Consider the following 72089-nt stretch of genomic DNA (forward strand, 5'->3'; position numbering starts at 1 on the left):
TTTTTTTTTTACAATCGTTTGCCTATTAGCCCTAGAAATTGACAGAACTAAAAAACAAGATTCACCCCCCTAAAATTCAATGATGTTTGCTGACAGTGCACAATCTTCATAATGTAAGAAAGATTTGATAAACTTTTTACAAACAAAATCCAGGAAGATTGTCTTATCTCTAGCCCTGTCTGTCTCCTATGGCATGTCTGCAGGCTCCAACCAGCCTTGTAGCAAGTTCGTAGTCTCTGATCCAATTATTTAGTAAAACTGCATTCTCTGACCTTCTTCTGTAGCATTACATCTACTGGATATTATATGCAGCTACTTGGTGATGTCAGGGGCTACAGCTGAGGTCCTCTATGCCTCCTAAATGGCCAACCACTGCTATAACTCATATAAGTGCAGGAATGATTGAATTTCACTTTGTGTTTCATGGAGCAATACACACTGCCACCAATCCCACCATAGATCTGTAGTTGAAATGTGTTATACATTTTGCCATAAAGTATTTCTGCTTCAGTCCTTGTACTGTAGACCAATGCTAAACTATCCATTGTCTGCAGGGTTTATGACCGAGAATACAGACACCTCCTGTCTTTTATATTTGCTATTGATGAGATAAACAGCAATCCAGATATTCTTCCCAACATAACTCTGGGATACCATGTGTATGATTCTTGTGGACATGTGAATAAAGCTATAAAAGATGTTCTACAGATATTGTCTGGACATACAATGGAAGCTCCAAATTATTCCTGTATGGAGCGGGGTATCCTGGCTGGTTTCATTGGAGATCTCAATTCTGACACCACTCTCCAAATGGCACAGCTGCTGAATCTGTATGGTTACACCCAGGTAAGAAAAGCTGAATTTTCTATATTACGTAACGTTAGGACAGCTAGTCATCCTTTGGTGAGGTGGTCAAAAGGGTACAAAAAACCTTTGTGGCAAAGTGTTGTGAAGTATAACAATGTTCTAAAAAAAAAGAACACAGCGCTGTGTAGGGATGGGCCAATGGTTCAGTCCAATCTTTGGCTGTTATGGCATTTGAACAAATGTCTAAATTTTGGCCATTCAGTCCCCTGATGATCATAACCTATATTACCAAAAGTATTAGGATGCTTGCCTTTACACACACTTGAAATTTAATAGCATCCCAGTCTTAGTCTGTAGTAGTGTTTGAGCGAACCTGGACTGTATTGTTCGGATTTGTAACAGACTTTTGGGTATTTGGTACCCGGACCTGGACCCGAACATTTCAGGTACTGTACGTTGTTTGGTAATATTATTTGATGTTTTGGTGCGGTTTTAATGGCGCGGTTTCAACAGGTGCAAGGCAGCCAATCAGCAAGCGTTTAACTTGTGTGCCCTAGAAGCCATCACAGCCATGCCTACTAATGGCATGGCTGTGATTGGCCAGTGCAGCATGTGACCCAGAGTCTATATAAGCTGGAGTCACACACGCCGCGCGTCACTCTGCTCAAACTATACTAGGGAGAGGTTCCTGATATTTCTGCTGAGGGAGAGATAGGAGATTACTGTAGGGTCAGGCTGGAGATTGCTTTGAGGGAAAGCATAGGAGAATCTTTAATAATCATACAGCAATCTACATTGATTTTATTGTGTGGGGGTGCAGTGCACGATCTTTTAGCCCGGAGGGAGAGATAGGAGATTATACGTATTATGTTATGAGTCTCGCGCTGTCCAAGAAAATATCTAAATTGTGTAAACCCTTCCTAGATGCCGCATGTACCGTTACTGAAAACCATGCAGTAAGACCCGGTTCACACTCATGCGAGTGCCGGGTTCGCATGTAATGTCGGAGCGCACTGCTCCGACATTACATGCGATCAGCTGTGCGGTGCGAGTTTAGCCATACAGTTTGTATGGCTAAATTCGCATCGCACCCGGTGCAAACACGCACAGGAGGCATTTTTGCAGCCGCATCAGGATCGGATCGCACAGCGGTTCACACTTGTGCGATCCCATCCTGTGCGAACTGCACGATCGCACTGCGATATGCGATCAAACTGGGGGTGTCGTTAAGATTACATTGACACCCCCAGCGTATCGCATATGGCAGTGTGAACTGCCGGGGGTGCGTGTGCGATGCGGGAAAAGGCTGCGAATTCGCAGCCTTCCCGCATCGCAATAGTGTGACCCGAGCCTAAAGGAACTTGTAGTGAAGATTGGGGGGTACAGCGCTTCTTGGAAGTATTAAAGAAATATTTAGGTAAAACTCTAATAGGGGTGTAATCGATGTAAAAAATTAAACTGTGTATCGCATTTGTGTATCCCTATACTTAATATAAAGTGCATAAGTGATTTCAATAAATTATAGTAGACCATATACAAACATACAATAAAGCGTGCAAAAAAATCGGTGAATGAATAAAAAATATACACAATCTTATCTCAATAAATAAACTAAAAGCAATATATTCAATAGATAAAGTGCTCAGTGCAGACCATAAAACATTAATAACAATGGTCAAATGTACAAACATTCAAGTGACAGGTGAAGTATTAAGTGCATCAACCAAAAATGTGCATATTTTTATACAGTCCTTTATGAATACTGTAGGTGACTCCAACAGTTCCAAAGTGGGAAAGGGGGGATGTGCTCCAATAGTGTATCCAAAAAAGGAATAGCATAAAGGGTTTTATGCCCTCCACCTCAAACGGTGTAAAGAAAAGTGGGGTGCTTCTTCACCTTGTGCCCCTATAGGTGTACTAATCTCTCACCTCCGAGTATCTTATTATACGCCTTTTAAGCTCAGACCCGGGATCCTCTCCACTCCTTGCCTGTCTGCAAATGGATAATGCTTAAATATCACTGTGCATAAAAAATGTATAAAACATATATATATGTATAACCGGCAACATACACCAATCGTGTTCACATCCCACAATAACTCATATAAGTAACAAAAAACGTGCTGCGCCAGACGTGCACCAATGACTCTAATAGTGATAATATAATCAATGTTTAAAGTCCACAAAAAAAACAACTGTGATCGTGCTCAAATCAAATAAATTGTGCATCAGTATCCAGGTGTCCGAATAGAGGATTCAATCTTGTGAGAAATAAACACCAATATGTGAAATCCCTCCACCTAATAGATTGGCCTCTCACCTCAAAATGGGACCCAGACGGGCCAGCAAAAGCATGTAATGAGGATATCTGACTCCTAGGATGACTCTCCAGCCTCTCACCTCCAGAGGTCTCAGGACACGGGACATACGGTACAAGATATAAAGGCAAAATATAGTGCTCTCCATTTGAAAAATAAGGCTTTATTGAGGTAAATTAAAATTTACTCACATATACAGGGCACTCAGCCGTGCCTGCTATTATGGCAATGATAGCGTGTGTCACCAGAGAGATGTTCGGCGTCGGTCACGCAAGCTCCGCCCCCATATACGAGTTACGACGAGCGTATGGCTCCAACATCTTCCTCGGTAGGGGTGGCTTATGCGTGCCAAGCCTCACTCTAAATAAGTGTGCTTAGAGGTGGATTGGTTGGCGGACCTCTGCTCCTCCCGTTGTTCCTAGCGCTATGCTGGACACCGGAACCGAAGATACAGGCACATCAGAATACCACCTGGATAATATCGTGTAGTATGTATTGAAAAAAACACTAAAGACTAAGAAATCATCAGTTTTAATATATACCTAAAACCAATGAATGATATATTAATATTTTAATATTTATATTGGTTAAAATTATTTTGTTTTTTAATTATAATCTTTTAATATTTTTTTTAAAACGCAAGGGAAGGACAATCAATAGAAACCGCACAATGACCTACACTTAGTGATCACATAAACTCTCTACCGTTAATTAGAAGCACAGTCTAAAAGATTAAAATATCCTAAAATATGGTTAAAAATTACTGATAAAACAATTCAATTTAAACTCTATATTCAAACCGTTCGGGGTAAGTGTATCCAAAAGGATTCACGCTGACTTAAGAGTGAATATAATTCGATTTAAATTGTTTTATCAGTAATTTTTAACCATATTTTAGGATATTTTAATCTTTTAGACTGTGCTTCTAATTAACGGTAGAGAGTTTATATGAAATTAGTTTAATTTTCGTAAATTGGTTGTGATCACTAAGTGTAGGTCATTGTGCGTTTTTTATTGATTGTCCTTCTCTTGCGTTTTAAAAAAATATTAAAAGATTATAATTAAAAAACAAAATAATTTTAACCAATATAAATATTAAAATATTAATATATCATTAATTGGTTTTAGGTATATATTAAAACTGATGATTTCTTAGTCTTTAGTGTTTTTTTCAATACATACTACATGATATTATCCAGGTGGTATTCTGATACATTGATCTATTTGTGTATGAAAATTATTTTCAATGGTTTTAAATATTCTATTCAACATATATGATAATTCGACATAAGGATACATATAGTTAAATGATTCAGTATTTATTATTGAGCATGTATTCATTGTCCTCTGAATTGTATAAGTGTTTTGAACTGGTGCTTATTGATGAGACTAGAGTAGGACCGTAGACCTCACTTCCGGTCCATTCGTCCAGAGGTACGAACTTGATTAGATGATAGAGTCCCGTTCTAAGTAATCTATAGTGTAATAGAGAATAATCATATATCTATAGGTGTTAAACCAATTCGGAAGTTAACTGAATAGACTTAGTTTGAGTCTCGGGTTTAAGACACTCCAAGATGGCGCTTTCGGGATTTCCGGCTCCGGGTCCCCTTAGGATAATGAGATTCTAAAAAATGGCGAATATAGTACATCCGGCTCCGGACCTACAAAAGCACGTCACTCTCGTCCAATAGCAATCCCCTGAAGAAGCCACGTGAGCGGAAGTGGTGTAACGCGTAGGGCCGCTACCGGAAGTGACGTACGGACGCGGAAGTGAGGACCGCGATTCTTAGTGTTTGTACACACAAGGCGCTCTTTCTTAAAGACAAATGTAAGTCTTTTTAATCTTTGGCAATAAAATTGATTTTTTTTTGGCAATATTGCACTATTGTAAGCACTTTACTCCCCGAGGGTCGCTGGCCACTGGGCATATTATATGAATCGATCTATCCAAGGGACCATTATCCATCTGCAGACAGGCAAGGAGTGGAGAGGATCCCGGGTCTGAGCTTAAAAGGCGTATAATAAGATACTCGGAGGTGAGAGATTAGTACACCTATAGGGGCACAAGGTGAAGAAGCACCCCACTTTTCTTTACACCGTTTCAGGTGGAGGGCATAAAACCCTTTATGTTATTCCTTTTTTGGATACACTATTGGAGCACATCCCCCCTTTCCCACTTTGGAACTGTTAGAGTCACCTACAGTATTCATAAAGGACTGTATAAAAATATGCACATTTTTGGTTGATGCACTTAATATTTTACCTGTCACTTGAATGTTTGTACATTTGACCATTGTTATTAATGGTTGATGGTCTGCACTGAGCACTTTATCTATTGAATATATTGCTTTTAGTTTATTTATTGAGATAAGATTGTGTATATTTTTTATTTATTCACCGATTTTTTGCACTTTTTATTGTATGTTTCTATATGGTCCACTATAATTTATTGAAATCACTTATGCACTTTATATTAAGTATACGGATACACAAATGAGATACACAGTTAAATTTTTTACATCGACTACACCCCTATTAGAGTTTTACCTAAATCTTTCTTTAATACTTCCAAGAAGTGCTGTACCCCCCAATCTTCACTACGAGAGATAGGAGATTACTGTAGGGTCAGGCTGGAGATTGCTTTGAGGGAAAGGATAGATAGGAACAATCTTCTTTAATCAGACAGCGATCTACATTGATTGTATTGTGTGGGGGTGCAGTGCATGATCTTTATGCCCTGACCTGAGCCCAGTGAGGAGGAGGAGGGAGAAAAAAAACTTTTATCAGTCTGTTAGGTGTGCGGCGTGTGGTGCTGCACATTTAATGCAAGCTCAGTGCATATGTGTCTGCTTAATCTGCATTTAAAAAAGAAAAAACTAATTTTCCTTCATATTTAACTTTGACATACAGTGTTTAGGCAGACACTGCTTTTCTAACCTGCTCTTCAAAAAGCACCAATGTAAGGGGAAAATAATTATTTTTAGTATTTAGGGAAAAAAAAAATATATTTTTCAGTTTGTAGCGGCCATTTACTGCAAGCTGAGTGCATTTGTGTCTGCTTAATCTGCATTTACAAAAAAAAAAATTTCCTTCATATTTAACTTTGACCTACACTGCATTTCAAATCTGCTATTCAACAAGCAACAATTAAGGGGACAATTATTTATCAGATTTTCATTCATACGTTACAGTGTGATACACCCATTGCATACTGTTGTATTCTGGTTTGCAATAAAAACCCATTTAAGGGCAAAAAAAGTTGATTGCGGCCCTGTCTGCATATGTTACAGTGACATACACCCATTGCATACTGTTGTATTGCACATTGCAATAAAAAAAACCATTTAGGGGCAAAAAAAGTTGATTGCGGCCCTGTCTGCATATGTAACAGGGAGATACACCCATTGCATACTGTTGTATTGCGCTTTGCAATAAAAAAACCCATTTAGGGGCATAAAAAGTTGATTGTGGCCCTGTCTGCATATGTTACAGTGAGATACACCCATTGCATACTGTTGTATTCCACTCCTCCGTGCATGATGTTGGGGCGACATAAGGAGTAGCTGTGGAGATGGAGCCTGTGGAACGGGCCGCTTTGGCAGCTGTGGTGGAAGGCAAATTATTGTGAGCGTGGGTGTCAGAAGATGAGGAGGATGAGGAAAACCTATTTATCAAACTCTTCTACATGTTGTGGCTGAATATGAAGGGCAGCACTGGAAACAAAGGACGGGCATGCCCCGTCTGCAGAGGATGCACCATGTCGACTGTGACCACCACTTTTCACAGTGGACACAGAGGCTGCTTGGCCTCTTTTTGTGGCCTGTGAGCGTCTGCCTCTCCTTGTCTGCCTTTCGGACATGTAGTTGATAGAGATCAATATAGGGTATACTCAACTGACCAATAGATACTCAATGACCTGATATGATGTATTTGATAGCCCTATATAAAGATATAGATCAGATTGATATAGGGTATGCACAAGTGACCGATAAAGAACCTAATCACCTGATATGATGTAATCAATAGCCCTATATATAGATAGTGATGTGATGGATATACAGTATACACAAGTGACCGATAAAATACGCAATGACCTGATATGATATAATCGATAGCCCTATATATAGATAGATATGTGATGGGTATAGGGTATACGCAAGTGACAGATCAAAATACGCAATGACCTTATATGATGTAATCGATAGCCCTATATATAGATAGAGATCTATATATGGTCTATGATATGCACTACTGAATATACTTCACTATCTGATCTCTGAACTTGTAAAAAGCACAAATCTCTTTCCCTCCTTACACTGCTAGCAGATGTCTCTCTGCACTGTCTGACAAACTGCAAAAAAGCTGCTCTCTCCCTGCCTCAAGCGCATTCCTCTCTCTGTCTCCTCACCCGCACAATCACAGTACACGCTGCGGCTGCGTGAGCAGCCTTTGTGTAGTGTGGGGCGTGTACTTAGCCCCTGAGCTATGATTGGCTAAAGGCAGCCTGCCTTTTGTCCAATCATGGCAGAGATCATATGATTGGCCAAAGCATGAGGTCAGGGTGCATGCTTTGGCCAATCACATAACGCGCTGCAGGCACCGCATGCGCAGTGCATTATGGGATCTCAAATTTCCCACAAAGAAGCACATTTGTTCGTCATTCGACGAACAATCGAACGACCGATGTTCGAGTCGAACTCAGCTTCGACTTGAACTGAAACGTCATCCCTAGTGGTATTGATGTATTGTAGATGTGGAAGCACTGCATAATTCTAGCATGTATACAGTATATAGAGTATCAAGCCTAGTAGTTCTGAATCTTATATGTACTTAGTTTCTGGTAAAGTATTTTTTGTGGATGGATACAATGTTTGTACACAGTGCAAGGAAGGTATTGAAAAGACGGATCAAAGCAGATGGAAGTGTGTTTTTTTTTTTTTTTAAAGTTTGTCTAAAACTTTGATAAAATATTTTCAAAAACCAATATATATATATATATATATATATATATATATATATATATATATATATAGTTACATAGTTAGTCGGGTTGAAAAAAGACACAAGTCCATCTGGTTCAACCAATAAAAATAGAAAATATAACAGTATTGAAAACCCAACCATACAATCCCATATACTTAATCCTATACCCGCAGGTAATCCAGAGGAAGGCGAAAAACCCCAGCAAAGCATGATCCAATTTGCTACAGCAGGGGAAAAAAATTCCTTCTTGATCCCCCGAGAGGCAATCGGATATTCCCTGGATCAACTTTACCTAAAAAAAAAAAATGTAGTACTCAGTTATATTATGTACACCCAGGAAAGTACCCAGACCTTTTTTAAAGCAATCTAGTGAGCTAACCAGAACAACCTCTGGAGGGAGTCTATTCCACATTTTCACAGCTCTTACGGTTAAGAAACCTTTCCGTATTTGGAGACTAAATCTGTTTTCCTCTAGACGTAAAGAGTGCCCCCTTGTCCTCTGTGTTGACCTTAAAGTGAACAAACTCAACACCAAGTTCACTATATGGACCCCTTATGTATTTATACATGTTGATTATATCCCCCCTTAACCTCCTCTTCTCAAGAGACAATAAATTCAGTTTCTCTAATCTTTTCTCATAGCTGAGGTCCTCCATGCCTCTTATCAGTTTGGTTGCCCTTCTCTGCACTTTCTCCAGTTCCCCCATATCCTTTTTAAGAACTGGTGCCCAAAACTGAGCTGCATATTCCAGATGAGGTATTACTAATGATTTGTACAGCGGCAAAATTATATCTCGCTCTCTGGAGGCCATGCCTCTGTTAATACAAGAAAGGACTTTGCTTGCTTTGGAAACTGCAGCTTGGCATTGCATGCTATTATTAAGCTTATGATCTACCAGAACACCCAGATCCTTCTCCGCTATGGATTCCCCCAGTTCTACTCCGCCTAGTATGTATGATGCATGCATATGCTTAGCTCCAAAGTGCCTAACTTTACATTTATCAACATTAAACCTCATTTGCCACATAGTTGCCCAATGAAACAGTGCATTGAGGTCAGCTTGTAAGTTGGAGACATCCTGTAAAGAAGTTAATCCACTGCAAAGCTTGGTGTCACCTGCAAAGACTGAAATGCTACTTTTAGTCCCAGATCTGATATAATTTATAAAGATATTAAAAAGTAAGGGTCCCAACACTGAACCTTGGAGTACACCACTGATAACCTTAGACCATTCAGAGTAATAATCATTAACCACTACTCTCTGAATTCTGTCTTTTAGCCAATTTTCTATCCAATTGCAAACCAAACTTTCCAAGCCTGTAGACTTTACCTTACACATTAGCCGTGTGTGGGGAACTGTGTTAAACGCTTTTTCAAAATCTAAGTATACCACGTCCACAGCCACCCCTCTGTCCAAGGTTTTCCTTACCTCCTCATAAAAATAAATCAGGTTTGTTTGACAACTTCTGTCTTTCATGAATCCATGCTGTCTGTTGCTTAAAATGTTTTTTTTTTCCAGCAAGAACTCATCTATGTGGTCTTTTATTAAACTCTCCAGTATTTTCCCGACTATCGAAGTTAAACTAATAGGTCTATAGTTACTTGGCAATACTTTTTAAATATAGGCACCATATTGGCCATACACCAATCCAGTGGTACTATTTCAGTCCTTAACAAGTGCCTAAAAATTAGAAACAAAGGCTTTGAAATGACAGCGCTCAATTCTTTTAGGGTACGTGGGTGGATGCCATCTTGTCCAGGTGCTTTATCCACCCTTATTCTGTCTAAATATTCTGTCTGGACCATATCACTTTTGAGCCATTGTGGATCATTTGGGGCTGTGTCAATACCATCCTCTTTATGGTCATGCGCTCCCCCATGCTCCTTTGTATATACAGAGCTGAAGAAAGTATTTAATAAATTTGCCTTCTCTTTGTCCCCAGTCACCCACTCCTGATTATTTTGTAAAGGGTCTGCATACTCAGACCTAACCTTTTTACTGTTAATATATTTGGATAATTTTTTGGGGTTTGTCCTACTATCTTTTGCAATCTATCTTGGTAATAAATAGCACATACTCAGACTGGTCTGGGGTGGTAAGCGGGGTCCCCCAAGGCTCAGTCCTGGGACCAACCCTGTTCAATTTATTCATAAACAGCATTGAGAACGGGATCAGTAGTACGATATCAGTTTTTGCAAATGACACAAAATTGGGCAGGGCAATAACTGCACAGCATGAAGCAGATATCCTACAGAATGACCTGGACAAAATAACAGAGTGGGCAACGACATGGCAAATTAGGTTTAATGTGGAAAAGTGTAAGGTTTTGCACTTGGGGACTAAAAACATAAAAGCACAATAAACGTTAGGGGGGAATCAAAAATGGAGAAAGATCTGGGAGTCTTGGTAGAGGATAGACTAAGCAATAGCATGCAATGTCAAGCGGCAGCTGCCAAAGCCGGCAGAATATTAGCAAGCATAAAGAAAGGGATGTATTCCAGAAATAAAACTATAATCCTACCACTTTATAAAACTCTGGTCCGACCACATCTGGAGTATTCTGTGCAGTTCTGGTCGCCAGTCCTCAGGAGGGATGTGTTGGAGCTGGAGAGAGTCCAGAGAAGGGCAACTAAACTAATTAGGGGATTGGAGGACCTTAATTATGAAGAGCGTCTACAATCACTTAATTTATTCTCCCTGGATAAGAGACGCCTGAGAAGAGACATGATAACAATTTATAAATACCTCAATGGTGATCTCAGCATAGAAAAAAAGTGATTCAGTCGCAACGATTGCATGAGGACTCGAGGACATACAATGCGATTAGAGGAGAAGCGTTTTGACCTCTGACAACGCAGGGGGTTCTTTACTGTTAGGGCTACAAGAGTGTGGAATTCTCTACCACAAGAGGTGGTTTCTGCTGGAAGTATGGCTACTTTCAAAAGACTCTTGAACGTACATCTCAAGGATCAGAACATTAAGGGGTATGAGAGATGATTGCGGCCACGCACGCCTACACAGGTTGAACTGGATGGACTATTGTCTTTATTCAACCTCAACTACTATGTAACTATGTAATCTGTCGTTCATTTTGAATTTTTGCTTCCTTGATTTCCTTTTTACATATTCTGTTATATTCTTTGTAACAATTAAACAATGATAGTGTTCCTTTATTTTTATATTTTTTAAAAGCTCTTTTCTTTTTATCTATAGCTATTTTAACTTTGGCCGTGAGCCACATAGGTTTTATTTTTTGCCTTTTAATCTTATTACCCATGGGAATATACTTTGCAGTGAGTTTGCATAAAGTCTTTTTGAAAATTTCCCATTTCTGTTCTGTGCTCATCGATGCCAATATTCCCTCCCAGTCTAAATCCTGGAGAGCAGCCCTCATCCTTGGAAAATTTGCTCTCTTAAAGTTAAGTGTTTTTGTATTTCCTGTATGCGTTTTGTGCTTACAGCTAACATTAAAAGAAATCATATTATGGTCACTGCTACCCAGATGTTCTTTTATATGAACATTATTAATAAGCTCTGCATGGTTTGAGATTACCAGGTCCAACAGAGCATCATTTCTAGTGTGGGCCTCAATAAACTGCACCACAAAATTGTCTTGTAATAGGTTTATACATTTTTGCACTTTTTTTTTAAGTAGATTTTATTGGAGAAGTGAACAGTACAAAAAAATCATAAGTGATTTTTTCTTGCTCCCAAAAAATAACAGTTGCATTAAGAACATTTTACATTGAGGATACAATGCAAACAGGAAGCTTACTATGACACAAGATGCCAAACTAAGAGTAACAGGGTGGGAGAGGGGAAAAGAAGGGTGGAGAGAAAGCGGGGGGGGGGGAGGGGGGATAGAAGGAGGGCTACAAAGAGAAAGGACCCGGATAAATAAAGTAATCTTACAGGTCAATCTTTTTGGCAATACACAGGAGCAGAGCAGAGGCTGAATGGGTCTGAGGAGGAACAAGGTAACTAGGTGGGGGCCAACACAGTTTAGTAGGAGGTGAAGTGGCACTGCGGTGGAGGCCATGCGGTATAATAGCCAAGGTGATGTAGCCTCAGTCCATCGTATCTGTGGGTAGAGCTATGTAAATTCTTTGTTTTGGAAATCCATATCCTGAGAGGGCAATGTTTTAGCTGCAAAGAGCAGCCACTTGCGTTCAAAATGGGCTATAGAAGTTGCATGAGTAAAGTCCGTGTTTATATAATCTTTCTTAAAGAGAGCACATAGTTCTTGTTTGAGCTGGTCTATGGTGGAGACAGAGGGTGTTATCCATTGAGACAGGATGGCTTTCCTTGAAAGCAGGAGGCAAGTAAGAATCCATGGTAAGTGATAAGCAGAAGGGCCGTTAGACTAGGTCAACAATTGTTAGTCCCAGTATCCAAATATGAGGAGATAGGGGTCCTTTGGGGTCATTAAAAGTGTGATCTTGTTTATGAATGCAATAACTTGGTCCCAGAAGGTAGAGATGAAGCTGCAGAACCAGAAGTGGTGTCCGAGAGAGGGTCTAGGAGATCTGCACAGGGGGCACAGTCCCGATTGTGGGTTATTTTTGTCTAGTAAAAAAGGGACATGGGCGCGATGGAGAATCTTCAGTTGAGTTTCCCTCCAAACTTCATTAGGGGTTAGCCTGAGTGTCTTTCGATATCCCTCAAAGATCTTGTGGAGGGAGTCAGGATCCGGAAAATTTTTGTTCCAATTGGAGGCGGAGGAGGAGGAAGTTGCCGTTGAGGAGTATTCCAACAGAGGTTTGTAAATATTGGAGATCCCGTAAGTACGGTGATGGAGGAGCTTGTCGGTGAAGGGATATTTGAATCCCGTTGGGCCCACCATGGATGAATGTCTAAGGTAGCTGTGGCATTGAAGTAAGTAGAAGGAGTGGGTGTCAGGAAGTTTAATGTAAGACTGTAAGACTTGTTGCAGAGGAAGGAGGACGCCAGTGGCCTGGTCATAGAGCTACGCAAACTTTGTCATCCCTTGTTGTTGCCAGATGGTGTAGGCTTTGTGAGATAGTCCAGGAGGGAAGGAAATGTTACCCCGGATGGGGAGGAAGCTAGACATGTATGGGGGGCGTTTCAGGAGTTTCCTTACCTCCCTCCAAGCAATGGCTATGTCCCGAAGAAGAAGGTTGTGTTGAAGGGAAGGGGTGACACTCTTCCATTTGCAATGAAGTAAGGCCGACAATTGGTAGGGATAGACCATCTGAGATTCCATGTCAAAGTTTGAGTAGTGTGATGCCTGAGTGTCAGGGACTCAATACCCTGCGTAGGTGCACTGGCACCACTAACTGGCGAACGCCTATGCGCACATGCATGCGCTGAGGCTACCATGGGTAGTTTGCGGCTATCTTGCGTTCGCGTGAACGCACATGCGCACGCAATCGGCTTTTGCCGCCTATTTAAAGCCAGTGAGTCATTGCTGTGTGATCATCATCTCTCCTGTACCCTGTGCCTGTTTATTATCTGCTGTTCCTGTTTATCTGACCCGGCTTGTCTTTGGATTCTGATTAGCTGCTGCCCGCCCTGACCTTGGCTTGTCCTGACTATTCTCCTGCCTTATCCTGATCTGTTTATCTGCTACCAGCTATTGGTTCTGGACCTGCTCCTGGCTCAACCAGGGAATCCGGGGGACCGCCACCTTGTGTTGGCAAGCAGCCAAGTCCATCCCCACCATCTGGGGCCCTGGTGAAAACCGGCTAACACTTAGACTCTGCGCCTCTGGTGAACCTGTGCCACGCCAGTTACCCGGTAAGCCACTCCTCTTACGTCAGGCTCTGCCAGGTTCCACGTGACACTGAGAGATCCAGTCCAAGGCTGTTCTGTACAGGCAGGAGAGGTTGTATAGCCATATATTGGGGAGACCCGCCCCACCCTCGCGTCTGGGGAGACATAATTTGGCCAGAGAGATGCGTGGCCTTTGCCCTTCTAGAAGAATTCAGATAGGGACCTATTGAGCAATAGGATGTCTCAATGTTTAAGCAGCAGAGGAATAGTCTGCATTGGATAGAGGATGCGGGCAAAGCTAATCATTTTGATTAGGTGGCATCTCCCCAGGAGCGAGAGTGGGAGACCCATACAACCCCGCAATTCCTGAGTAATTCTCCTAAATAGAGGGGGATTGTTAAGCGTGTAAATTGAAGAGGGCAGACTTCCAATCTTAATGCCCAGGTAGGTTATGTGTGACTTCGCTAACATGAAAGGTGATGAAGACGCCCAAGGAGGGGACGAAGAAGCACCTAAGGGGAGGATCTCACTCTTAGAGAAATTTTTGCAAAGGCCAGAGCATGATTTAAAGGTGTCAAATATGTCTGTAATCACTGGCAGGGTTGGATGTGAAGATTAAGATATCATCTGCCAACAGGGATACCCGTAGTTCCCCTGAACCTGTAGGGATGCCATGAAGAGGGGCGACGAGTTGGAGGTATCTGGAAAGGGGCTGAATGGCCAGGTTGAACAGTAGGGGGGAGAGGGGGCAGCCTTTCCAAGTTCCCTTATGGAGGCAAAATTCGGGGGTGAGGAGAGCAGCCAACATCAATCTGGCCAGGGGAAAGGCATACATGGACCGTATTAAGTATGTAAAGGGGTCGTGGAAACCCATTTAGTCCATTACGAGGTTAAGCCAGGTAAAGCTGACATTATCAAATGCTTTTTCCGCGTCCAGAGAGACGATGGGCAGGTCTTTTGAGGGGTTGGATTTGGCGTATTCAAGGGCCAGTAATACTTTCCGTATGTTGAGGGTGGCGGACCTGCCCCTCACAATCCCCGATTGAGCCGGGGTAAGAAGGGAAGGGATGATTTTCGGTAATCTGGTGACCATTATTTTGGAGAGGTTTTTCGCATCCAGGTTCAGGAGCGATATGGGCCTATACGAACCGGGTTGAAGGGGGTCTTTGTTTTTCTTGGCCAGAAGTTTAATGGTAGCTTGGTAACTAGGGATGATCGAACTTTTCAAAAGTTCGGTTCGGTCAGAACATCCGAACTTCCCGAAAGTTCGGCCCGGATTTCAGAACCCCATTGAAATCAATGGGACCCGAACTTCGGTAATCAAAAAACACGAGGTTTGGGAGTGGATTGATCAAGGGCCAATGACCAAGTTGAAGTCACCTCATGTTAGGTGAGGGACATTGGAGTGGAGGAGTTATTTTGCGGAGATGTCTGCAAGGAAGTTTTTGTATTAGGAGCATAGACATTGGAGATAACATATTATTTTTCATGTATGCGAACATGGATAGAGATAAAGCGACCATGGGAGTCAGTGGTAGTAGAAAGAATGTCATAGGCCAACCTCTTATAAAGCAGGACTAGTAACCCTGCTTTGTGCGATACCGCCTCCGAGCCCAGCACCTCTCTTACCCAAGACTTCCTTAAACGATGGAAGTCCGAGGAGGTGAGGTGGGATTCCTGTAGGAGAGCTATGTCTGCATTCAGACATTTCAAGTGATGCAGAATTTTAGACCGCTTGCAGGGGGACCTAAGGCCCTTAACATTCCATGAGATTAGTCTCATATAATGTTAGCTAATGCAGGATAATACAGGGAGGTATGAGAAAGTGTGCATTGTGTGGGGAGGAAGAAATAGAGTATTGCCTGAGATGATGAAACCTGGGGGTCGAGAGAGGATCTGCGGGCGTATGAGGTTATACGTAGTTGAGGATCAGAGATGGGGGAAAACTTAAAGAGAGAGATGAGCTGAGTGGGGCTAGGGTGTAACCAAGGGGATAGAAGTAGAGTAATAACAATACAATCAAAAACTTTGCTTTTTTCCACACACATTCAATGAGGGAGCCGGTTCCCAAATCAGTCACCCATGTTGACTAGAAAGTGGGGGGAAGCCCACACAAGTGTGGAAAAATAGTTGTGAAGGCTCCATAAGGCAACCACCTCTAGGCGGCAGCTATAGGAAGCGGCAATATCAGTGAGTATCCGGGAGCAGGTACCAACATTGGAATATAACCCATCCTGGGGGAGGAGAAATATAAAACAAGTCATAGAACACTCATACTCACACCCAGCCGGGGTGGTCAATACGGCAAGGCCAAACATCAGCCCCAAGAGGAGCAGGAGGGAGGAAGACTATCACTGGCCATGCAATGGGGGCTTTCAACCGAGTCCCTGGAGAGCGGGGCGAAGGGAATGACCATTGTTGGAGAACTTGGGGCATTTAGGAGATTCCTTCCTTGGGCTCCGTTGGACCAGAGGACGTTGAAGTGGTGGGGTCCTGGGCAATGAGGAAGAAGGGTCTTCTAGATGGAGAGATTGCAGGTACGCGTCCACTTCTGAGGGATCTTGAAAGGACAGCTGGTTCCCATCAGGAGATTTCAGCCGAAGAACCTCTGGGTATGCTAGCGTAAATTTAATTTGATGAAGGTGGAGTTTAGGGCAGATGGGTTGGAAGGCTTTTCTCTTTTTGGCGACTTTGACAGAGTAGTCTGCAAAAATCAGAATCTTGGCGCTGTCAATAATAAAGGATCTGGCTTGCCTAGATTTTTGAAGAATGGCCGCCTTGTCGGCATAGTTAAGGTATTTGGCGATAATTGGCCGTGGAGTTTTGTGGTCTGAGGCGGTGGGCTCTCTCAACCATAAAGGGTCCTTGTAGGCCCAGGGTCTCAGGAAAACGTGTGGAGCAGAAATTAAAGATGGCGGTAGTGGGGAGATATTCCAGCACCCCGACAAAGCGCAGGTTACTCCTCCGCGATCTGTTCTCCAGGTCTTCTATTTTCTGGAGCAGGTATTGGATGGACTTTTCTTGGGCCTCTTCACTCCTCTGGGCCAGGTAGACTTCATCTTCTATGCTGGATATGCGTTGTTTAGCTTCATTTAATCTGTGTGAGTGCTCAGTCAGCTCCCTTTTGATTTCCAGTATCGCAGCATTAACAGTCTTCTCCACGGAAGCAGCTATTGTGGGGGCCAAGAGTGCTGCCACTGCTTGGACTATGCGTTCTGTGTGTGGATCTCCAGGGCCAGCAGCTGTGGACTGTGCAGCGAAAGAAGTGTCCATGTCTGTATATGTTCCCGGCCGGTGGAGGGTAGGCCGGGGCAATGGCCTCAATTAATGGTGTGCCCGGGGCCACGGGTCCGCCTTTTTTGAGGCAGCAGTCCATCCGTGAAATTAAGGTATGTCCGGGTGTTCGGGGGCTCCGAGTGACCGTGGGGGGTGGTCGCCACAGTGTGAGAGGATTTTAGAGGCTGGTTTGAGTGGGGTGCAGTTGGACCCGAACAGAAGGCAGCTAGTGCATGCGGTGCCGAAACGGGAAGTCAATTTTTGCACTTTAACTGTTCCAGCAGTGCCATCACTCCAGTCAATGTCTGGGTATTTAAAATCCCCCATTATTAACACTGTCCCAGCCTTTTCAGCCGTTTCTATCTGTGCCAGGAGCTGAGTCTCCACCTCCTCATTAATACTGGGAGGTCTATAACAATCTCCGATGATAATCCTTGTATAATGCACACCCATATACATTTCTACCCATACTGCTTCAGACTCAGCACACTCTCCATATATATGTACAGTATCTCACAAAGTTGAGTACACCCCTCACATTTTTGTAAATATTTTATTATACCTTTTCATGTGACAACACTGAAGACATGACACTTTGCTACAATGTAAAGTAGTGAGCGTACAGCTTGTATAACAGTGTAAATTTGCTGTTCCCTCAAAATAACTCAACACACAGCCATTAATGTCTAATCTGCTGGCAACAAAAGTGAGTACACCCTAAGTGAAAATGTACAAATTGGGCCCAATTAGCCATCCCCCCCCCAGTGTCATGTGACTCGTTAGTGTAACAAGGTCTCAGGTGTGAATGGGGAGCAGGTGTGTTAAATTTGGTGTTATCGCTCTCACTCTCTCATACTGGTCACTGGAAGTTCAACATGGAACCTCATAGCAAAGAACTCTCTGAGGATCTGAAAAAAAATAATTGTTGCTCTACATAAAGATGGCCTAGGCTATAAGAAGCTTGCCAAGACCCTGAAACTGAGCTGCAGCACGGTGGCCAAGACCATACAGTGGTTTAATGGGACAGGTTCCACTCAGAACACGTCTCGCCATGGTTGACCAAATAAGTTGAGTGCACGTGCTTAGTGTCATATCCAGAGATTGTCTTTGGGAAATAGACATATGGTTGCTGCCAGCATTGTTGCAGAGGTTGAAGGTGTGGGGGTCAGCCTATCAGTGCTCAGACCACACGCCACACACTGCATCAAATTGGTCTGCATGACTGTGGTACAAGAAGGAAGACTCTTCTAAAGATGATGCACAAGACAGCCCACAAAACAGTTTTCTGAAGACAAGCAGACTAAGGACATGGATTACTGGAACCATGTCCTGTGGTCTGATTAGACCAAGATAAACCTATTTGGTTCAGATGGTGTCAAGCATGTGTGGCAGCAACTAGGTGAGGAGTGCGAAGACAAGCTTGTCTTGCCTACAGTCAAACATGGTGGTGGCAGTGTCATGGTCTGGGACTGCAAACGTGCTGCCAGCACTGGGGAGCTACAGTACATTGAGGGATCCATGAATGCCAACATGTACTGTGACATACTGAAGAAGAGCATGATCCCCTCTCTTTAGAGGCTGGCCCGCAGGGCAGTATTCCAACATCATAACGACCCCAAACACACCTCCAAGAAGACCACTGCCTTGCTTAAGAAGCTGAGGGTAAAAGTGATGGACTGACCAAGCATGTCTCCAGACCTAAACCCTATTGAGCATCTGTGGGGCATCCTCAAATGGAAGGTGGGGAGCGCAAGGTCTCTAACATCTTCCAGCTTCGTGATGTCATCATGGAGGATTGGAAGAGGACTCCAGTGGCAACCTGTGAAGCTCCGGTGAACTTCATCCCCAAGAGGGTTAAGGCAGTGCTGGAAAATAATGGTGGCCACACAAAATATTTACACTTTTGCTTAGGGGTGTACTCACTTTTGTTGCTAGTGGTTTTGACATTAATGGCTGTGTGTTGAGTTACTTTGAGGGGACAACAAATTTACACTGTTATACAAACTGTACACTCACTGCTTTACATTGTAGCAAAGTGTAATTTCTTCAGTGTTGTCACATGAAAAGATAGAATAAAATATTTACGAAAATGTGAAGGGTGTACTCACTTTTGTGAGATACTGTGTGTGTATATATATATATATATATATATATATATATATATATATATATATATATATATATATATAATATCACTTTGTTATCTAAAGAAATGAGAGTTATGGTTGAATAGACAGACCCATGGTGGAAATGTAAAAATTGTTCTGCTCCATACAGGGTATACAGGTTCAGGAGCTGAGTTGGTAATTAGGTTTATACTTGGTTGTCCACCTCCAGCTAAAGCCAAAATCAGTCTTGCAGTGGGAGTGTCTGTCCAGTAAATTGATGAGCAGGAGATCCCTAGGTGGGATTACAGGAGGAAGAACTCTTAGAGGAGAAATCATCAAAACTGGAGGAGCCAGAATCTGGGACAGTTGTTTATAGCAACCAATCAGCTTCCATATTTCATCTTCAAATCTTAACTAAACAAGCTGAGGATAAAGGCTGATTAGTTGATCCAGATTCTGGCTGATCCAATTTTGATAAATCCCACTTAATGTCATATTATCAGCTTTCCCTGATGGCTGTAATCATATATGTAATATTACATAGTTACATAGTTACATAGTTAGTGAGGTTGAAAAAAGACATCAGTCCATCCAGTTCAACCTATGTGTGTGTGTTTGCTTTTAACCGTACATTGTATACCCCTGTATGTTGTGGTCTCTAAGGTGTCCATCTAATAGTTTTTTGAAACTATCAATGCTCCCTGCTGATACGACTGCTTGTGGAAGAGAATTCCACATCCTTACCGCTCTTATAGTGAAGAACCCCTTACGCACTTTAAGGTTAAACCGCCTTTCCTCTAGTTTTAGTGAGTGGCCACGTGTCTTATTGTATTCCCTTTCTCTGAATAGTTTGTTCCTTATGCTCGGGTCGCCAGTACAGTATTTGTACATTGATATCATATCCCCCCTCAATCGTCTCTTCTCCAGAGAGAATAGGTTCAGTGCTTGTAGTCTTTCCTCATAGCTGATGTCCTCCATTCCCCTAATTATTTTTGTTGCCCTTCTCTGGACTTGCTCCAGTTCCAGCTCATCCTTCCTGAGGACCGGTACCCAGAACTGGACAGCATACTCCAGATGTGGCCGGACCAGAGTCTTGTAGAGTGGGAGAATAATCTCTTTATTTCTGGAGTGAATCCCCTTTTTTATACATCCCAGTATTCTGTTGGCTTTGCTTGCAGCGGCTTGGCATTGCATGCCACTACCAAGCTTGTTGTCTACCAGTACCCCCAAGTCCTTTTCCATCCTAGACTCACCCAGAGGTTCCCCCCCTAGTGAGTAGCTTGCTTTCTGGTTTCTGGCCCCCAAGTGCATTACTTTACATTTTTCAACATTAAATCTCATCTGCCATGTAGTTGCCCACCCCGTTATTTTGTTCAGGTCCACTTGTAAGGTTTCCACATCCTGCATAGAAGATATTGGCATGCTTAGTTTAGTATTGTCCGCAAATACTGTGATTGTACTAGATATCCACTCTTGCATCTTTATCTGATTTGTACAGTGAAATAAAAGCACCCCTAAAATCTGCTTATAGATCTATTGTAGACAGCTTAGACAACATGTCTGTTGCTCTTAAAAAAATATATAGAGGAGGCGCATGCGCAGAGTGCTCAGATATGGCCACATAGCTCCGAGGCTCCGTCTCACCCCGGACCATCCAGCTCCATCCAGACGGCAGTGAGCGTCACAGCCGGCCCTAACTACCCTCAATCGAGTCCGGACACTACAGTGGTACCCCCCATGGCCCCGGGTTTGGTCCGCAGGAACCTCTCCAACACCCCGGGATTCGGAGCGGAGGCTTCGGGCCTAACAAAGATGGCGCCGCACGCGCCGGAGGACCACAATTTCGGATCGGAGGGGATGGAGGACAGCTCTGCAGGGGGATATCAATCGCCCCATCCGCATTCCGCTGGCTCTGCGAGTACCATCCCTCATGTTGCCCTGTCATCTGCCTCCACAGAGTCGCTCCTAGAAAGGTCTATGGGAGACATGCTGCACACCCCAGCCCGAGGCCTACAAATTACCTCTCAAATTACCCACACCATCCAAACAGATTTGCAACACTTGGGAGCCAGAATTGAGATCCTGGAGTCCAAAATGGATCAAACAATCTCCAGGACCAACCAAAACACAGACCGTATTCAAGACCTCCATGACCGACTGGATGCAGCAATTTCTAAAATCGATGACCTTGAAAATCGCTCCAGGCGTTACAACTTTCGTATCAGGGGACTTCCCGAATCTATTCAAGATGTTCCAGCTGCAGTTCAGGAACTTTTATCCTCCCTTATTCCTAACATTCCGGAACATAGGCTGGAACTGGATAGGGCCCACAGGAAAGATAATCTCCCCAGGGAAATCGTGGTGAAACCCCACTTTTACAAGGTGAAGGAGGAAGTCATGCGACTTGCCAGGAACTCGGATCGTATAGAGATCCAAGTACACCCGTTCCAAATTTTTGCGGACTTATCACCTCTGACGATCCAGAAAAGGCGTTCTTTTAAACCGCTTCTTCATGTTTTATCCCAAAAAGCAATCAAGTACTGGGGGTCGTTCAATTTTCACCTTTCTTTTGCCTACAAGGGTAAGACACACGGATTCTCCAGCTTTCAGGAAGGCGAGAAACTCCTTCTACTTTTGGGCTTCATCTCCCTGGACCTATCACAGGCGCTGCATCAACCTCCTGCGGGACCCTCTAAGCGCCCGTCTCCGGCTAGCCCCATAGCCCCTGCCTGGCAGAAGCAAAATTCCAAGAGGTCCAAGGATTTCCATGTCACCTGAACTGCCGTGGGCTAAGCTAATTGTCCTTTTTCTCTACGTTTTGGGTCTCCCAATTTGAGGGTGTTGCGGACACTCTCATGGGACTTCGGTCCCTTCGGTCCTTAGACTGTGAGGACTGGTTTGGTGTGTGTTTTTTTATTTTTGGCATGCATGGACAAGCCATCTACACAGTTTTTGATTTTACCCTCCTCCCCCATTCCCGTTTTAGCTATCGCACGATAGCGGGGAGTTGATGGGTGGTCCCGGGGCCGGGTGAGCTCAGCGACTGCGCCCTCTGGGGTGGTTCAGTCTTAACCCGGGGCCCCCCCCTCGACTCTGTTGGTTTGCAGTCACGTCCCTCTGTACCCGGATGTCACCTTACTTTTTTCATTGGCAGAGGGTGGGGGTCGCTTGCTTTGCTCGATTATTTTGCTCGATTTTACTTATTTTTTATGTTTACAATGTTTTATTGGGCTTGGAGTTTGGTATGGTCTGGGGCGCGTGCTTTGCGCCTCCCTCTGACCCCGTCCAGAGCAGTTTGCCCTGTGCGGTGTCAGACGTCTGTCTGCATTTCATGCGGACAGGTATTCCCATGTACTGTCTGGGACTAGGCAGGCCTGTCCCAGACTCTGGGGCTGAGGGGGCCCCCCTGGCTTTACGGCTTTAGGGGCCTTTGGGTTGGCCCTCCTCATTCCCTACTCTTCTTCTTCTTTTATGTTCTGCTTTCTCATATCTTCTCCTTCTTTCCTTAGATGCTGGAGTGGAATCCCTTTTTCAGCCTGAAGGTTGGTGTTCAGTCAGGATGGTGTTCCCGATACCCTGGCTCCCATTTGGGCTCATGTCCACAGGTGAGCCGGTATTCACAATGCGTTCTTCCTCCTCTCTGGACATATGGCTGTAAGTAAATCTGCTCTTGCTCCCCTTAAGATAGCAACTCACAATGTTCAGGGCCTGAACTCTCCCATCAAGAGACAGAAATACTTTCAACATGCCCATTCCCAAAAACTTGACATACTCCTTCTTCAGGAAACTCACTTTCCTGTGACTTACACACCCAAATTCATCCACTCCAAATATCCTCAGTTTTTCCTGGCCAACGTAGGGACTAAGAGCAAAGGAGTTGAAATATGGGATTTTCTCCCACGTCAGAAGTCAGAGATAAGGGAGATACATCTTGGTGTCAGGGACTTTAGAAGGAACTCAGTACACTTTTGTCTCCTACTACACCCCCAACCAGGGACAAACCCAGTTCTTTGTCTCCATGTGAGCTAAACTTGCACCGTACCTCGTAGGTAAACTAGTTGTGGGGGGGGATTCAAACACGTCATTTGACAGAATGCTGGACAAATCTAGCCCCAGACGAGCGTGTAATTTATGTCCGCCCAAACGCGGCCTCACTATTGCCAAACATTTTCACTCTCTAGGACTCATAGAAATTTGCCGAGAGCTGAACCCCACTTCCAGGGAATATACACATTTTTCTGCCCCACATGGGACATTTGCCAGGATTGATCACATTTTCTTGTCATCAGTAGATGTCCCCCTGGCCGTAAAAGCATCTATTAAGGATTCCCCGCTTTCGGACCATTCCATGGTTCTTTTGACTTTTTTGACCTCACAGGAATGGGACGGGGTGTATAGGTGGCGTCTGAACGAATCCCTACTCAGTAATCCTTCTCTCTGCAATATGCTGGAAAAAGATATTACTGAATATTTCCAATTGAATGATTCGGGAGATGTGTCCCCTGAGACCCTGTGGGCTGCAGACAAGGCAGTCATGCGGGGGAAGCTTATCCAGTTGGCGGCTAAACTTAAACGGGAAAGCCAAATTGATGTAACTAAACTTGAACGGGAATTTCAGGAATTATCCAGGTCACACAGAAGGCAGCCTACACTGGCCTCCCAACGGCGTCTGGAGGCGGGTCGTCTGGCCCTTAACATGGCTCTTACCACCCGGGCTGAGAAAAGCATGCGTTGGTCTAATGCTCAATTTTATTACCATAATGACAAAATAGGTCCCAGACTGGCATCCAAATTATCTCCCAGACCTAGATCTTTTGCGTTCCCTAAGATTAGAACCCCCGGATGGCACCCTGACTCAGAACCCACAAAAGATCATGAATGCTTTTCATAGGTTCTACTCCCAACTTTATACTTCTACACAGGGTCACTCCCATCAGGCCAGGGCAGACTTCTTGGATGGCTTGTCACTCCCCACCATATCTAAGGCACATAGGGCTAATATGGAATCCCCTATTTCTGATCTTGAAATTTTAGATGTGATTAAACATTTGAAAAAGGGATCTGCCCCCGGCCCTGATGGATTTTCCTCTGGCTATTATAAGAAATTTGGACCGGTGTTTGCCCCGCATATGGCCCGCTTTTTAATTCCCTTCGACAGGGTAAGCATATAGAGGCTTCCGCCAATACGGCTTACATTTAGGCTATCCCAAAACCTGGCCAGGACACCTCCGATGTTAAGAACTATAGACCAATCTCTTTGATCAATAATGATTTAAAAATTATGACAAAAATTATGGCCAATAGGCTTGTGGACTTTATAGGTCACTATGTCCACAAGGACCAGGTGGGATTCCTGCCGGGCAGGCAGGGCCCAGATCAGATCCGCAGGGCTGTGGACATCATCTCACTTTTGGGGGCGCCTTGGGATGGTGGGAGGCCCCAACAGGGCTTCCTTCTTTCCTTGGACCTCCAGAAGGCCTTTGATACTGTGGAGTGGCCGTAAGTGTTTGATATCTTGGGAAGGTGGGGTTTGGACCCTCCTTTTTGAATATCCTCGAGGCCCTTTACTCAACTCCCAAGGCACAAGTAAAGCTGCAGGGCCACTACTCGGAAGCTTTCTCGATTTTTCGGGGCACTAGACAGGGGTGCCCACTGTCCCCTCTTCTTTTCGCGGTCGCCATCGAAATGCTGGCTATCGCGGTTAGAAGTAATCCCAACATTCATGGTATTACATGCGGAGGTAGGGAACATAATTATTCGCAGACGACCTTCTCCTCTTCCTCTCGGACCCGCTCATAACTACTCCTAACCTTCTCAGGCTCTTAGACGAGTTTGGGAAGGCCTTGGATCTTCAGGTCAATCTTTCCAAGTCCGTAGCATTGAATTCCAAGTCCGTAGCATTGAATAGTCTTCCTCCTGCTCTAATAACAAACCTCCAGGACCATTTCCCGTTCAACTGGGCCTCCTCCTCCATCCCCTATCTTGGGGTCAATTTAACTGCTTCCATTGCATCCTTGTATCAGGCTAATTACCCTCCTCTCTTCAAAAAACTTTCTACTGAAATGGAACTGTGGAGCAGATGGAACATCTCCGGGCTGGGAAGAGTTCATTCGATTAAGATGAACCTTCTCCCCAGGATACTGTACCTATTTCGCTCCCTCCCTATTCCAATAGCTAGGGTGAAACTTAAAAAGCTTCAATCCAACATCACAAAGTTTATTTGGGGTGGTAGGGGACCCAGACTTCCGGGGAGGGTTCTAGTCAGAAGCAGACTACAGGGGGGCTGGCGCAATTTTCGGTAATCTACGCGATGGGCAGTAGACCGGACTGGGTTGATATTGAAAGACAAGAAATTTCCAATCACACCATAGACTACCTAGTTTGGTCTCCTCCTCACCGGAGACCTCCTATATTGGCACCCACCCTGTCTCACTCTATTGCACTCTGTGACAACTTATACAAGCTCCCTACACTCATATCGGCACATAAACCCCTGACACATGTTTTCAACAATCCGGAATTCATACCGGGCATGGACATAAAAGCCTTCCAATGGTAGACTAATAAGGGGCTGTTCAGGATAGGTCACTTCCTGTCGTCCCAAGGCCCTTTGTCAGTCACGCACTGTGTTAGTAAACTAGGTATGCCACTTGCAGAGAAATTTAGGTTGAACCAAATTAGACATTTCCTGTCCTCCAGAGTCGCAGGTTCTGATGCTGAACCCCCCGAGCCACATCCTATGAAGGCTGGTGCTCGCAGGCTCATGTCCAGAGAGGTGGTAGATCGCTGATCTATGGGGCATTGATCGACTCGCCCAAGAAGCCCCAATACGCACTTTCATGGGAACGGGATCTCGAGCAGTCATGGGAGCCGGATGTCTGGAACTCCATCTTTCCGAGGGCATTTAAAGGTATTTTGAACATGTCTTTAATAGAATCTAATGTTAAGATTGTCACTCGTTGGTATCTTGTTTCCACCCGTTTAGCCAAAATGTTCCCGGGAACCGATTCCCTATGTTTCCGGGAGTGTGGACATCAGGGCTCCATACTTCATATTTGGTGGGAGTGTCCTCATATTCGCAGCTTCTGGAATAACATTTTTAGCATGATACGCAAAGTTACTGGGCTGTTGATTCCCAAGGTTCCGGAAGTGGCACTGCCTAATGGCGCCCTGGGTGAAGGGCCCAAAAGCCAGTTTGAAACTGCTACACTTTATGTTGTTGGGAGCGAAACTTACCCTGGCAGGAGCGTGGAAGTCACCATCGGTCTCGGCAGCCAAAAGAAAGATCTCCTGGATCATGTCCCAGGAGAAGATAGTTAGTATTTTCCGGAATGAGCAGGCTGATTTTGATGCAATTTAGGAGCCCTGGTGTCTATCACCCCTCCTTCACCCTAGCAGCATTCCTTGGGGGGGAGGGGGAGGGGAACCCCTTCCAGTCTCACGGGTTTTACTACTCGTCTCGGTGGGGGCCCCCTTCCCCTTTCCCCTTACCTACACTCTACCTCCACTCCGGCATCTCCCTACTCTTTCTCTTCTCTTGTAATCTTCATTTCCTTCTTCCTTCTTTTCCTCCTCTTCTATTGCTCTCCCTTTCTGTGTCTCCTTTGGTTTGTTTTATCTGTCGCTTTCTCAGGTATCTTCGTTGCCCTGGACTTGGGTGCCCGAAATATTCTGTTATTACTGGATCTCGGGACACCTCCCTAGTTTGTTTGCAGCTGGCAATGATGTTTTTCCACCCATGGTTGATGACCTGTTTTGATTGATGTAGGGGAGTCTTTGGACACTCGCCTTGTTCACAGGCTCCCTAGGTTTGTTCCTTTATTATTTGTTCTTTTATGATATTCAGTTATTTTTCTGTACTGCACTTGAATTTATATTGCCCTACTGTGCTACATGGGGGTGCTGGACGTGTAATATTTGGTTTCTATGACTTGATTTTGATACCTGATCTTGTTTGTATTTTGTTCTTACTTTGAAAATAAAAAACTTTTGCAAGTAAAAAAAATATATATTTTCTAAGGTTTTCTTCTGTCCATTTGGATATTAAGAATTCCACATTAATTATAGACTGTTTTCTTTCTTCCTAGATTAGTTATGGAGCCAGAGACACTTTACTGAGTGATAGAAAGAAGTATCCAAACTTTTTCCGGACAGTTCCGGATGATGAGATGCAATATGTGGCCATAGCAAAGTTACTGGAAAGGATGAAGTGGAACTGGGTCGGGATCCTTACATCTGATGATGAATACGGAGAAAGGGAGATCCGACAACTCAGCAAACATTTATCTAATCATGGAATTTGTATTGAATTCAAGATTCTGGTGTCTAAAGAGAATTATAATAAAATTCCTGCAGAGCTGCAAACCTCAACTACGGAAGTTTTTATTATTTGTGGCTCAGTTAGTCTGACTTATTACAAGTTTTTGTATAATAATCTCCCTTATTACACAGAGAAAACATTTATTATACCAGATTCTTGGTCAATGAGTGAAATGTTATTTGCTCTCAGTAACTGCAGCTTGGTGTTCACGTACCCATTTCTCTACATAAAGGGATTGCTGGAATATTTGTATAATATTTATCCATCCAGCTGCCCAAATGACCCCCTAATAGAGGATATCCTCATTACTCAATATAGATGCTTTTCAAAAAACCAAATGAAAAATGTTCTTATTCCACTCACAACTGGATCACCTCTTAGGAACTGCAGTTTGGAGACACTTCCTCTTAATTTAAATTTTCCTGATGAGAAAATATCCTATAGAGTGTTTATCTCAGTCTACATTTTGGCTCAAGCATTACATGACATGGATTTCTCTTTTAAAATAAATAACAAAAAATCTGAAATAAATCCACACACACTAAAGTATAAGGTAAGAGGGTTCAATAAAAGTTTACTCGTATCTTCTTATACTCGGTCAGTTTAGTATTGGAACACAATGTGCCCAGACAACAATTACACCCAGTTTAGGTTCATGTTTAGTTTAGAGGTATTTACCCTTTCACTTCTGGAGTTGTTTTTTTTTTTTTGCACCCATGTTAAAAAAATCATTTTAGGCCTATAGATTATGTACAACTGCCAAACAGTATATTTAATAAAAGCAGAGACATTGGAGGAACAATGCTTGCTGTATCATCTTTTTCTGTCTGATTCCAGTGCAAGGGTTTACCAAAAAAAATGGTAATTTTTCGGGCATACAAATTTAATGGATTACCCACTTATTTGTTAAAATATAAAATATGAGGTTGCACTGAGTAAAAAGGTACCCAGTATGTCAATCCTTATAATGACCTGCACCTTTAAAATGGTGACAAACTTTAGTACCTTCACTTTTCTATAGGTAATGCTTTTGAGGCTAAGTTCATCTTTTGGAACATGTTACAGGGCACATCCATATTTAGGGTGAACAATGTTCCAGCACATGTTCCCTCACCCCCCCCCAAACCCCCCATGCCAGTGGGTAGGGGGTTCCTCTCCCCCAAAACAGCAGCCACATTTAAAATCAGCATGGCTGTGCGGGGCTGGGAATGAATGTCCTGTCTAATTTTGCGGCAGACAGAATTGTAGTATCGAACTTACGGTTCCAGCGCTGCGGGATGAGAGAGTAGATACTCTGAGCTCCCGCCGACCCTCCACAAAATCCATCTAAAAAACAGCACAGGGGGACTGGACAGTAGTGGGCGAGCCTCCGCCGGGATCCCTGCACTACTAGGCGCCTATGTATCATTTTCTAGAACAATCGCGGACCTCGCCATCCACGGCTTCCGGCGGACCCGCCGCCATGGAACACACCCCCACCGCTGCCTCACTTGTGGCCACAGCATCAGAGGGACAGGATGTGAGTCTCTCTCCACATAGTGACCCTGCACTGATCCCAGCCACACCACCCTTTCTGGCCATCTCAGGACAGGCCGATCCGGCCTATGCAAAAATAGCAGAAGCAGTGGCAGCTTTATTAATCCCTTCCATACCATAGGCGGTGGAGGCTTCAGGTACACAGGTCATGCAGAAGCTCCATAAAGAAATTGGCCAACACAGTCATCGTACCACTGAAGCAGAGCACAGGATCTCCTCCATAGAGGAAGAAACAATGCAAAATTATTCTACTATCCAGGCACATGAGGAAGCCTTACAAATATTACAAGATAAATTAGAGGACCTTGAAAATAGGTTCGGGAGGAATAACCTCAGAGTTATCGTGGTCCCTGAATCTTTGAAACCGGACTCTCTGGTAACATTATGCTCCTCCGCCATACTGTCAGCACTGGGTACCACTGCACAATGCATAGTAGAAAGAGTGCACTGAATTTGCCCACCCTCGGACAGTCGCAAAACCCCATGCCCCGTTATTGTTCGTTACTTAAATTACGCGGACAAATATCTGATTTTCCAACAGTTCTGTCACCAACGTACGCTTCAAATAGAGGGGCATAATCTTTTATTATTCGCTGATTATTCGGTGGAGGTTTCAAGAAAGAGGAAAGCCTTCTCACAAGTATGTGCGACACTATTTCAACACCAAATCAAATTTACACTTGCATTCCCTGCTGTTCTTCATCTTACGTCAGCGGAGGGGGAACATCATACCTTCCACTTGCCCATAGAGGCGGAGCAATTTCTCTCCCACAACAACCTACGTAACACAGAGACCCCCATCTCCCATCCGGAAGAAAGCTTTGTCTCGTAAGGCCCAACCTAGCCCCACTAAAACATCCACCAAGAAAGTCAAGTATGGAGGCTCCAATCCTCGCAGGATGGACACCTGAACTTTATCACAACTCTCAGCTGTCTTGACAAAACTGGGGCTTGTTCCTTCTCACACTGCCCCACCCCCCCGTCAGCTATGATCTTGAACATGTTGACACCCGGGTCTAGTGGACCCATTATTTACACACCTCACTGGTAGAAAAAAGTGAAGTCCTGACTATGTTTTTTTATTATAGGACTGTTGTCCTATTCTCTCTGCCAATGTTTTGTTATGCTGTGCCCTAGGTCTCAAGACCATACCTGTTTTGCCAACTGCTTAAACGTATTTCCCCCCATAATCCCACTGGTCGTTCAATTCGCCCTGCCATTACCTATAGTACCAATATACTATATCTCGCTCCCTTTCACCAATGGCCCCCTTAAAAATTTTCTCATGGATTGTTAAAGGCCTTAGCTCGCCTAATAAATACATGAAAGTGATGCGCCACCTTAAACGTTCAAAAGTCGATATTGCCATGCTCCAGGAAACCCATCTACTGGCAGAGGATTTCCACAGACTTAAAAAGCTTTGGGTAGGTGAGGTAGTGGGAACACCAGCTGATGGTCGCAAGGCCGGCACTGTCATCCTTCTACACAAAAATTTACCGCACAGGATACACACCATAATTTGCGATGAATCGGGCCAACGGCTCTCGATACAACTTACCCTCTCCTCCCGTGAGGTCCAGATCACTAGTATTTATGCTCACAACGCTCCCTATCTCGAGTTTTTCTGGGATACAGTTTCCTGGCTTGCGCAAAACCCATCTCCCCTACACATCATCGGGGGCGACTTCAATTCAGCCATGTCCCAGGATGAGGATCGTAGGTCCCGGAAACCATGTACATTGAGCGCCAAAACACAATGACCCGCACAAGGATCCCCTTTAGCCACCATGGTGTCCACTCTTAATTTGGTGGATACCTGGCGGCTAGGTCATCCGGTTGACAGAGAATTCTCGTTTTACTCTCCCCCGCACGACTCCTTGGCCAGGTTGGATTACGTTTTTTTACCGAACCTTTACTACCTGCTATTAGAGATACAGAAATATGTGAAATAGCGATCTCGGATCATGCCCCCGTTTCAATTACGCTGGATATTTCACCCCCTCAAAACTCCCCTAAAACTTGGAAGTTCCCTTCTTATCTTGCACAAAGTGAGGAACTAGCCCACTATATATGGTCTGCATGGGCAGACTATACCCTACACAACCAGGAGCACACCTCCTTCCCAATCCTCTTCTGGGAGACCGGAAAAGTCGTTCTCAGGAAGAAAAAGATTATTGCGTACACCTCATCTTTTAAAAAAGCTGCCCTCTCCCGTTACAAACAGGCTAGCCAAGACCTTAGACTTGTGCAACGTGACCTGGCTATTTCTGACACCCCTGACCCCCTCGAAGCCTGTAAATCTGCAGAGAGGCAATTTGACCATTGGGCTGCCCAGCTTGAACAACAACATAGGTCTCACTTTGAGGTGCAACTATATCGGTTTAGCAAAACAAACTGAGCAGACTTTTGTCCAGACTTGTCAAGGGACCACACACCCCCACGCACATCCTTTCCCTTAAAGACAGCGACGGCCGGGCCTCCAGATCCCCTAGTAGAATTGTTAACATTCCTAGAGCGATACTATGAATCTTTATACTCAGAAGACATTGTTGACTCAGGGAAGGCTGACTCTTTCCTTGACACCCTCTCTCTCCCCACACTTACTCCCGATCAATTAGACTTATTAAACTCACCTATCACACCCTCCGAAATCCAATCCCCCGTTAAGTCATTCGCAAACCATAAAGTGCTGGGTCCTGAGGGCTTTACGTCAGAATTTTATAAAATGTATTGTGGTACCCTCTTGCCTACCCTAACGACATTGTACAATACTGTCTGGAACAATAGCACTTATTTTCCGTCAGGCCTATTTTAAGCTCCTAGCCAAAAAAGGTAAAGACACTACTCAGGCGGGCTCCTATCGTCCGATTTCACTCCTAAACTCTGATGCTAACATTATCTCCAAAATAGTTGCACAGCGGTTAGCATGCGTTCTCCCTGGCTTTATACATCCGACGCAATCTGGTTTTGTCAAGAGCAGATCAGCTACGTCCAACATCCGAAAAGTCCTGATATCCCTAGAATATGCCAAAGCTAATTCCACTAAACCACTTGCCATTATTTCATTGGACGCCGAGAAAGCTTTTGATAATATAAGCTTAGATTGGCTTTTTCGCACTCTATCCAGGTTCGGCTTCCCGGGTCCACTACTCCACTACATAAAGGCCATGTACTCCAACCCCTCAGCCCATATAGTCACCTCTTTAGGTATGTCAAAAAGTATCCCTCTCAATAAAGGTACCAGGCAAGGCTGCCCACTCTCGCCCTTGCTATTCAATCTTGCCCTGGAAGCCATCTCCCGTTACTTTCTACAATCACCAACCTGGCATGGTATCTCAGTAGGTAGGGTGGATCTGAAATCGGCCCTATTTGCTGATGATATGCTCCTTTTACCCCTGACCCTCAATCTGATCTGCCCCACCTACATATGATACTGAACAACTTTTGTACCTTTACGGGTTTGCGAGTCAACTACAACAAAAGCGAGGTTTTACCTCTCACAAATGTCACCTTATGGAACTGGAACAGGTCATCCCCTTTTTCTCTAACAAGCCAACAAATCACTTACCTGAGAGTAAAAATTGGGAGAGACACAGCATCGCTTTACAATCTTAACCCCCCCCCCCCCCGCTAATTGCTAAAATTAAGCAGGAGTTGTCGGTCTGGAGGACTCTCCCCTTATCGTTCTTTGGAAGGTGCCACTTAGTCAAAATGGTTAGCTTCCCCCGTCTTTGTACCCTCTACAGACAATCCCTATGCTCCTAAAACATAAAGATGTCCAAATGTTCATAAGAGCCATCTCCTCCTTTATTTGGAACTTCAAAAGACCTAGCATATCCATTCACAAATTGCACCTTCCAAAGAGTGACGGGGGAGCTGGTTTACCTGATATAAGGTTATACAATTTAGCATGCTTACTAAGACACGGGCTTGACTGGCCTTCGGGCTCCTCTTTTTACCCCAATTATGAACTAGAATGAAACTTGGTTCACCTTATCAGCTTTCCAGAGTACTGCATCCCTCTCCCAACCTATATTGATCAGAGACATGCTAATTGCTTGGAGAGAGGTTCGGAGAAGGCTCAACCTCCCTTACAATGTATCACGGTTTCTACCCATTCATGGAAACCCAATGTTCCCTCAAGCTACCGATTAACGGGCCTTCGTGGAGTAAAAGGACAAAGGTCTTCTCTACGTTTCCTCCCTGATCCAATCAGATCAGACTATAACTCCCTGAAATCCTTCAGCCTTCTTGCCAAAGAACATCACCTTCCAGCCTCTCACGAGTTTCATTATCAGCTAATCTCCTACATTTCTTCATATACCAAGGACATTGCCAAGGGCATTTAAACTTCCTTACTTGACAGGCTGATTACCAATAAGTCCTACTACATCTCGGACACTACAAACAGCTCCAACAAGCCCTTAACAAACTCTCAGCGGATACCCTCTTTGGGAAATGGAACAAGGACTTCCCTGGGGCTGATCTTGGCGCACAAATTATGGATGGTTACCTTACTGGAAGGAATCGCAATTTAAACAAATCTACGATTCATTCATACCCTTCATCTCAAAACCAACTTCTGGCCCTCCTCTCTCTTGCCCTCAATGTGGCACCCGCAAACCTTCATTGGCACACTGGTTCTGGTATTGTCAACCAATTGCCACCTTCTGGGATCAAATCATCAGCTATGTGCGAGCAATCACTGGCATGACTCTAGCCAAATCTCCTCATACTCTTCTATTTGGGATCGACCATTCGGATGACCCGACATCCCCCCCAAGACAGAAAAACTTTCACTTTGGACTCATATCTGCCTTCTGGCAGCAAGAAAACCAATACTCAAATCCTGGACTGTTTCTTCGCCACTGTTACTATCCATGGTTCAAAAGGACCTCACAGCGCTTCTTTTCAAGGAGAGAACAATTACTATTCTACAGAATTTGACCAATACATGTAAATTCTTTAAAAAAATGGTGTAAATTTATTGAATACACTTTTTCTGCATCGGAAATTTTGACTATTATGACTGTCTTTCAGTATACTCAATGGTATCTTCAGGCCTCTATTACCCATTCCCTGGGCAAATTGAAAGTCCAAACCTCACAGTCTGGATAACTGAGATTCCCATTCCCCTCTCGACCAAACCATCCTTATATCATATTTTTTCCCGCTTTCCCTTCTAGCTTAAGCAATGTTCCCCGATGTTTAGGCCTACTAGTTATTTTGTTCAACTAGTTGATGGATAGTAAACCAGTGCAGAGTCATCCGACCTTTAAGGTGGTTCTCTCTCCCCATACCATGCGAGATAACCTACCTTTGCAGACTCTTTCAAATCTGATCTGTTTACTATGTCTTTCTTCGTTGTTTATGATTGTTCTTTTATGCTCTGTTCGCGTATGTCTGTTTCACTTCTTTAACTGCAAAATTGTGTCATGATAACATTGTACCACATTTTTTTTTCTTTCTCTAATAAAAATATATATATATAAAAAAAAAAGAATTGTAGTATCCATGGACTGTGATTGTACTGATCAGTGCACTCGTAGTCCATTCACAAATCCTCCAGCTTTCTAACAAAAAGCCTGTAGAGATGTATGGGCAGAAAGCTGAAGGACTTGTCTGCAGGAGTCGGACATTGCACCCACAATCCACTCATACCAGATAACTGATAACAGGCCTAACATTTTAGTTCTCACTCATGTGTGTTAAATACGTGTGTAGAAAATTGAAGCTTAAGTGTGCAGGCGCCCATGCTATCTGTGTTTATTTTTGTCTATGTGTGTATGTGGGGGTGGGGGAGGCTCATATACAGTATATGCATTTTGAGATGTTAAAGTGCTTGGATTACCCTTTTATTTTCTTACACTCTATTTTTTAAACTATGAGGATATGAGTCCCCTATGTGATACTTTTTTGGGACAGGTTCCCTTTAATGAGAACTCTGATGTCTCCCCTGCCCTCCATTAAACAAATGAAGTGCAGATCACACTCCATTAGCTTCTTCCTATTGGCAGCAGGACCCCGAAGTGACATTTTACCCATCACTTCTTGGTGCCCCCCCCCCCTTCCTGCCCTTGCTATTCTCAGTTTTCTGTAATGCTTTAAATGATAAATACTCAGTCATGAAATACTGTACCCTAATTAAATGTTATCTTTTTTTAAACAAATACAGATTTATTTTGGTAGGATTTAATCGGCGCCAGGTTTTGATATTTTGCTATATAAATGAAGAACATACATTTTGGATAAAATATTGCAAATAAATAATATTTCGTCATAAATTTAGACCAACATGTATTCTGCTACATTTCTTTGGTAAAAATAACCCAGAAATGTATATTATTTAGTCCGTGGGAAAGTCTGTACACTATGGGATGTAGATATGAAAATTGATCAGTCCTGATGTACTGATGGCCTCATTTCTTGAAGACCTAAAATGACAGGACAATACCCCCCAAATTACACCTTTTGAAAGTAGACACCCCAATGTATTTATTGAAGAGGCATGGTGAGATTTTGAAGTTTTTTTTTTTTTTTGTTACAATCTTACAATGTCATTTTAATAAGTTATTTCTTACACACGGCATAGGCATACTTAAAATTACACCCCAGAACACATTCTGCTTCTCCTCCTGAGTGTGGGAATACCACATCTGTGATACATTTTCACAGCCTAGATGCATAGAGGGGCACAAAATCCAAGGAGGACCATTGGGCTTTCAGGGAGCATAAATTACACATCTAATTTCCTGACTACCTATCACATTTCTTGAGTCCCTGAAGTGCCAGGACAGAAGAAACACCAACAAGATTGTCACACTTTGGAAAAAAAACTCTAAAAGGTATTTTTTTAGAGGCGTGGTGAGTGTTTTGAAAATGTTATGTTTTTGCCATAATGACCCTGCACTTGCTATGGTGACAGTATGTAAAAAAAAAAAAAATATTCAGCTCGGTCCTCATCACCCTGAGGACCGAGCTGACCCCGCTGTGAGTACCTCATTACCCTCCATGCACTCCATGTCAGCATTACAATCCTCCATAGCGGCCTTCCCCACCACTGGGCAGCCAGTGCTTGATACCACCATGAAGAACATGTTGATTACTTTTCAATCTTCATTAATGGCGAATTTATCTTCCATCATTCAAAAAGTTTCCTGTGACATGAAACAAATGGGGAACAGGGTGTCTTATATAGAAAACAAGATGGAGGAATGCACTGATATAGTAAATGACTTAGTGGATGCTTACTCAGATCAAAAAGAGGATACCATGTGGATCAAACACAAGCTGGCAGATCTTGAAGATCGTTCTCGCCGCAATAATGTTAAAGTGAGGGGTGTCCCAGAATCCGTCCAACCTTCTGAATTACATCAGTATGCTACCACCATGTTTTCAACACTGATGCCAGAATTGACCCCTATGAAGTTAACCATAGATAGGATCCACCGGCTCCCTAGGACGCATCATTTGGAGGACTCTATCCCCAGAGATGTGTTGCTCTGCATACACTTTTATCCAGCTAAGGAAAAACTCCTACAAGTCTCCAGAAAATTAGGCACGCTGCCTGCTTCCTATGCAGATATACAGTTGTTTGCTGACCTCTCCCAACATACATTACAACAAAGGAGGCAGTTGAAATCTCTTACCAAAGCTCTTTCAAACCACAAAATTATCTATAAATGGCGACACCCAGCAACCCTGCTAGTCACCTACAATGGAATTCCGCATTCCATTTCCACCATTGAAGGCGGCATGAAGCTCCTTCACTCTTGGGGTATTATCCCGGACCCTCCGAGAGGATACCAAGATAATCCACGGCAGTCTTCTTCCCCTCGCACCAGGCACCAACAGGGGCCCCGAGGCAAAACTTTTCTTCATGATTTGAAGCGCTTCCCTCAGTGAGCGTTCTATGGTCCGGCCGGACTACTACTCCTCGACCACCTTTCTACTACATCCCTCACTCCACCTTCGGTGGCGTACCCCCAATTCTTCTTCAGCAAGCCTAGAACGGGATTATTCTTGCTGAAAGTTCTACTATATTTTGGTGTTAGTGTACATCACCAGAGTGATAGTTATAGCTCTTGTGTACATCTACTACAAGGTTATCCACAGTTTGATTTAATTGGTGCTCTGTTTGACTCTCTTTTTGTTCTCTTTTTCTTTTCTTTTTTCTTTTTGCCTCCATCGTTGAGGACCGCAGATCCAGCATCGTTGAACTGTAAGACCCCGAGTGACCACCAGAGACATATCCTCTCTTCATCCATCATATCGTATCTTTAATATCTACCACCTCTTCTTAGTGCGGACGTTTCCACCCAACTACGATCCATCGGACAAGGTACCAATACTTTCTCTATAGGACTCCGCTACAAGGAGTTCCCAGATCCCTAAGAAACTCTTGTTCTACTTCCAGCCGTTAGACGAAGCCCTTTCCTATTCCGGACTAATCTAATATGTCTTTTAAACTCATCTCGTTGAATGCCAGGGGGTTGAATCACCCGGCAAAACGTGCTTCCTTGTGGGCCACTGCTAGTTCTCTCCACGGTGATATCATTTGTGTACAGGAAACACACTTTTCCAAATCTGCTTCTCCCAAATGCAGCCACAAGCTTTTCCCTACCATTTATCAAGCCTCTGGGAAAAAGAAGCGCAAAGGTGTACTTGTGGCGGTTAAACACTCCCTGGAATTCCAGTCCCATGAGGTTATTCTGGACCCTAAAGGCCGTTTCATTTACTTCATTGCTCAATCCACAATAAGAAATATACTATTGTAAATTTATATGCACCCAACCACCACCAATTGCCGTTCATCCGTTCAATTGTCAAAAAGGCTAAATCTCTCCAGTTTGGTAATCTTCTCATATGTGGCGATTTTAATCTTGCACCAGACAGTACCCTGGATTCATCTGCTACCCTTAAATGCCACAATGTCTCTTTGCCTCGATATTTGTGGAATAATGAATTATATGACGTGTGGAGGTGCTGTCATGCGTTGGAGAGGGACTATTCCTACCTCTCCCTGCGTCACGGCACTTACTCATGTATAGACCTTTGTATTTAAGATAAGAAATTGTTGGAATGTATTTCTGCCGCAGAGCTCCACACGGCCACTTGGTCGGACCATTCCCCCTTAAGCATCACGATCTCTCATGGTCCCCCCTCTTGCTCCACATTTGTCTGGAGATTGCATAATCATCTCATCTCCAACCCAATATATGCAGATGAAGTTCAGAAACATATTGATAACTATCTAATAGACAACTACCAAAAGGATGCTGATCCAGTGGTGGTGTGGAATGCTCATATGGCTGTCTTGAGAGGGGTGTTTATACAGTTGGGGGCTAGAGAACGGAGGAGGAGGTCGCAGCGGATGGATGACATCACAAAATCCCTGGCCGCCCTAGATTTGCAAAACCAACAGAACCCTTCTACCTCTCTACATAATCAAATCTTCTCCCTTAGACAGGAACTCCGGGCCTTCCTCTTTAAATTTAGTGATAACCTTAAAAGATGGAAAGCTACCACATACTCCACTAGCAACAAGGCCAACAAGGCTATGGCCCTCCGCATCAAAGGGCAAAGACTTTAGACTAGAATTCCCTATATAATTCACCCCAAATCAAAAGCGAAACTCCTTAGACCTAACCTCATAGCTGATGCCTTTAGCTCCTATTACGGATCCCTATATAACCTTAGGGATGATCCACTGACTCACCAGCCCTCTACTTCCGAAATCCAAAAATTCCTTGACCACATCAATTTGCCATCTATATCTCCCCAGGACCTGGAATCTTTAAATGTACCCTTCACGGACTTGGAAATAACGGAAGCCATATCTTCCCTTCCCAACTTGAAATCTCCTGGCCCAGACGGCTTTACAGCTGAATATTATAAGAAGTACCAACGTTCCCTGATACCCCTTTTGCGTGGTGTCTTTAACTCCGCTGCCTCCTCCTCCTCCTTTCTGAAAGAAATGTTGTGTGCCATGATAGTGACCCTTCCTAAACCGGGGGAAAGAACCTAATCAGCCCCAAAACTTCAGGCCTATTTCGCTCCTGAATATGGATGTGAAAATCTACGCCAAGCTGATAGCTACAAGGCTTGTGGATATTCTCCCTGAAATAATACATAAGGACCAATCCGGTTTTACCAAAGGTCGCCAGGCATCAGACGCTACTAGACGGGTGGTCAACGCTATTCACCATGCAGGTTTATCCGGAACGCCTTCTCTGCTCCTCTCTTTGGACGCAGAGAAGGCATTCGATAGGGTTCATTGGGGCTTTCTGTCCTCTGTGCTTCACAAATTTGGGCTCCACGGTTTCTTGCACAAGGCTATAATGGCACTTTACTCCACGCCTTCTGCAACAGTCCGCACCACAGAAGTGGTCTCTACCCCGTTCAATATTTCTAATGGCACGAGACAGGGGTGCCCCCTCTCCCCCTTGATTTTTAATATGATTATAGAAACCCTAGCTGAACATATTCGCTCCAATCCTAACATATCTGGAATCCAAATAGCAGAACAACATCACAAAATTAGTCTCTTCGCGGACGATGTTATACTCATGATCACGAACCCCACAGCCTCCCTGCCGGAAGTTCAGAGGACCTTGCAATGGTTTGGAGAGGTCTCCCTATATAAAGTTAATGAATCAAAATCTCATATATTAAATGTTGGGGTTGACTCTACTTCCTGCATTCTCTAACAACAGCAATTCCCATACGCATGGGCTGAGCATACTCTATCATACCTGGGCGTGCAACTAACAACATCTCCTAAATCATTATTTAAATATAATTACATTCCGGCACGTACAGCTTTACAAGACAACCTCAAAAAACTAGCATCTTCTGAATTCTCCTGGCTTGGGAGACTTGCGGCATTCAAAATGATGTTCCTCCCGCAACTACTTTACCTATTTAGGACCCTACCAATCCCTGTCCCACATCAATTTTTTAAATCCATCCAATCCCAGATTTCTTCATATATCTGGCAGGGCAAGAAACCTAGGTGCGCACACGGCAAGCTAATCTAACATCGTACTGTAGGGGGTGCCGGGTATGTAGATATTTACGACTACTACCTGGCGTCGGTGCTTACTAACTTGAGAGATTGGTTTAAACCTGCTCCATCCACGTTGTGGAGCTCCATTGAATCCTCTTACTGCAATAGAAAGGATTTATCGGCATGGCTAATGGCTACTGCCTTAGGAGCGAAAATTCCCACTCATTTTCCCCTCTTTCTGTCCGCTGTGGCTAGAGCCTGGAAAATACTGCTTGCACAAAGTGATTCCCATCCTAATTGTATGGCACTTAGCATTCCCATTACGGCACTTCACACTCTCATGGACCAATCTTATTTTATAGATTGGAAGTGGAGGGGTATTAGATACATCAACAACCTATATCAGGACTACAAAATTCTTCCTTTCAAGGCACTACAAACTAAATACAACCTCCCAGACACCTCCATCTTTTTGTACCTTAGAGTCACCCACTTTTTGACTTCCGTTACATCCTGGCCTCTGACAATCCCAACCCCTACTTGGTTGTACCTATGCATTCTGTGTCCTCCTAAACAAAAAGGAATAACTACCTTTTATAACATACTTCAACATAAAACTGTCTTTTCTAAATCTTCTTCACACATACAGTGGGAACAAGACATAGGCACACAGTACACAGACAAACAGTGGACTCAAGCGTTCCATTCTGTATACTCAGCTACAAGCTGTTCAAATCTTTGGGAGCTTTCCATAAAAATTTCCCTCCGCTGGTATCTCACACCCTCCAGAATTCACAAGTTCGACCCAAATAACGATGGCAAATGCTGGAGACTATGTGGTGGTGATGGCAACATTTATCACATACTGTGGCAATGCCCACGACTACAGGCATACTGGAAGGCCACATTCACACTCTTGTCCGAGATTACTCACGTTACTATCTTACCAGACCCTGGACTGGCACTCTTGTCACTGGGGATTGAACGGTTTCCTCTGCAGATTAGACATACCATGACACACCTATTATTGTCCGCTAGGCTAAATATCACAAAGGCCTGGAAACAAGTACTACCACCCACAATTCAAGACATAATTGACCTCACGGGCACACACTATACATATGAGCGTACCTTGTCCCTTAAAAATCACTCTAAGCATCGCATATTGCGATCTTGGCAACCTTGGATAGAATGGACTGAGCGGTGAGTGACTGTTCCCCCAGTCTTGTTTTTCCTTTCCCTCCTCCACCATAAACGCAATTCCACTCATCCCCCCTCGCCCATGGGCATAGTTATAGATCCAATTGGGGGTGTCCGTGGGTGAGGGGAGGAGTCAATTTCAGATCCCCTAGCACTTCTCACAGTTACAATTTACCCTGATGAAAACTCTGACAAACAGTCTTACTGTTGGTATGAAATGATGATATCGACCATTTGCCGGATAGCTACATACGGAACTGATCCGTCAGTGCTAATTTGACAATCCTGGTCAAGGGTCACCGCTTACTCATTGTTATGGTCACTGGGCGATTAATCCCAGACTTTATTATGCACAAGTTATGTTCTTTCTAAACTGTTATATCTATACATTGTTTATGCGGATATCTCTCCTTTGTTCATTCTCACAAGATTGCTTGAGACATGATATGTATCAGATCCTGTCTAATTTTACGGATTCTCACTCTTGTAACACACTGCAATGTTCTTTTTATGTGTTGTTTTTGATTTTTCTCTATATCTGTTATGCTTTAAAATCAATAAAAATATTTATACAAAAAAGATGTCCATCTAAAAGTTTTGTCAACACTCTCTGACACCACTAACTGTGGAAAGGAGTTCCACATCCTTACAGGTCTAACAGTAAATAACCTCTTACGGAGTTTAGGGTTAAACCATTTTGTATGCAACTTTTTTGAGTGGCTGCAAATCTTCTTAAGAGACCTGAGACTGAATAGTTTACTCGCTATGTTAGAATCATCATTAAACAATTGGCATATTGTGATCATATCTGCTCATAAGTGCTTCTCCAGGGAGAATAGATTTAATGTTTGTAACCATTCTTCATAACTGAGGTCCTCCCTTATTAGCTTTATTGCCCTTCTCTAGTGTCTCTACACTTCCAGCACATCCGTCCTCAGAACTGGTGACCAGAACTGGACGGCATACTTCAAATGTGGCTGAACCACAGTTTTGTAAAGTGGTATAATTAAAGTCTTATTTCTTTGAGTATTTTTAAAGGGTCTTCAAATCCCAGAAAAGCCCCTCCACCCACAGACTCCCACAACTACCAGGCCAGGATTGTTGCAAAGCGGTCCCGCTGGGAAGGTACCCCAATGTTGAGGGCATGTGGCCTAGTATGGTTAAGAATTTGGGGAGGCAAATGCCCATCCACCCTTCTCCTAGTCACTCAGGGTGCATGCTTGGATAGGGGTCTGGTGTAAAATGTTTGTGAGGTTCCACTTCCAGATTATAATATAAAGGAGTAACCAGCGCTGAAAACCTCATTAAATTGGTGAACCATACATTACTGTAAACAGTAGACAAATATAGAGCTACAATATGGAGGGTAATCTTCAACAGCTCAACAATACATTAAATGCATAAGTATGAGTGAAAGGCATAAAGTGCAAATGCAGAGGTAAATGTGCCACAGTGCTAAATCAATGTAAATAAAAAACCATGCGATCCGTGCTCTGAAGGGTGATATTAAAAAATGTAGTGTGAGCAATTGTATAAGTTCTATAGACCCAGAACTGATCAAAAGCTCGGACTGAAACAATTAATATTAAACAAACATAAGAAGTGCCCTATGAAGGGTGAACCGCTGGCAATATAAAGAGTGCAAAGGTAAAACCTGCCCTGTGACAAAAAGCGAGTTGCACAAATTCTATGAATAAAAGAACTGGTCACAGGCTCCAGTATAAATGAAGAAATAAATAAATGTGTCCTATGAAAAGTGAACCAAAACTGAACTTCCAATTATAATGAGAAAGTGATTCAGAAAAGTGCGATGAACATTAGCAAAGAGTATAAAATACCCTATAAAGAGTGAACCACTCTGAAAGAATTTCAGAGATATAAAAAAAGGTAACAATAATCACATATGGTAAGAAATAATCAGAACGTGATCCAAATTAATACGTGAAAAAGTCCAGTGTAGATCTCCAAATCTTAAATGAAAAGTTCATAATCGGTGGAACAAATAGTAGGCGATTTCTAGTGATCCCGGTGCCAGTGTAAGTGAGCAAAAAATCTTGAAAACAGATGCAATGGCCGCTCACCTCACTTATCTTTCATACAGGCATGTCAGGTATCCCGTGTCAACCTGGAGACCTTTGGGGAGCAAGAACACTTTCCCAGGAACAGGTGATACCTCCACAAACGATATAAGTATCAAGGTGCTGGTCCCATAAGCTGGTCTAGGATGTCACTTAAAAATAGTTGCTCAGACACTCGGTAGTTTAAGGGGAAGATGGAAAGAGGGTCTTATAGTGTAGTATGTTTAAACAATGTTTATTCACGATAAAAAGTAGAATACAAACTCACATTTTAGTAGACAAGTATAAGCGTGTAAACAGAATGCAGCCGCCGATGCGGTTCCAGTGTAATCTCAATGACTTCCGGTCTTGGCCGTAGACCAGGAAGTGACGTCACCCGGCGGTGATCTTCATTCTCTCGCGCGATGGAGCAGTACTTGGAAAAAGCGGCACCGCGGCCGCCGCCGGGCCCGGCGCAAATCGAGGCCGCGGTCTCGGCCTACATCGGCACCCTGCCAGACACTGCAGCGATGGACACTTCCAGGATGCCAGCAGATGACCCCCTGCTGCCTCCCACTGCATCCCCTTCTGCACAGGACCCCTCCACCGATAAGATAGCTAAGGCTGTAGTAGCCTTGCTGACCCCCACCATTGCGGCCTCGGTGGAGCGGGCCGTGGCAGCTGGCATGGCATGCATCAAAAAGGAGCTGGATTCACACTCCCAACGCCTCAATGAGGCAGAAAGTCACATCTCTAATATTGAGGATGAACTTTATCAGCTCCAGGGCACGGAACATTCTCAGGACAAATTGAACCGCGTTATTATGGACAAGTTGGAAGACTTGGAGAACAGATCACGCCGGAGCAACCTGAGATTTATTGGGATTCCTGAAACTGTTGCGCCCTCAGCCATTCCTGAACTGTGCGCGCGGAAAATTCCTGCCGCTTTGGGCCTTCAGGGGACCTGCGTAGTGGAACGGGCTCACAGAATGGGTCTGTACTCTGAAGAACGCAAGACCCCTCGCCCCATCATCACGAAATACTTGAACTATGCGGACAAATCTTCCATTTTACAGAAATTCTGCCAAACCCACAACTTCCAGATCGAAGGTATGAAAATTCTTATATTTGCTGACTACTCGGTCGCAAAAAGACGCAAAGCTTTCCAGACCGTTTGTTCCAAACTTCACCAGGAACGCTTGAAATTCACCTTGGCCTATCCGGCGACGCTACGCCTTCCTTCCCCGAACGGCAATCAACTATCTTTCCAAGACCCAGAAGAGGCAGAAAATTTTGTCCGCTCTCTCCACCACGGTGATCCTGGTCACTCCACATCTGCTAAAGCCCTTTCTTTTTCCAGACCCGCAGTTCAGTGGAACCCCAGAAAGGAATCCCCTAAACGGCAACGGTACTCGGATGTGGTTAGCGCTGGTCGCTCTGGACCTCCTCGTTGATCCATCTCGGGCCCTGGTTCTGGTTTGTTTTATCTGTCGGGCCCTTGGATCGATTTCCTCCGGGCTTAGCGCCCGGGTGGTACCTGCCGTCTAGGACGGCATGACTCTTAAGCTTGTCCTCTTCATGTAGAGTTAATCTATATGTTTATTGTATATCTTTGATTTGATGCTCTACTGTTATTTACATGCTCCTTTTCCCATGGTTGATACGTATGCTATGGCTGCACTATGCTCTGTCGTGGGTCGCGACCCAGGTAACTGCAGTGACAAACTCCATGAGGGCCTAACTCATCCCTTCTCGTCCCTGGAGTCACACTTGGGGAGCTGTGCTCCGTTGCATACGCATGCGGAAAAAAGCGAAGTCCGTGAGACTGTATTGTTTTGTTTATTTTGTCTATTTTTTTTCCATCCAGTTTTCCTGTACATTCCCTTCCCGGTTTCCTTCCCTCAGAGGTCAATCACATGACGGCAATGCTTCCTTCTCGACGCGGTCATATGATTACTCGGCGGGTCTACACGTAATATACATATCACACTCTTCATTTTACTATGGGTAAGCTCTACCTACGTTTCTGCACATACATATCCTCTTTCTATTTACCATGATGATAGTGTCCTGGAATGTTAGATCCCTGACTAAGAGGATGAAAGTCTTACGGCATCTCAAACGCCTCCGGGCAGACATCGCTCTTATCCAGGTATCTCACCTTCCGGCCGATGATATGGCACGTATGGAAAAGCTATGGGTAGGAAAGGTAGTGGGCTCGACTGCGCTAGGCCGTAAAGCTGGGGTACTTATATTGTTTCACAAACGCCTCCCAGTGGAAATTCTTTTGGTGGATACGGATTCCGATGGCCGCTTGTCTCGGCTCATGTCCGACTTCACTGCAAGGAATTTGTCATGTCCAATGTATATGCCCCTAATGTCCCCGACCAGTCATTTTACACCGCGCTATCTGCCCGTGTACTGACCCTACCAAATGTCCCGCGCCTGGTAGGGGGCGACTTTAATGCTGTTATGGATCTAGTCCTTGACAAATCTTTTTCTCCCCCGGCGTCGTTGCCCCATGCGATCGGGAACCCGACCCCTTTAGCCACGCTCATTGACTCTCTCTCATTAACTGACATGTGGCGGCATTTCCACCCGGCTGATCGCGAATATACCTTCTACTCTCACCCTCACAAGACTTTCACAAGAATCTACTATTTTTTTTTGTTCGGACTCCCTTCTCCCATTATCGCAAGACGCTACCATTCATGACATGGCAATCTCAGACCACTCTCCACTCTCCATATCCCTAGAACTTTTCTGTGAATGCCTAATGTGCCTCCAGCCACAGAATACACAAAATACCACAGAATACAACTTTGGTTTACTGTCAGGTAAACCCATGTGGGCTAATTTTTGGAGCCTATATTGGCCGACACTTACTTCTGTATCCTGTGAATGCCTAATGTACCTCCAGCCACCAAATACAACGTTCTTTGCTGTCAGGTAAACCAATGTGGGCTAATTTTTGGGGCCAATACTGGCTGACACTTACGTCTGTATCCTTTGAATGCCTAATGTACCTCCAGCCACCAAATGCTACATTCTCAGCTGTAAGGTAAACCCATGTGGGCTAATTTTTGGGGCCAATACTGGCCAACACTTCCTTCTGTATCCTGTGAATGCCTAATGTGCCTTTAGCCACAGAATACTACGTTCTTAGCTGTCAGGTAAACCCAAGTGGGCTAATTTTTGAGGCCAATACTGGCCGACACTTACTTCTGTATCCTGTGAATGCCTAATGTACCTTCAGCCACAGAATACTACGTTCTTAGCTGTCAGGTAAACGCATGTGGGCTAATTTTTAGGGCCTGGAATGGCCGACACTTACTTATTTATCCTGTGAATGCCTATTTTTTCTGACTTTAATTGAAAATCAATGGGTCTGTAAAGGTTCCGCCAAATTGTGGAATGGATCCGGACCCATTTTACAGATGTGTGAATGGACCCTATATGTATTTGACATGTATTTACCGGCTGCTGTCAGTTCTGGCTGATTTATGAAAAAAAAAAAAATTTTTTGCTGTAAAAAGAAAAAAAAAATATTTAGGGCAACTTTTCCAATTGCAATACTTCTGTTATGACATTGTCCATGTGCTGGGACTATTTGTGCACAGCTAGTACGTCTTTTGTGGCTGCAAATATGACCTAAAGGTTTTTAAAGTTTGCCTCCCATTAAAGTCAATGGGGCCCGCTGCAAACTCGCGGTTCACGGACTTTTGAGAAAATTTGCGGCTCACGTTCGCGAACTGCCCCGGCCAATGTTCGTCCATCACTACTGGGCATATAGACTCTTTACAAAATAATCAGGAGTGGGTGACTGGGGACAAAGAGAAGACAGATTTATTAAATACTTTCTTCAGCTCTGTATATACAAAGGAGCATGTTGGAGCTCATGACCATAATGAGGACGGTATTGACACAGCCCCAAATGATCCACAATGGCTCAAAAGTGATATGGTCCAGAAATATTTAGACAGAATAAGGGTGGATAAAGCCTTTGCCAAGTAACTATAGACCTGTTAGTTTAACTTATATAGTCAGGAAGATACTGGAGAGATTAATAAAAGACCACATAGATGAGTTCTTGCTGGAAAAAAAAAAACATTTTAAGCAACAGACAGCATGGATTCATGAGAGACAGAAGTTGTCAAACACACCTGATTTCTTTTTATGAGGAGGTAAGTAAAACCTTGGACAGAGGGGTGGCTGTGGACGTGGTATACTTGGATTTTGCAAAAGTGTTTGACACAGTTCCCCAAACACGGCTAATGTGTAAGGTAAAGTCTACAGGCCTGGAAAGATCAGTTTATAATTGGATAGAAAATTGGCTAAAAGACAGAATTCAGAGAGTAGTGGTTAATGAGTCTTACTCTGAATGGTCTAAGATTATCAGTGTTGGGACCCTTACTTTTTAATATCTTTATAAATGATATAGGGTCTGTGATTAAAAGTAGCATTTCAGTCTTTGCAGTGGAATAACTTCCTTACAGGATGTCTCCAAGTTACATGCTGATCTCAATGCACTGTTTCATTGGGCAACTATGTAGCAAATGAAGTTTAATGTTGATAAATGTAAAGTTATGCACTTTGGGGCTAAGATTATGCATGCATCATACATACTAGGTGGAGTAGAACTGGGGGAATCCATAGCGGAGAAGGATCTGGATAGCATGCAATGCCAAGCTGTGATTTCCAAAGCAAGCAAAGTCCTTTCTTGTATTACCAGAGGCATGGACTCCAGAGAGAGAGATATAATTTTGCCCCTGTACAAATCATTAGTAAGACCTCATCTGGAATATGCAGTTCAATTTTGGGCTCCCGTTCTTAAAAAGGATATCGGGGAAATGGATAAAGTGCAGAGAAGGGCAACCAAACTGATAAGAGGCATGGAGGAGCTCAGCTATGAGAAAAGATTGGAGGAACTGAATTTATTGTCTCTTGAGAAGAGGAGATTAAGGGGGGATATGATCAACATGTATAAATACATAAGTGGTCCATATAGTGAACTTGGTGTTGAGTTGTTCACTTTAAGGTCAACACAGAGGGCAAGGGGGCACTCTTTACGTCTAGAGGAAAACAGATTTCGTCTCCAAATACGGAAAGGTTTCCTCACCGTAAGAGCTGTGAAAATGTGGAATAGACTCCCTCCAGAGGTGGTTCTGGCTAGCTCACTAGATTGCTTTAAAAAAGGTCTGGGTTCTTTCCTGGGTGTACTTAATATACAGTAAGTGGGTACTAATTTTTTTTTTTTTAGGTAAAGTTTATCCAGGGAATATCCGATTGCTTCTTGGGGGATCAGGAAGGATTTTTTTTTTCCCCTGCTGTAGCAAATTGGATCATGCTTTGCTGGGTTTATTCACCTTCCTCTAGATCAACTGCGGGTATAGGATTGTGTACATGGGATTGTATGGTTGGGTTTTCAGTACTGTTTTTTTTTTTTTTTCTTTTTGTTGGTTCAACCAGATGGACTTTTGTCTTTTTTCAACCTGACTAACTATATAACTATATAACTGTGGACACAGAGGCTGCTTGCCCGCTTTTTGTGGCCTGTGAGCATCTGCCTCGCCTTGTCGGCCTTTCAGACAAGATGTGGATAGAGATAAATATAGGGTATACGCAACTGACTGATAGATACTCAATGACCTGATATGATCTAATCAATAGCCCAATATATAGATGTCGATCAATATAGGGTATACGCAACTGAACGATATTCAATGGCCTGATATGATCTAATCAATAGCCCTATATAGATAGAGATCAATATATGGTATACACAACTGACCAATACTCAATAGCCTGATATGATAGTTACATAGTTACATAGTTAGTAAGGTTGAAAAAAAAGACATCAGTCCATCCAGTTCAACCTATGATGTGTGTGTGTGTTTGCTGTTAAACGTACATTGTATACCCCTGTATGTTGTGGTCTTTAAGGTGCCCATCTAATAGTTTTTTGAAACTATCAATGCTGATACCACTGCTTGTGGAAGAGAATTTCACATCCTTACAGATCTTACGTAGTTTAAGGTTAAACCGTTTTTCCTCTAAGTTTAGTGAGTGGCCCCGTGTCTTATTGTATTCCCTTTCTCTGAATAGTTTGTTCCTTATGCTATGGTCATCACCAGTACAGTATTTGTACATTGATATCATATCCCCTCTCAAGCGTCACTTCTCCAGAATAAGTTCAATGCTTGCAGTTAGTGTTGAGCGAACACGGACTGTATTATTCGTGTTCGTACCGAATAATTGGATTTTTTGTACCCGAACACGGACACGGACACTTTACTGTATGTTCGGGTAAAAATCCGTGTTCGGTCGTTTTATTTCCGGGTTTTGCATGCTTTGGCGCTCTTTTCATGGCGGGCTTTCAACAGCCAATCAACAATCGTTTAACTGGTGTGCCTTAAGCCATCCCAGCCATGCCTGCAAATGTCTCAGTAGCTGTGATTGGCCGTCTGAAGCATGTGACCAAGTCTTTATAAGTTCGAGGCAGCCGCAGCGGCGTCATTATGCTGCTTAGATTCAGGGACAGAGCACACATCAACGTGCTGGCTGCTGATTAGGGAAAGATAGGCAGGAAAAAACCATTTGTGTCCGGATAGAATTGAGGGACAGGTCGGAGTGTTTAGGCAGGGCGAGTTGTAGGCATTTTAGGGATAGAGTCTGCTGAATTATATAGGGTCAGTGTCTTCTACAAACTACAATCGATATTGCTGTGTGGGGGGTGGGGTCTGCACTCAATCCTGATCTACGATCTCTTCTCAATCCTGTTAGGGACAGAGTCTGCTGAATTTTAGGGAAACTGTGTTCTACAAACTACAATCGATATTGCTGTGTGGGGGGTGGGGTGAATCTGCACTCAATCCTGATCTACGATCTCTTCTCAATCCTGTTAGGGACAGAGTCTGCTGAATTTTAGGGAAACTGTGTTCTACAAACTACAATCGATATTGCTGTGTGGTGTGGGATTGGAGATAGGCAGGTGTCAGTGATCCACATCCATTTTTCTGTGTGTGAGCTGCAGTGAACACAATCTTTTTGGGCTGCAGTGAACACAATCTTTTTGGGCTGCAGTGAACACAATCTTTTTGGGCTGCAGTGAACACAATCTTTTTGGGCTGCAGTGAACACAATCTTTTTGGGCTGCAGTGAACACAATCTTTTTGGGGTGCAGTGAACAAAATCTTTTTGGGGTGCAGTGAACACAATCCTTTTTGGTGTGCAGTGAACACAATCTTTGTGGGGTGCAGTGAACAAAATCCTTTGTGGGGTGCAGTGAACACAATCTTTTTGGGGTGCAGTGAACAAAATCCTTTTTGGGGTGCAGTGAACAACATCCTTTTTGGGGTGCAGTGAACACAATCTTTTTGGGGTGCAGTGAACAAAATCCTTTGTGGGGTGCAGTGAACACAATCTTTTTGGGGTGCAGTGAACACAATCTTTTTGGGGTGGAGTGAACAACATCCTTTTTGGGGTGCAGTGAACAAAATCCTTTTTGGGGTGCAGTGAACAAAATCATTTTTGGGGTGCAGTGAACACAATCTTTTTGGGGTGCAGTGAACACAATCTTTGTGGGGTGCAGTGAACACAATCTTTTTGGGGTGGAGTGAACAACATCCTTTTTGGGGTGCAGTGAACAAAATCCTTTTTGGGGTGCAGTGAACAACATCCTTTTTGGGGTGCAGTGAACACAATCTTTTTGGGGTGCAGTGAACACAATCTTTGTGGGGTACAGTGAACAGAATCTTTGTGGGGTGCAGTGAACACAATCTTTGGGGGGTACAGTGAACACAATCTTTGTGAGGTGCAGTGAACACAATCTTTGTGGGGTGCAGTGAACACAATCATTGTGGGGTGCAGTGAACTCAATCTTTGTGGGGTACAGTGAACACAATCTCATACTGAAGGTTTGAGGGTGCTGCCTGTTCCATACTCCCCCTACTCCTCATCTAGCCTTTTAGGGGTACAAACAATAGTAATTGGGGCCTAGTGTGGTTGTGTACGTGTGATATACATACACTTTTTTGGGATCATATTTTCTATTCCGCTATTTAATCAAAAACCTTTGGGGATCAGTTAAATTGGGGGATAGTCTGTGTTGGTACGTGTGAGAGAGATCCACCTTTCCAAGTTGTTGGGGTTCATCTCATACTTCTGAAGGTTTGAGGGTGCTGCCTGTTCCATACTCCCCCCTACTCCTAGCCTTTTAGGGGTACAAACAATAGTAATTGGGGCCTAGTGTGGTTGTGTACGTGTGATATACATACACTTTTTTGGGATCATATTTTCTATTCCGCTATTTAATCAAAAACCTCTGGGGATCAGTTAAATTGGGGGATAGTCTGTGTTGGTACGTGTGAGAGAGATCCACCTTTCCAAGTTGTTGGGGTTCATCTCATACTTCTGAAGGTTTGAGGGTGCTGCCTGTTCCATACTCCCCCCTACTCCTAGCCTTTTAGGGGTACAAACAATAGTAATTGGGGCCTAGTGTGGTTGTGTACGTGTGATATACATACACTTTTTTGGGATCATATTTTCTATTCCGCTATTTAATCAAAAACCTCTGGGGATCAGTTAAATTGGGGGATAGTCTGTGTTGGTACGTGTGAGAGAGATCCACCTTTCCAAGTTGTTGGGGTTCATCTCATACTTCTGAAGGTTTGAGGGTGCTGCCTGTTCCATACTCCCCCCTACTCCTAGCCTTTTAGGGGTACAAACAATAGTAATTGGGGCCTAGTGTGGTTGTGTACGTGTGATATACATACACTTTTTTGGGATCATATTTTCTATTCCGCTATTTAATCAAAAACCTTTGGGGATCAGTTAAATTGGGGGATAGTCTGTGTTGGTACGTGTGAGAGAGATCCACCTTTCCAAGTTGTTGGGGTTCATCTCATACTTCTGAAGGTTTGAGGGTGCTGCCTGTTCCATACTCCCCCTACTCCTCATCTAGCCTTTTAGGGGTACAAACAATAGTAATTGGGGCCTAGTGTGGTTGTGTACGTGCGAGATACATACACTTTTTTTGATCATATTTCCTATTCCGCTATTCAATAAAAACCTTTGAGGATCAATTGAATTGCGGGATAGTCTGTGTCGGTACGTGTGAGAGAGATCCACCTTTCCAAGTTGTTGGGGTTCATCTCATACTTCTGAAGGTTTGAGGGTGCTGCCTGTTCCATACCCCCCCTACTCCTCATCTAGCCTTTTAGGGGTACAAACAATAGTAATTGGGGCCTAGTGTGGTTGTGTACGTGCGAGATACATACACTTTTTTTGATCATATTTCCTATTCCGCTATTCAATAAAAACCTTTGAGGATCAATTGAATTGCGGGATAGTCTGTGTCGGTACGTGTGAGAGAGATCCACCTTTCCAAGTTGTTGGGGTTCATCTCATACTTCTGAAGGTTTGAGGGTGCTGCCTGTTCCATACCCCCCCTACTCCTCATCTAGCCTTTTAGGGGTACAAACAATAGTAATTGGGGCCTAGTGTGGTTGTGTACGTGCGAGATACATACACTTTTTTTGATCATATTTCCTATTCCGCTATTCAATAAAAACCTTTGGGGATCAATTAAATTGCGGGATAGTCTGTGTCGGTACGTGTGAGATCCACCTTTCCAAGTTTTTGGGGTTCATCTCATACTTCTGAAGCTTTGAGGGTGCTGCCTGTTCCATACTCCTCCTCCTCCTCATCCATCCTTTTAGGTGTACAAACAATAGTAATTGGGGCCTAGTGTGCTTCTGTACGTGTGAGATACATACACATTTTTTGATCATATTTCCTATTCCGCTATTCAATAAAAACCTTTGGGGATCAATTAAATTGCGGAATAGTCTGTGTCGGTACGTGTGAGATCCACCTTTCCAAGTTTTTGGGGTTCATCTCATACTTCTGAAGCTTTGAGGGTGCTGCCTGTTCCATACTCCTCCTCCTCCTCATCCATCCTTTTAGGTGTACAAACAATAGTAATTGGGGCCTAGTGTGTTTCTGTACGTGCGAGATACATACACTTTTTTTGATCATATTTCCTATTCCGCTATTCAATAAAAACCTTTGGGGATCAATTAAATTGCGGGATAGTCTGTGTCGGTACGTGTGAGATCCACCTTTCCAAGTTTTTGGGGTTCATCTCATACTTCTGAAGCTTTGAGGGTGCTGCCTGTTCCATACTCCTCCTCCTCCTCATCCATCCTTTTAGGTGTACAAACAATAGTAATTGGGGCCTAGTGTGTTTCTGTACGTGTGAGATACATACACTTTTTTTGATCATATTTCCTATTCCGCTATTCAATAAAAACCTTTGGGGATCAATTGAATTGCGGGATAGTCTGTGTCGGTACGTGTGAGAGAGATCCACCTTTCCAAGTTGTTGGGGTTCATCTCATACTTCTGAAGGTTTGAGGGTGCTGCCTGTTCCATACCCCCCCTACTCCTCATCTAGCCTTTTAGGGGTACAAACAATAGTAATTGGGGCCTAGTGTGGTTGTGTACGTGCGAGATACATACACTTTTTTTGATCATATTTCCTATTCCGCTATTCAATAAAAACCTTTGAGGATCAATTGAATTGCGGGATAGTCTGTGTCGGTACGTGTGAGAGAGATCCACCTTTCCAAGTTGTTGGGGTTCATCTCATACTTCTGAAGCTTTGAGGGTGCTGCCTGTTCCATACTCCTCCTCCTCCTCATCCATCCTTTTAGGTGTACAAACAATAGTAATTGGGGCCTAGTGTGCTTCTGTACGTGTGAGATACATACACATTTTTTGATCATATTTCCTATTCCGCTATTCAATAAAAACCTTTGGGGATCAATTAAATTGCGGAATAGTCTGTGTCGGTACGTGTGAGATCCACCTTTCCAAGTTTTTGGGGTTCATCTCATACTTCTGAAGCTTTGAGGGTGCTGCCTGTTCCATACTCCTCCTCCTCCTCATCCATCCTTTTAGGTGTACAAACAATAGTAATTGGGGCCTAGTGTGTTTCTGTACGTGCGAGATACATACACTTTTTTTGATCATATTTCCTATTCCGCTATTCAATAAAAACCTTTGGGGATCAATTAAATTGCGGGATAGTCTGTGTCGGTACGTGTGAGATCCACCTTTCCAAGTTTTTGGGGTTCATCTCATACTTCTGAAGCTTTGAGGGTGCTGCCTGTTCCATACTCCTCCTCCTCCTCATCCATCCGTTTAGGTGTACAAACAATAGTAATTGGGGCCTAGTGTGCTTCTGTACGTGTGAGATACATACACATTTTTTGATCATATTTCCTATTCCGCTATTCAATAAAAACCTTTGGGGATCAATTAAATTGCGGAATAGTCTGTGTCGGTACGTGTGAGATCCACCTTTCCAAGTTTTTGGGGTTCATCTCATACTTCTGAAGCTTTGAGGGTGCTGCCTGTTCCATACTCCTCCTCCTCCTCATCCATCCTTTTAGGTGTACAAACAATAGTAATTGGGGCCTAGTGTGTTTCTGTACGTGTGAGATACATACACTTTTTTTGATCATATTTCCTATTCCGCTATTCAATAAAAACCTTTGGGGATCAATTGAATTGCGGGATAGTCTGTGTCGGTACGTGTGAGAGAGATCCACCTTTCCAAGTTGTTGGGGTTCATCTCATACTTCTGAAGGTTTGAGGGTGCTGCCTGTTCCATACCCCCCCTACTCCTCATCTAGCCTTTTAGGGGTACAAACAATAGTAATTGGGGCCTAGTGTGGTTGTGTACGTGCGAGATACATACACTTTTTTTGATCATATTTCCTATTCCGCTATTCAATAAAAACCTTTGAGGATCAATTGAATTGCGGGATAGTCTGTGTCGGTACGTGTGAGAGAGATCCACCTTTCCAAGTTGTTGGGGTTCATCTCATACTTCTGAAGGTTTGAGGGTGCTGCCTGTTCCATACTCCCCCTACTCCTCATCTAGCCTTTTAGGGGTACAAACAATAGTAATTGGGGCCTAGTGTGGTTGTGTACGTGTGATATACATACACTTTTTTTGGATCATATTTTCTATTCCGCTATTCAATAAAAACCTTTCTAGGGCAAGATCTTAAATTACAGAAATATGAGGAGACCGTCAAATAAGGGCCGTGGCCTGGGTCGTGGTGCTGCTGGTAGAGCTCCTGTTGCAAGGAGAGGACATGGTCGATCTGTGCCAGCTACACGCACAAGTGAAACACCTTCCTCAAGTGTGAGTAGGCGACAGAACCTGCATCAGTATTTGGTAGGGCATCAAACGCCCCTAGAAGTGATGAGGCCAGAACAAGTTGAGGCGATAGTAGATTGGTTTGCTGCTGACAGTGCCTCCAGTTCCTTCACATTGTCTCCCACCCAGTCTACTGCAGAAAGGTCAGAGTTGGCACCTGCAGCCAATGTCCAACCGTCTTTCACCTCACCCCCTTGCAAATCAGGCCAGCAGTCTGAGCCCCAAGCCATACAGCAGTCTCTTATTCTTTTTGAGGACTCTGTCAGCAGGGTTTCCCAGGGCCATCCACCTAGCCCTGCCCCAGAAGTGGAAGAGATTGAGTGCAGCGATGCCCAACCACTTATTCCTCAAGATGAGTACATGCAAGGATCATCGCAGCACGTCTCCGATGATGACGAAACGCAGGTGCCAACTGCTGCGGCGTTCAGCATTGTGGAGACCGACAAGGAGGGCAGGGGTGAAGACTGGGTGGAAGATGATGTGGAGGACGATGAGGTCCTCGACCCCACATGGAATGAACGTCATGCAGGTGAACTGAGTAGTTTGGAGGAAGAGGCGGTGGTCGCACAGAGCCACCAGCACAGCAGAAGAGGGAGCAGGGTGCAGAAGCGGAGCGGCCGTGCCCTAGACACTACGCCCGCTACTGCCCAACGCAGCAAGGGAACGAGCGCACCAAAGTCAGCTCAAAGGAGTTCTCTAGCGTGGAAGTTCTTTAGAAAATGTGCTGATGACAGGACACGAGTGGTTTGCACCCTGTGCAATCAGAGCTTGAAGCGAGGCATGAACCTTCTCAACCTGAGCACAACCTGCATGATCAGGCATCTAAGTGCAAAGCACGAGCTGCAGTGGAGTACACACCTTCAAAACCAAGAAACGTCTCTGGCTCATCCTGCTTCCTCTTCTGCTGCAGTCTCGGCCGCTCCAGCCACATCTGTAGTGATACCGGCACCTGCCACCCCGCAAACAGACGATCTGTCAGCAACACCACCACCTGGGTCACCAACAACCATCTCCACAATGTCCCGTGGAAGCGTTCAGCTTTCCATCTCCCAAACACTTGAGAGGAAGAGGAAGTACCCCCCTACCCACCCGCGATCCCTGGCCCTGAATGCCAGCATTTCAAAATTATTGGCCTTTGAAATGCTGTCATTCCGTCTGGTGGAGACGCACAGTTTTAAAAACCTTATGTCGGTGGCTGTCCCACAGTACGTCGTGCCCAGCCGCCACTACTTTTCCAGGCAAGCCATCCCTTCCCTGCACAACCAAGTGGGGGAAAAAATCAGGTGTGCACTGCGCAACGCCATCTGTGCCAAGGTCCACCTAACTACGGATACGTGGACCAGTAAGCACGGTCAGGGGCGTTATATCTCCCTAACGGCACACTGGGTAAATGCAGTGGCGGATGGGCCTGAGGCGGATAGCAATTTGGCGCATGTCCTTCCACCACCGAGGATTGCAGGGCGCTTCAGTTTGCCTCCTGTTCCTAACTCCTCCTACTCCGCTTCCTCATCCTCTACCGCCTCCTCATCCGGACAGCGTAACACCTTCACCACCAACTTCAGCACGGCCAGGGGTAAACGACAGCAGGCAGTTTTACAACTTGCCTGTTTGGGGGACAAACCACACACCGCGCAGGAGTTGTGGAGGAGCATGGAACAGCAGACAAATGAGTGGTTGCTGCCAGCGAGCCTCAAGCCCGGCCTGGTGGTGTGCGATAACGGGCGAAATCTCATAGCAGCTCTGGGCCTAGCCGGTTTGACGCACATCCCTTGCCTGGCGCATGTGCTGAATTTGGTGGTGCAGAGGTTCCTTAAAAACTACCCCGATATGTCAGAGCTGCTGCAGAAAGTGCGGGCCGTTTGTGCGCACTTTCGGCGTTCTCACCCTGCTGCTGCTCGCCTGGCAGCGCTGCAGCGTAACTTCGGCCTTCCCGCTCACCGCCTCATATGTGACGTGCCCACAAGGTGGAACTCCACCTTGCACATGCTGGAAAGACTGTGCGAGCAGCAGCAGGCCATAGTGGAGTTTCAGCTGCAGCACGCACGCGTGAGTCGCTCTGCGGAACAGCACCACTTCACCACCAATAACTGGGCCTCCATGCGAGACCTGTGTGCCTTGTTGCGCTGTTTTGAGTACTCCACCAACATGGCCAGTGGCAATGACGCCGTTCTCAGCTTAACTATCCCACTTCTATGCCTCCTTGAAAAAACAATTCGGGCGATGATGGAAGAGGATGTGGCACAGGATGAGGAGGAGGAGGAGGATGAAGAGGTAACATTTCCAAGGCTTTCAGGGCAGTCATTCGCAAGGGGCTCCGAGGGTGGGTTCCTGCACACGCAAACGCCAGGGACGCAATTGTCCAGCAGGGGCACAGTTCTGGAGGATGAGGAGGATGAGGAGGAGGAGGAGCTGGAGGAGGAGATGGAACCATGTTCACAGCAGGGTGGCACCCAGGCCAGCTCATGGCCATCACTGGTGCGTGGCTGGGGGGATACAGAGGACACGGACCATACACCTCCCACAGAGGACAGCCTTTCGTCGCCTCTGGGCAGCCTGGCACACATGAGCGATTACATGCTGCAGTGTCTCCACAACGACCGCCGAGTTGCCCACATTCTAACTTGTGCTGATTACTGGGTGGCCACGCTGCTGGATCCCCGTTACAAGGACAACGTACCGTCCTTAATTCACTCACTGGAGCGCGATCGCAAGATGCGCGAGTACAAGCGCACGCTGGTAGACGCCATGCTGCTGGCATTCCCATCTGACAGCGGGGCCACAGTGGAAGCACAAGGCAGAGGAGGAGGAGGAGGAGGTCGCCAACGCAACCAGGGCACCGCCAGCACCTCAGAAGGCAGGGTTAGCATGGCCGAAATGTGGAAAAGCTTTGTCAGCACGCCACAACAAACAGCAGCACCAGCAGCTCAGATGGAACGTCTTAGCAGGAGGCAGCATTTTACCAACATGGTGGAGCATTATGTGTGCACACGCCTACATGTAGTGAATGACGGGTCTGCCCCCTTCAACTTCTGGGTCTCCAAATTGGGCACATGGCCTGAGCTTGCCCTTTACGCCTTGGAGGTGCTGGCGTGCCCTGCAGCCAGTGTATTATCTGAACGGGTATTTAGCACGGCTGGGGGCGTTATAACAGACAAGCGCAGCCGCCTGTCCAGAGACAATGTGGACAAGCTCACGTTCATTAAAATGAACCAGGCATGGATCCCACGGGACTTTTCCGTACCTTATGCAGAATAGCAATGGATACCGACCTTACCCACCCATTGTTCCATTTTTGCTCTTTCTCACTCTTTTGGGGTGTACCCTCATTTAAAATTTGTGAAAAGAAGCAGTGTTGGCTACCTCGTCCTCCTCCTCAGGGCCAGATTAATGTAGGGTCTATTGGAGCTGCAGCTCCAGGCCCCTACCTTTTATATAGGCCCCGGGTTGGCCATATTCACTGTTACCGCTCTTCTGTCACTTGTAAACACAGAAGTCTGGCTTCTATGCTCGCTTCCCCAGGCAGCACCCTCAGAACCTCCCCACACAGCGTGAAGGCCGGACAAGGAGGGACAGTTGGCGATGCATGGATGTGTTTATGGGCTTCAGAGACAGCATCCCATGTTGAATTAGGCATGCATGGCTGCACCCTTCCTCCTCTGGGTGCATGGCAAGGCACGGCCCTAAGGCCCTTCAAAATCCTCAGCACCAAGCCCATGATGCTGTTAATCCGGCCCTGGTCCTCCTCCACCGCCGCTTCCACCTACACCGCCCATAGGTGTGCGCAGCCTATTGCATTAAGGTGTGCACCCCAAAGTTGAAATACACATGCATGTGTTTGCCAGCAGGGAGAGTAATGTATCGGGGCCATGTACCTGTAGGCAAGGAGAAATAGAGCAGAGCAGGTCCCAGGGAGATCTTTCCCATCTCCTCACTGGCAATGCTATGTGCCCTAGGTGATTAGGGTGTGCCCAGGCACACCCAGCACACCCTGTGCGCACGCCTATGTCACCGCCACATCCACCACCACCTCAACCTCCCTCCTACTCCATATGGGCCTCGTCCTTCAGAGATGAAGAAGAACATTGTTTTATTTTTCTGTTTTTTTTTGTTGTTTTAAGTTATTTCCCTATCCACATTTGTTTGCAGAGCACTTGCCATGCTCTTAATTACGTTTTGCTGCCATTTGCAGCACTCTAGCCCTTTCCTTTGGTGTTTTAGAGCCATTTTAGTGCCTTAAAGTTCGGGTCCCCATTGACTTCAATGGGGTTCGGTGTCCGGGAAAAGTTCGGTAAAAGTCCGGGACACGGACCCGGACTTTTTTTTAAAGTTCGGCCGAACCCGTCGAACACGGACATCTAGGTGTCCGCTCAACCCTACTTGCAGTCTTTCCTCATAGCTGAGATCCTCCATTCCCCTAATTATTTTTGTTGCCCTTCTCTGTACTCTCTGCAGTACCAGCACATCCTTTCTGAGGATCGGTGTCCAGAACTGGACAGCATACTCCAGATGTGGTCGGACCAGAGTCTTGTAGAGTGGAAGAATAATCTCTTTATTTCTGGAGTGAATCCCCTTTTTTTTTTATACATGCCAGTATTCTGTTGGCTTTGCTTGCAGCGGCCTTGCATGGTATGCCACTTCCAAGCCTGTTGTCCACTAGGACCCCCCAGGTCCTTTTCAATCTTAGATTCACCCAGAGGTCCCCCCCCCCCCTAGCGAGTAGTTTCTGATGCCCAAGTGCATTACCTTACATTTTTCAACATTAAACCTCATCTGCCATGTAGTTGCCCACCCCATTATTTTGTTCAGGTCTGCTTGTAAGGTTTCCACATCCTGTATAGAAGTTATAGCCCTGCTTAACTTAGTATAATCTGCAAACACTGAGATTGTGCTAGATATCCCCTCCTCTAGATCATTTATGAATAAATTTAACAGGATTGGTCCCAGGACAGATCTTTGGGGGACCCCACTTTCCACACCCGCCCAATCTGAGTACTCCCCATTTATCACCACCCTCTGGACTCTCCCCTGGAGCCAGTTCTCTATCCAGGTACTCACCCTATGGTCCATACCTATGTACCTTTGTTTGTACAGTAAGCGTTTGTCTGGAACTGTGTCAAATGCCTTTGCAAAGTCCAGATACACCACATCCACAGGCTTTCCTTTATCTAGGTGGCAGCTCACTTCATCATAGAAGGTTAATAGATTGGTTTGGCAAGAACAATTTTTCATGAATCCATGCTGATTACTACTAATAATACCGTTTTCATTACTAAAGTCTTGTATATAGTCCCTTAACATCCCCTCCAAAATCTTGCAGACTACTGATGTTAGGCTGCCCGGTCTATAGTTACCCGGGAGATTATATATATATATATATATATATATATATATATATATATATATATATATATATATATATATAGGGTATACGCAACCGACCGATACTCTATAGCCTGATATGATCTAATCAATAGCCCTATATATAGATGTTGATCAATATAGGGTATAAGCAACTGACCGATACTCAATGGCCTGATATGATCTAATCAATAGCACTATATATATATATATATATATATATATATATATATATATATAGAGAGAGAGAGATCAATTTATAGTATATAGTCTATGGTATATACTCTACTGAATATACTTCACTATCTGATCTCCTAACTTGTAATTAGACTACACTGCAATGTCTGACAAACTGCAAATAACTATTCTCTCTCTGCCTCAAACACGTTCCTCTCCCTGTCTCCTATCTTGCCCACACAGTCGCACTACACACAGCGGCTGTGCGAGCAGTCTTTATATAGTGTGGGGCGTGTACTTAGCCCCTGAGCCTGCCTTTGCCCAATTATTGCAGAGATCGTTTGATTGGCCAAAGCATGGAGGTCAGGGTGCATGATTTGGCCAATCACATAACGCACTGCACGCGCCGCGTGCGCGGAGTGCTTTATGGGCGGTCAAATTTCCCACAAAGAAGCACATTTGTTCGTCATACTTAGCTTCAACTCAAACTCAAAGCTCATCCCTAGTCATCACCGTACAGTCAGGCTGTGATCCATGGCCTCTGGCCGCCCCTAAATTCTCCCTGGGAACCACAGCGGATTCTGTCAGTGGCTGATCATCTCCCCGTGGACACCACACTGCTGTCAGGCAAGTAGACAGTCACAGCCCTGGTTGCTGGCCTTTCCATCCAGTTGATGTGACAGGTTAAGCCCCGTTTCTAAAGTCTTATTGGTTTTAATGTCCATTGGCTCAATAAAAACTTTGCTGTTTTTTACCATCAACCTTGAGTGTAGTGATGCAGTTTCTGATTTATCTGTGGCATATTGATTACTACACACCTCTGTAATGTTCTATAAAACGTCTTATGGCTACCTGGAGGCATTCTTTCCACAGATGGTGTACAGAACACCCCTCCCCCCAGAAATGTAATTTCCTGCTTGTGTGATTGGCTCACTGATTCCCCCAGAAGTCAAATACAAATCAGTCAGATACAAATCAGATACAAATCAGATTTTGTGCATCCCCTGCAACAAAAATGTAATTTTTAGTGAGTTATTCTCAAAGGGAAATCACATCTAAAGGGATGCAGACCCTGACACTTTCCCAATTAGAGCCCTGCAGGTGTAGCAGCAGCTGATTGACAATTATGTAGCACACCCTCTAAGGAGCTGCAACACATTACTACACACCTATTCTGTTATGAGCCTCTAGTGATGAGCTGAACACCTCCCTGTTCGGTTCGCACCAGAACATCTCGAACAGGGGAAATGTTCTAGCGCACATGCAAACTCCATTAAAGTCTATGGGACACAAACATGAAAAATAAAAAGTCCTAATTTTAAAGGCTTAAATGCAAGTTATTGGCCCAAAAAAGTGTTTGGGGACCTGGGTACTGCCCTGGGGGACATGAATAAATGCAATTTTTTTTCGTTAAGACAATCATTTTTACAGGAGCAGTGATTTTAATAATGCTTTAAGTAAAACAATAAAAATTCCTTTAAATATCGTGCCTGGGGGTCCCCTTAATGTGCCTGTAAAGTGGCGCATCTGTACAATGTATGGAGCCTGCTGACATTTCTAAAGGAAAAAAATTCATTTAAACTTGCTTGTGACTGTAATGTATTGTCGGCTCCCGGCAATACAGGTAAAAAAATGAAAAAAAAAAATGGCGTGGAGTCCCCCCCAGAATCCATACCAGGCCCCTCGGGTCTGGTATGGATTTTAAGGGGATCCCCATGCCAAAATTAAAAAAAAAATGGTGTGGAGTTCCCCCTAAACTCCATACCAGACCCTTATCTGAGCACACAGACTGGCTGGCCAGGATGGGGGTGGGGGCGAGCGAGCACCCCCCCTCCTGAACCATACCAGGCCACATGCCTGCAACATCCCCATATGTGAATGGATATTGTGTACATTGTACCCCTACCCATTCACCAAAAAAGTGTACAAAAAAAATAAAGACAAAAGACAGTTTTGGAAAAGTTTTTTATTAGAAAATAAAAATAAAAAAATAGGGTCCACCGATGATCAGTCGCCCGCCCACCCGAAAAAAAAAAAAAGAGGCTCCTGCTTTTGCAGACGCTTCCTACGCTATGAGCTGTCTTGAGTTTGACAGATCTTTTATAAGGATCTGACGTCACGAGACGCCCCACAATGCACTGCTCAGGTGCAGTGAATAAATTACATGATGTCAATAATTTATTCACTGCACCTGAGCAGTGCATTGTGAGGCGACTCGTGATGTCAGATCCCTAAAAAGGAGCATTTCAAACTCAAAACAGCTCATAGCATGGGAAGCATCAGCAGAAGCAGGAGCTTCCTTTTTTTTTTTCGGGCAAATGATCATCGGGGGACACTATTTTTTTATTTTTATTTCTTATTAAAGGACTTTTCCAAAACTGGCTTTTGCCTACACAACCCCACGCCATTTTTTCAGCAATACTGACATAAACTGATATAAACTGAAGTGCCTATATATATATATATATATATATATACACACAACTCTGTGGTATACACTGCACTATCTGATCTCAACAAACTGCAAAAAGCAAAAATCTCTCTCCCTGCAAGCAATGTATATTATCTATAGAATTCCATTGATGAATCACCCGCTGGCCAAGGGATTCAAGCCCACAGCCATGCAATTGCAAGCCTTGTATTATACCACCTACGCCACCGTCAAGCATGCTGAAGCTTAACACACTCTCCCTGCCTAACTAGCTAACTTCTATCTCACCCTACACACAGTGGATGAGATAAAAGTTAGGGAGCATATGTTCAGCCTGAGCCTGCTTGACGGTGATGTAGGTGGTAGAATACCAGGCTTGCAATTAAAATGGTTGTGGCTTTGATTCCCCTGGCCAGCAGGTGATTTATTGGAATCAGAGTCCCTTATAATGTGGGAACTCAAAGTTCCCGTGAAAGCCCATTTGTTTGTCATTCAATGAACAAGTGAACAGCAAATGTTTGAGTTGAACTCTGAGCCTCAATCCCAAGTGCTCTTTGTGGAGATTATCCATCCCAGTAGATTTTTATGAGCAACTATGGTTTTTTTGGCCTACACATTCCACCAGTTCTTTTCCACTAGGTGCCTGATCTCTTTTGGTGGATTTTAATGTTGTTGCCCTTTTCTGGACTCTTTCTAATTCATTACATCTTTCCTGAGGATTGGTGACCAATACTGAACTGTATATTCAAGATGAGGCTGAGCCAGTGTATTGTAAAGAGATAGAATTATTGATTGCTCTCTGGAACGTTCACATTCGCAAAACAAATTGTTTATAAATAATTCCAATAAAATCTGATTATATTATTATAAGTGATCAGCAAACAGGTTATCACATCCTGATGCATTCTCTGAATGAAATATAGCTAGATAAATTATCTATAATCAAAAAATGATTAAATGTTCTATATGCTTGTTACCTATAATCATTTCCGTTACTTTTTTTAAGCTGTCCCACTATGTAAAAGAAGTCCATTACAAGGATCCGAATGACAAGGTCATGATTTTTAATAATAAAGGAGAACTGCCACTCCCACTGGACATTGTAAACTGGATTACAAGAATTACAAATACCACTGATTGGATGCATGTGGGAAACTTTGATGGGTCCCTTTCAGAGGGTCAGCAACTTACACTACAATCAGAGCGAATATCATGGAAAGGTCACATGGTGAGTTACAAAAAGTATACCAGTTTGACCCTGAAGCCCATCTCCATTCAAAACCTAACCCCCTCCTCCCATTCTGTTATTGGACAGCCAACATCTGCCCTAACTAATTTCATGGTAATTGGATGAAGGTGTCAGTGCTGGCTGTATGGATGGAGATCAATATAGGGTATTCTGAACTGACAGATAGATACTGAATGGCCTTATATCTAATCAATTGTCCTATATATGGATAGAGAATAATATAGGGCAGGGCTCAAAATTTCAAGTCCTGAGCTACTAGCCAGGCCTTAAGAGTTACTTGCCACTTGTTGCCCCACCCAAACCCTACCCTGCTCCGCCCCTAAACACGCCCTCATAAAATATCTCATAAAATTACACTGTTAAATGTTTTTATTCAGAATTAAGTTACAAAAATAAATATTAACAACAACAACAACTTTAACAGTATCAATGTTAGCACACCTCCAAACTCCCCTTTCCAGCATACCTAGGCCTCCAATCCCTCCCCCCTCCCAATACAGTGCATTTATGCTTTCAATATTTCCCCAATCCACCATACCTATGCCTCCAATCCCACCCCCTCCCCCCTAATCCATCATACCTATGCCTCCAATTCCACCCACCTCCTCCCCAAACTATCATACCTATGTCTCCAATCCCACCCCCCATGCCAATCAATGATTATACCTATGCCTCCAATTCCACCCCCGTCCCGCAAATCTATCATACTTATGCCTCCATTTTCACCCCTCCCGCCAAATCTATCATACACATGGCTCCAATACTAATCGCTCCCACCAAATCCATAATACCTATGCCTCCATTTCCATCCCCTCCTCCCCAACCTATCATACCTATGCCTCCAGTTCCACCCCTCCTCCCTTTCAACTATCATATGGTATGATAGATTGGGGGGTGGAATTGAAGGCATATGTGTGATAGATTGGGGGGGGGGGAATTGGGGGCATAGGTATTATGGATTTGGCAGGAGGGAGGTGGAATTGGAGGCATATATGTATGATAGTTTGGGGGAGGGGGTGGAATTTGAGGCATAGGATCGATAGATTGGGGAGGAGGGGCAGAATTGGAGGTATAGGTAAAATGGATTGGGCGGGGGTGGAATTGGAGGCAAAGGTATGATTCAGATCTTTGCCTCCAATTAAGCCCCCCCCCCCCCACAATCCAGTACATATATGTTCTTAATCCCCCCACTCCCCCTTCTTCCTCACAGCACACTTCTTTATATATTTTACCAATGCCTCCACTGTAAATTAACAGTAAAACTCTTTCTGAGACTGACATGCAATTTAAAAAGGAAAGAAAAAAAAATAGTCCTTTAAAGCCTAATTGAACATCTTATACCTAATGTAGTAAGGCTGCATACACAGTAATTTTCTTCAATATACCCTGCCTGCACCACCTAAATACACTGCTTTAAGTTTATTTATGTATATACACCTTGACAGCATTACAGTGCAAGAGGATTCCATTGGGCTTTAAGATGTTGAAAACTTGGTCCAGTTAGCCATTGTGGTATTTAACTATTGTAGAAATTACCTACCCTAGAAGATCTATACTTACATCTTTCTCCATGTAGTAGCCAACATCAGCAATGTCCACATCATTAGCTTGTTTCACTGAAGAATTCTGCTTTAGATCTGGAAAGATAAAGTTGTCATCATGTCCACCGTTCTCCTGCAGCCAAGGAGGGGAGGGGGGAAGGGAGGGGGGAGTTGTCAGGCATCCGTGCACAGGGTGGACTGAGAAGGTTTGAGCCCGCCCACCAGAGGCATCCACCTCCTTGATTATGCAAGAAGAGGGAGGTGAAGAGGGTGGTCACAGGCATCCCTTGAAGCTGCGAGCCTGTGCAGGGCGGGGACATGCTTTAGGAGGTAAGTGGAAAGCGGGAGTCTTTTGTGGGGGGCGAGCATGTGTATCAGGTGGGGGGGGTGGAGTGGGTAGGTCCCAGGGGCCCAGTTAACTAAGTGTAATGCTCGCGCTGCGAGCCTGTGAGGGGCGGGGACATGTATCGGGTGGGAGTGGAGTGGGGAGGTCCTAGGCGCTCAGTTTACTGAGTGCAATGCTCGCGCTGTGAGCCTGTGAGGGGCGGGGACATTCAGCAGGCGGAGAGGGGCTATACACAGAGGATGCAGACTGCGCTGTGAACAGCGGCGGGCACTGGGCTCTCACTACATTCCCCATACAGCACAGCCCTATTTCTTACTCGCCGTCCTCAAAATTCTACCCGCAAAATGCGAGCAGGTGAGTGGAATTTTTAAGGGCTGATATAGGGTATACTGAACTGACAATATAGATACTGAATGGCCTGATATCTAATCAGTTGTCCTATATCTAGATAGAGACTAATATAGGGCATACTGAACTGATTAATAGATACTGAATAGCCTGATATCTAATCAATTGTCCTATATCTAGATGGAGATCAATATAGGGTATACTGAACTGACCGATATACAAACCTGATTCCAAAAAAGTTGGGACACTGTACAAATTGTGAATAAATACAGAATGCAATGATGTTGAAGTTTCAAATTTCAATATTTTATTCAGAATTCTACATAGATGACATATCAAATGTTTAAACTGAGAAAATGTATCATTTTAAGGGAAAAATAAGTTGATTTTAAATTTCATGGCATCAACACATCTCAAAAAAGTTGGGACAAGACCATGTTTACCACTGTGTAGCCTCCCCTCTTCTTTTTATAACAGTCTGCAAATGCCTGGGAAATGGGGACAAGTTGCTCAAGTTTAGGAATAGGAATGTTTTCACATTCTTGTCTAATACAGGCTTCTAGTTGCTCAACTGTCTTAGGCCTTCTTTGTCACCTTTTCCTCTTTTTGATGCACCAAATGTTTTCTATGGGTGAAAGATCTGGACTGCAGGCTGGCCATTTCAGTACCCGGATCCTTCTTCTACGCAGCCATGATGTTGTAATTGATGCAGTATGTGGTCTGGCATTGTCATGTTGGAAAATGCAAGGTCTTCCCTGAAAGAGACGACGCCTGGATGGGAGCATATGTTGTTCTAGAACTTGGATATACCTTTCAGCATTGATGGTGCCTTTCCAGATGTGTAAGCTGCCCATGCCACACGCACTCATGCAAAACCATACCATCAGAGATGCAGGCTTCTGAACTGAGTGCTGATAACAACTTGGGTTGTCCTTGTCCTCTTTAGTCCGGATGACATGGTGTCCCAGTTTTCCAAAAAAAACTTAAAATTTTGACTCGTCTGACCACAGAACAGTTTTCTACTTTGCCACAGTCCATTTTAAATGAGCTTTGGCCCAGAGAAAACACCTGCGCTTCTGGATCATGTTTAGATATGGCTTCTTTTTTGGCTTACAGAGTTTTAGCGAATGGCACGGTGGATTGTGTTCACCGACAATGTTTTCTGGAAGTATTCCTGAGCCCATGCTGTGATTTCCATTACAGTAGCATTCCTGTATGTGATGCAATGCCCTCTAAGCGCCCGAAGATCACAGGCATCCAGTATGGTTTTCCGGCCTTGACCCTCAGGCACAGAGATTGTTCCAGATTCTCCGAATCTTTGCATGATATTATGCACTGTAGATGATGATAACTTCAAACTCTTTGCAATTTTTCTCTAAGAAACTCCTTTCTGATATTGCTCCACTATTTTGGGAATTGGTGATCCTCTGCCCATCTTGACTTCTGAGAGACACTGCCACGCTGAGAGGCTCTTTTTATACCCAATCATGTTGCCTATTGACCTAATAAGTTGCAAATTGGTCCTCCAGCTGTTTCTTATATGTGCATTTAACTTTTCTGGCCTCTTATTGCTACCTGTCTCAACTTTTTTGGAATGTGTAGCTCTCATGAAATCCAAAATGAGCGTATTTTGCATGGCATTTCAAAATGTCTCACTTTCAACATTTGATATGTTATCTATATAATATTGTGAAATGAAATATAAGTTTATGAGATTTTTAAATTAGTCCATTAATTTTTTGCTCATGGCTTGTACAGTGTCCCAACTTTTTTGGAATTTGGATTGTATATAGATATAGATCAATATAGGGTATACTGAACTGTCCGATATATACTGAATGGCCTGATATCTAATCAATTGTCCTATATAAAGAAAGAGATCAATATAGAGTTACTGAACTGCATGGCCTGATATCTAATCAAATGTCCTATATATAGTTTGAGATCAATATAGGGTATTCTGAACTGACCTATGTATATTGAATGGCCTGATATCTAATCAATTGTCCTATATATAGTTTGAGATCAATATAGGTTATAATGAACTGACCGATATGTACTGAATGGCCTGATATCTAATCAATTGTCCTATATATAGGTAGAGATCAATATAGTTTATACTTAACTGACCAATATATACTAAATGGCCTTATATCTAATTAATTGTCCTATATATAAATAGAGATCAAAATAGGTTATACTGAACTGACCGATATGTACTGAATGGCCTGATATCTAATCAATTGTCCTATATATAGATAGAGATCAATATAGGGTATACTGAACTGACCGATATGTACTGAATGGCCTGGTATCTAATCAATTGTCCTATATATAGATAGAGATCAATATAGGGTATACTGAGCTGACCGATATATACTGAATGACCTGATATCTAATCAATTGTCCTATATATAGATAGAGATCAATATATGGTATATGGTCTATGGTATATACTTCACTACTGAATATACTTCACTATCTGATCTCTTAACTTGTAAAAATCACAAATCTCTCTCCCTGCCTAACTCACTGCTAGCAATGTCTCTAATTAGACTACACTGCACTGTCTGATAAACTGCAAATTACTATTCTCTCCCTGCCTCAAACATGTTCCTCTCTCCTCTTCCTCTCAACAGTGGGTAGTGCAGTCTCTAGGATGTAAAGAGATGTATCCTGGGAGGTAAATTATACAGTCGGGAATATTATTGTCTAAAGACAGCCGAAAAGCCTTGAGTATTATATACTGTACCTTCTGTTTAGCAGAGTTTTGGACTAGTTGTATAGGGCGGCGTGGGGGAGGGTGAAGAACTCAGGCCAGATATTTGCCGCATTTATGAGGAAGTGAGTAATGGTAGTTGTGGGTCTTATTGCGTGCAATAAGGGAGTGGAAATCGATTAGTAGTAGTAAGTCATGACAGACATTCAAGAGGTTCACATAAACAGTGGGGTTAAAATTCTGCTTATGTGTATTCTCCAAAGCCGCAATAGTAGAAAGCAGTCATCTAATTTCTAAAGTACGGGTCCTCTTTAGTCGGGAACCATCCTGGATGAAAATATCACACAGAACACATTTCAAGGCCTTCCACTGGATCAGAGGGCTAGTATCATGAGTCTCATGATCCAGGACAAAGTTCCGGATCGCAAGATTGATGTCCGCCACACAGGGAGAATCCTTGAGCAGATTGTCATTCAATCGCCAAGAAAAAATCCCACGTCATTTTGGTAGATGATCTAGTTCAAGAGGTATAGGTGCATGATCTGACCAGAGAAGGTTGCCTATAGACGTGTGTATGGGAACATTCAAGAGGGACTGGGACACAAAAAAATAGTCAATGTGACTGTAGGAGTTATGGGCGGTTGAATAGTAACTGTAATCCCTCTCCGAGGGATGTTGTATACGCCAGACGTCTACTAGTTGGGCATTGTGTAAAAGTGACCTGAGCAGTTGCAATGTGGAGTGTGCTATAGAAGACTACCAGATGAAGTGTCAGCGGGGGGGGGGGGGGTTGGGGTGAGCCACATTAGAATCACCTCCAATAATGAAGCAGGGACTGTTGGTGGTTGGCTTGACCCTTCTATGGATAGTCCCTGACTATCTATTGATCAGTCAAATCGGTCCTGTGTAGGGCGGGTACCCGGGAGAGAGAGTTTTACCCACGGAATAAAGACATGCAGTCAGCGTGTGGATGAAATCAATTCTCATATGTTTATTATACTCAAAAGCATTTATATATACACTGTAAAGGGGGGGGGGGTGGTCTGGGGTGGTCTCCATATATGGAGGCAAATTGAGTTAGTAAGTTCTATTGGTTAGTATATGCAACAAACAACTCAGAGATCATTTTGGGGAAACAGGAACTAGAGACAAAGACATTTCCAGTAAAACAAAGAACTTAGTTTCGACACGTCACTATATACTATGTGCTTCTGAGGACTCTATGAATTGGAGTCAGGCAGTTAGCATTTATATACAAAATGGAGTAACACATTCCTTCAGGGACCTCCAAAAGATAGTAACCTATCGAGGACTGCATCCAGGAAACAACCCTATTCTTGATTGGGTCGGTAGATTTCCGCCACTGTAAAGATAGAGTTTTGGTATTTTAATTTGAGAATAACAAAATGACCAGAGGGATCAATAAGACATTCTAAAACCTCTGGATCAAAGGACTTATGAAAAGCTATTGAGACCCCCCTTTGATTTGGCCTATGGGTTGGTACTATGATACCAGGTATGGTAGTAATGTGATGGGAGTCACTTTGGTCGGGGGGCCTGTGGAACCCAACTCACCTTAGAGAGGTTGGGAAATCCCTGTCTCAGCTCCCTAGGCCTCTCTTATGTGCAAGTCACCCTGTGTCTATTCGGGACACAGGGTGAGCAAGAAGCCCAGTCTGGCCTGCCCAAACCAGACTTCCACAGACTGATTGGCTATAAGAGCTCCATGCGCCCTGCTGGGACAAACTTACAAACTATGTGGAACGTTGTCAAGGAGGCTGCCAGGATGGATTGACTCTTTGGGACTTGATACCCGACTAACTCAGACACAGACCGATTGGAGGTCTGGTACCTGGTTAGTCTACCTTTGGGGGGAAAGATATGTGACGGTATGCACTGTCACTGGGAATGAAAGACAGACAATATGCTAATATCATGAGCTCAACCACCTGTCTTCCAGGCACCATTGAATATGCTAATTTACTCACCTGTTATCTACAATGGGTTCTGTGTTTACATTTATGATAATGTGTATTGTAATTCAGGAGCTTGAGGACAGCAGTCTGCTAGTTAATTGGATCAGGTGGATTTAATCACTGTCATCTGTTAGTTTCTGAATGGAAATAGTATACTGTTTGTGTTGGTTGTTCTTTAGATATGTTAATCATATTTCTGTATACAATTTCATCTGCATATGATAACGTAATCAGGCATGTGACCTGATGGGGTAATTTGATCAGGAGGGGGATGTCCATGCTGTATATAAATTCTGTGTGACTGTTCAATAAAGGAGAAGGTTCTAAAACTTGTACCAGCTAAGTTGTCAGCTAGCTTTGT

General features: G+C 44.0%; 2 protein-coding genes across 2 annotated transcripts in view; both read left to right on the forward strand.

The window, feature by feature from the left end:
* Positions 1-24230: 24230 nt before the first annotated feature.
* LOC309564008 (extracellular calcium-sensing receptor-like) lies at positions 24231-33435 on the forward strand (the record flags this gene model as incomplete). Its single annotated transcript, XM_082268635.1, has 4 exons — positions 24231-24389; positions 27318-28103; positions 32833-32981; positions 33087-33435. The coding sequence occupies 4 exons, from the start codon at positions 24231-24233 to the stop codon at positions 33433-33435; spliced, it is 1443 nt and encodes a 480-aa protein (XP_082124761.1).
* Positions 33436-64606: 31171 nt separating this feature from the next.
* LOC309564114 (vomeronasal type-2 receptor 26-like) overlaps positions 64607-72089 on the forward strand; it is a gene marked incomplete at both ends in the record, with an annotated part of 11966 nt that continues 4483 nt past the window's right edge. The window contains one exon of the mRNA XM_082268742.1: positions 64607-64777. Coding sequence (XP_082124868.1) covers positions 64607-64777 — 171 coding nt within the window. The remainder of the gene's footprint in view (positions 64778-72089) is intronic.

Source organism: Pelophylax lessonae (assembly GCF_965119305.1).
Source record: "Pelophylax lessonae genome assembly, chromosome: 1".
Lineage (NCBI taxonomy): Eukaryota > Metazoa > Chordata > Amphibia > Anura > Ranidae > Pelophylax > Pelophylax lessonae.